Source organism: Anomalospiza imberbis, chromosome 7 (assembly GCF_031753505.1).
Source record: "Anomalospiza imberbis isolate Cuckoo-Finch-1a 21T00152 chromosome 7, ASM3175350v1, whole genome shotgun sequence".
In the NCBI taxonomy this organism is placed as follows: domain Eukaryota; kingdom Metazoa; phylum Chordata; class Aves; order Passeriformes; family Viduidae; genus Anomalospiza; species Anomalospiza imberbis.
In genome coordinates, this window is record NC_089687.1 from 16,455,768 (window position 1) to 16,527,856 (window position 72,089).

Below are 72,089 nucleotides of genomic sequence, written 5' to 3' on the forward strand. Positions count from 1 at the left end.
GCAAGGACGCCTGTGGGTTTGTTCTTGATGGTTACTCACACATCTGCATCAGGGCTGCACCAGACTGTAAGATATCACTGCTGGCCTGCAGGGGTTTGAAACCAACACTCCACCAGTTGCCAAAGGAAATATTATAATACTATTATAGCTTAAATAGAGGCCTCTATTTTTTTTTTGTGGATTTGTTTTTTGGTGGATTTTTTGTTGGGCTTTTTTTTGAGCTGAGGATTTAGAGCCCGGTTGATGAATGTGTGCAATTTAGCTTTTAACCAAACAAATGCCCTGGATGAAGTGCATGCCATGGTTTTTGTTACAGTGGGTTTATTATTACAAGAAGCTGAGGATGCCTGTTACTACACCGAGGGAGGGGTAACATGATGAAAGATAAAAGCAGGGGGTTAAATTAAATGGGAATTTGTGCAATGGTGCTTTGGGAACCAGAACTGGTCAAGTGTCAACAGAGCATGCAAATCCACTATTTTTTCCCTATGGTCCCTCTGGACTGCACAGCACAAATTTCAAACAGCTCGTGGCTCATTGGTCATACCCCAGCTACAAAAGTGTGTGTGTGCAAAGGTAGTGGAGGCAGGAGAGTGGGAGGGAGGAGGATCCTTGCATAGGGAAGGGCAGTGCCCAGGAGAGGCACAGCCAGAAAGGACTTTGCTAAGGAGTCATGCTGCCCACTCAAAACCTTGTGCCACAACATCCCTTTGCTGTGTCCTGTCATGCTGGGCATCACCAGCATACAAATGTTCCCATCACAGACTTGTGTCTGCCTGGGATGTGGCAGCTGCCTTGAACATCTCTTTTCCTCAGAGACATGCTGCAAGGATTGCTAAAGGGACCAGGAGGTAAATTTTCTCCTGGAACGGCATCTGCAAAGACAAGCAGATGGAAATCTGCAAGGACAAGCAGGTGACAAACCCAGTATCTGGCAGACAAGTTTGTCATGTTGACCTGAATGTACCTGTCTCTGGTGGGGTTACCCTTCCATCACCCAAGAAAGATGTGGTATGAAAAGATGTAAACACTTCTTTTTGGGTAAGAACACTGAAAGAAGCTAACATGGCAAAAAACCCACAACATTCACTGGCCTATTCAGGCCCTGTTGAACCCAGTCCTTGGACACACAAAGCATGTTGGTGCTATCCATGGAAACTGCTGTGCTGCAGTCCATATATCTCTACCTCATTTGCGGAGGACACAAATAGGCTCCCACACAACACACCCTCCACAATTCAGCAGAAAAATTTCTCCAGCCCATCACTCATCCCTGGGGGCTCAGCTCACTACTGCAGGGAATAGGCAGTAGGCTGGGAGAATCTCTGTAAATTAATGCCGTGATTCCACCACCATCCTTACTGTTGGTGCTCTGGCTCCCACCTCCTTCCAGCACCTCTCGCACACCTGTTCTGGGGTATCCTCATCCAAGCTCTGGGAAACGCTCAGACCACCCTGTGTGTGGAGATCCTGGGCAGTGCCCAGGTCTCGTCCAGTCTCACAGCCTGAAAGGAGGCTGGAGCCAGCTGTCCTCACACAGGATGAGCCAGGGCAAAGCCTGGGCACTGCTCTTGTGAGACACTAAAGCCTCTCTTCTTAGTAAAGCTGGGGAAAGATTCAAGAAAACTTACAGCACGGACAACTATTAGTCACGCTTTAATTTTCCAGTTGAAATAATACAGTGAATCTCACTGCCAATGTCATCAAGGTCAGCAATAAAACCACAGTCAACACATACTCTGATCGGGGACAGTATAGGAGACCTCTGATTAAGGGAAAACAATTGAAAGCCATTGATAACAAAATCCAGAAGGAAGACTAGAAAGCAATAATTGATTACATTCTTGAGTGAATAATACCTGCAATTATAAAAAAGTTAAATGATGGAAGATTTAAAAATAAATATCCAAGGGTCTGTTCTTTCAAAACCATTTCAAAGTAGGAAGAAAACACTGCATGGACTTTTTTTTCTTTAAAACAAGCTCATCATTTACATCAACGTTAATCAACAATCACTATTTTGAGGTTAGGTTTGATTCTGCCATTATCCTTCAGATATATTTTAAGGAATAAAACATACCTCAAGGAAAATTGATAAAACATCTATGTCAAGTTTTGTGAAAAAATACAACTTCATTAACCACATCAAAATCAGACCAGAGTCTGTATAACTATCAACAGCATTGATGACAACAACAGCCCAGTAAACACATGTCCTCAGAGATGACACAGCTTAGTCCTGCAAAAAAAACCACCCCGCAAGCCACTCTGCTTGCTGTACTGTAGGAAGGCAGCATTTACACACTTCTCAGTGAGTGTGATGAAGGGGGTTTGTTGGTTTAAGTTCCTCCAGCTGTAATTTGAATATGTGAAATAGTCATGGGGAAAGAAGAGGTCATAAGCTTTTTTTCCTTTTCTTTTGGTGGTAAAAAGCTATCACAATTAATACACATAAACAACAGCTTATCTGGCAATTGTACTCAAAGTTTGCAGTCAAAAAACTCTAATAATAGACTGCAAATAAAAACAGTCTAGTAGATAAATCTAGAGGACTAAACCAAAACTTTAAAAATATTACTGAAGATTAATGTATGGGGTCAAACTGCTAGACAGAATGTACACAGAAAAGCTATTTATATTTTATATGACAGAAAAATTTCAGATTAAGAACTTGTGATAGCTACAACCTTAGAAGTCATCAAAAAGAGTAAACCAGTTCTGTTAACCAGAAATATTCTATGTATGAAATAATTTTTAAAAATAGCCCTACACATAATTATGGCATGAACAGGCAATTTTTGGCCATGTGGAATCTAGCTAAAAGGCAGTCATGCATTCCGGTGCGTGTGCACAAATATTGTGTAAAAACATTTCAGACGGCCTTGGCTGCTTGCTTAAGTCTGAGGAACATACCTCAATCTCAGGGCTCTTGCAAAACTTTTAGAATGAGTCACCTTAAAACAAGGAAACTGAGAAATAGAACAACAAATTCAGCAGCTTTTAGAGATGGTGGAAATGACACTAAATCCATTGTGAAGTAATAACCATCACTAAGCATTTGTTTTTCCACACTGCAATTAAAAAAAAAAAAAAACCTAAAAAGAAAAAACCAAAAAAACAACCTTTCAGAGAGGTGTGTGTAGGACTGGTTGGTAGGAATCCCAGAGAGAGTAAACATTTCTGTCCTGGGCTGCTGCAACTGAGACAGCACAGAGACCTGAGCTGGCTCCTTCACAACCATCAGCCTGCAGAGCAAGGGGTCAGCAAAATTCATCTTCTTTCTTAGCACCTTGGTACGAACACAAAGGGAAAGCGTCTGCTACATGGGCTTAGAGGACTAGCACCCTTGGGGAACAGCAATGTGGCTCCCCCACATGTCACCCCTAGCTTTGGAGAGCAGGTCTCAGCAGAGTGTCCATGAATACTGCTCACAGGAACACTGCAGGTGAACAGTAAGGCCATTTGTTCCATTCCTTCAGAAAGATTTATAACAGAGTTTTTTCTTCAAACAGATATTGCCTGAAAATGTATTTAAAGAAGGCTGATGGGATTCCATGTCTGAAATAATCTAGGTGAGAGATGACATAGCTAAATCTTTAATAGGATGCTGGATGCATCTCAAATAAATATAATAAGTTCAGGATGACAAAGCCCATATGCCATTATATGTCTAGACTAATTTATTTTATAACATGGACTAGGCATCACAGGCCAAACTACCAAAACTCTGGCAGTCCCAAGTCAAGAGTGACTTCATCTCCCTGTAAGCTTGGAAATCAATGTGGCAAGAATCTATTGTCTGAAAAATAACTGTCCATTTTGCCAGCAAAAAAAAAAAAAAAGTCTTCCCCATAATCCTTGGAATATATTTCAGAGTTCCTAAATTCAAGGCCAAATTTTAATGTCAGCTCATAAGCAGGTTCTGCAAAGTATAAAAACAAAACAAAAAGGCCCAAACATTCCCAAAGGAAAAAGTTGCATGAAAATGCCCACTGCTCTGGGACCTCAAACATGTCTGCTCCAAGTGAGTGGTTGGAGGTTTATGTCTGTGAGTATTTTCAATTCCTGGCTTGTCACAGAGAAGAACATTTTTCCATGGCTCTGCCTTGCATCCTCACCTCATCCTGCCACAGAGGAAGAGCTCTCCAGGGTAGGGAGCTCCTGCAGCATTGACACTGATGGCCGTGAGGGTTTCTCAGGATATGGGCACCCCGAGGGACTCCCAAGAATGAGAAAACCACTGTAGGTTGTGAAGTTTCACATGGAACACAAGACTGCTTGCTACTTCTGATCAATTAATTGTTCTCACTTCTCTCAAAGTCAGAAATGAGGATACTTTCTTCCAAAGCAGGACTATCAGCATTAATCTGTGGCAAATAGGCGTTTCTGACCCACAGTATCCTGCGGAAAAGTTGGTTATTCTCCTTGTGCAGGCACCACAGGAAAAGGGAAATGGCAGCCAACATCACCAATGTCACAAGAACAGCCAGAGCTACAAGCCCACCGTATGATGCTGAAAGGGAAGAACAGAAATTGTTCTTAAGCAAATATAGCTACAATTATAAGTAATTTGAAATATAAACATATAGCTCTTTTAAGGAAAACATTACTACTCCTTATATGTCACATATTTCAAATCACAGGTTTAACAAGGAAAAATATTTTCTCACAAAATATCAGCTCAAAATGTTTATTATTCCTTACAAAAAAAGTACAGAGTTTACCTTTTTCAGAGGATTCTGTTGTATCAATATCTGAAATAAAATCCAGAACAGTCACAAAATGACCCACAAAGGTTATTATATATATTCACTTTAAAATGAATACTGAGAAGACAATCTACCTAAAACCAACAAGAATAAGCTGTTCTTTGTTTAATTTGACTCATGTCAATGTTATTCCAACTGGCCAAGTTAAACATAATCTAGTATGTTATTTAAAATCCCTTTAATTTGGTGGAATATATTAATTGGCATTTGTGTAAGGATGAGCAGCAGTATTTGCCCACTTTTTAAAGCACAAATTCATGAACAGAACCATGCAGAGGCAGATCAGCCTGGTTAGCGGGTCCAGCAGTGACTGAGGGATTTTGTGTGGGCTCTGGAAACACTTGATCTCTCTCGCAGACCCACATTCCTACTGCTGTGGTGCCTGCACAGCTCTCCCAGGCTGGACCTGCCCTCCCCACGGGGGCTGTGGAGGTCACCCTGACGCCACAGGAAGGCTCCTGCAGCTGGCAGTGGCCGCCTGGGTTCCCCAAACAGAGGTCACCCCAGCTGCCTGGGGCTTTTAGAGGTGTTTTTTGTCCCAGTGCCAAGGAACAGAACTAAAAAAAAAGAAAACTGACACCAAGTAAGCAAGCAGCAAGTAAAATAATGGTTATAAGGACAGAATTGCCTTCTTTACCTGCATCCATTTTACATACAAAACCCTTCTTTTCTCTGCATGGAGATAATTGCCAGACTCCATCTGTGGTCCTCAAGCTGATGCAGAAATTCCCTTTGAGATGATCAAATTCAGGCTCTCTGATGCCCCAGTTAGAATAATTTAAAGGAGAACCATCAAACCAGGAGACTGTCTCATCTATGGGCAGAAGTTGAAAATTATACAAATAGAATAGTACTTTGAGAAATATTTCTGTTTCAGTTAGATTTACCCTTACATGAAAAATATGGTATTACAGAATACCAGGATTTTGTCTGTTTGGCCACTGTATTACTTTCTTTTCTTGGAGGATTTAAAAACATCCTATGTAGTTAACACAGAAGACAATCTGTAGTGTACCTTTAAGAAGGAAGAAAAGGCATCTACATGCATGTATGCATATTGAGTGTTCAGAATATTGGTAACCATTGCAGAAAGCCTCACTAGTTTTACTGCATCATAAACAGGCACAAATCAGTGAACAAAATCTCAACAGACCAAAGTGTTTTGGAAAATGGTTATTGAACATGGTTTTTGGAAAACAACCAACACCCAAACAAAATTCTTACATGCAGTTCTATTCTTCCCCAAACTTACTGTCTGTAACAAGCAGAATGTTCAACCAAACCGTTTGTACAGAATAACCAAAACTGTGTAATTCTTCCAAAATGAAGGCATTTTCATCTTCATCTTGAATAGTCAGAAGATTTGATCCTTCAAATTAAACACAGAACAAATTTTCAAGCAATCCATGCCATTAAAATTTAACAATGTGTTTCAAAGAGTTAACATTATGAGTCTTAATTGAAGAGCTTGAAAAGTCTGGTTATACATTATAAGTTCTTAAATTTGTATAATTGTGAAAATGCTCAAGCAGATCCAGAACTGTTCTCACATGCCTTTAGAACAAATTTGAAGGGAAAAATGTTCATGTTATGTTTTATTGTAGAAACCAGTATTTTCACATGGAAAGGAACATTTTTTTGATGCATGCTGCCTCCAATTTCATAGTTGGCTTATGAGTTCCACTGTCGTTATCTTGAAACAGAGAAAACATATGCCATGATTTCAGTCATTTCAGAAAATAAATATTGATTTAAGATATCACAATGACATTTGGTAGCTACAAAAGAATCACTTACCTTGATTTTTGCAGACCTCATATGCTGTATCAAAACTCATGCCCTGCAGAACTGTGGAAAAGCTGTAGCAACTGTTTTTGAATTTGATCCAGGGTACAGTTTTTTCTGAACATAAGCCTTTATAGGCATTGAGTTTCTTTTCTGTGATAAAAGTAACAGCACAGCTTTATTGGCACAACAAAATACACATTAATATAACATTCCACACACTGTTTTGGAGTAATGCTAATAGCATGTTATTGTGTTATGCCTCTATTTTTTCAAAGTGAAAATCTAGCAGTTGCATATATTTGTATTAAATGAGTACAGCTGGTTTTATTTCTGATCAAAAACCTTGCTGGATTACAACAGCAGGATCAGGACAATATAACTGATAGTGATGTGCATGAACTAACCAGGGTCCAAGTGACCAACACCACTGAATGGAATTATTTGAAGAATTGGATGCTGCCACAAGACCTTGCAGTCTGGCACTGAATGGAGTTCCAGATCTGAATTCTGGATTTAACTGAAGCCCAGCCAGAGCATTGCAGGAAACAACATATTTTAGGATACAGAAAAATATTCTTACCTTTACTAAAAAAAAATGCACAATATTTGATGTGTTCATCAGTGAAGATATGATAATTTTTTCACTTTGCTCTAAATTCTTCCCTTCTCCCATCCCACAGTTAATTTCAACAAACTCAATTTATTTCTATTCAAGTTAGGTCATTAACAATCCTCATTTTCACAGATAATATAGCGTTCACTGAAGAGACAGAGTAATAAATTTCCCTGTTTCTTTTCTATTATGAAAATTCTCTTTCCATTCTCCTACAGATCAGACCTGATGGCCAATATTTTATTGGAAAAAAATGGTTTCATAAATAGGAAATACAGAGAAATACACTTCAGTTTTAAGTAATAGTCAGCCTTGCTTAACATTGCTTAACCTGTAGCCAAATAACCTCCTTTCACGTATTTCCACTGTCAGTATGCACATTTGCAGATGCAAAGATTTAATATAAACCTTGACTGACTTACTAGGTGGCACATGGCAAATTGCTCCTTGCAGAAGTTGTTCACAATTTGCACTTTTCCAGTGCCCTGAAGTATCAATGTAAACACAGCTGCCAAAGGCCTGGGACTCGTCGTCTTCCCAGAAGGTAAACAAAGACCTGGTCCCATCTGACCACTCAAAGTTAAGCCCATTCTGCCAAAACAAATTTCAGGTTATTTTTCTAATATAATTTAGCACCACACAAATTAATCTTCTTTTGGTGGCATCCTCACCAGAATTACAGAATGTCTTAATTTGCTAAAGGCCCAGCAAGGATAATCAAAAAGCAGAGCCAAGGATCCTCCTAACTCACTTTTGGGAGAGTGATGTACAAACTACTAACTACATCTAATTTTCTGTTTTCAGCAAGCAGTTATTTGGGCCATTGGGCTACTAGGAATGAAACAATGAAATTTCAATGTCAGCATTACAAGAGATTTTTTCCCCCATGTTTTTAAGTTTTCTATGGCTTTTAGTTTTCAGTAGTCTTTGTACCAAACTGGCTGTCACTGGACTTACACATTATGTTTAAAAAAAACAAAAAAAGCAAGTTTACGGCTCAAATTTTCCAGTGTTTAATCTCTAGATGCAAACTTTCTGTGACTTCAAATCAATGACACAGCTCACTAGCTTGTAACTGGCAGATCTCCTTTGCAGCATCACACTGACAGCCAGGAGCCTCCTACATACGTCGGAAGTGAAGAGCCCGATCCAGTGGCTGTATCCCAGGCGGTTGACGATGACGGTGAGGAAGGCTTGGTGGTACTGGTCTGTAATGCTCACTAGCTCTGCACTGTTTGCCATGCAGGCTTGCAATGCTGAAGACCATGTAAAATTCCCACTTATTAGTTTATACATTCTGTTTCCATATTCTAAAGTATCTGGCACAGGATACATATCAGATGCATTGGTAAGATGTCTGGATGTGTCTGTTACAAGCAGGAAAGAAAAAGAACTTATTTTTAAAACAGACAACTTGATCACAGCTGAGCAGCTTCTAAAAAAATAAGAACTATTGTTACAAACAAATTAAAAAATTGAAAACTCCTTGATTTTAGGAAGGCACTGTGAAATTTTAAAAAGAGAGCTCAGTTCAAATCCCCTGCTGCTTTCTTTCATTTTAGTCTCCTTCAGAAAATAATTCAAAAAAGGGGAAATGGAATGCAGGCAGGATGGCAGAAGCAAAGCACCGGCTCATCTTTCCAGGAACTGACACATCTGTTTGGACACTTGAGCAAATTTAGCAGTTCACTACTGCCAGCAAGAGGCTGTCTCACTACTCCCTTCCTTGCTTCTCTGCTCTTCCTGCTGCAAATTCCTTGGTCTGGTGTTTGCCTGAGCCTGCACAAAGCTGACACAGCCTGTATCCTTTTTACAGCCTGCAAAAAGCTGCAGAAAATGACAGTAACTAGACGAAAATAAATAAATAAAGCAGGAAGCAAGAAAAATATTGGGAACTTTTCTGCTGAATTCGCAAACTGAACTGCCTGATAGTTTGGGATAGTGCCATGGGTGTCCCACTGGGGAAGCAGGATGGTCCATTTAACCCAGGAGCACTCTGCTGTGCATGGGGCAGTGCCGAGCTGCATTACAGCCAGGCCCAAGGGCCCCTCTCAGATCCACCTCCCTACTGGGAAAAATTTCAATTGTAACAAATAGCGTTTAAACCTTGTGAATTCCTTTAGCTTTAACCAGCAGAGCTTGGTCTCGTATTAACGTGAGTAAGTGATTATATGAAGGTATATCTTGACCAGCCCACATCACTGGGATTCATTCCAAGAAAAGAAACTTTTTTGGAGGGCTATGACCAAAAAAGGATAATTAGAGGAATGGGATGTTCCCCAAATGGCCACCAGAGACCCTCAAAAGACTCCTACTCTAACGTAATGTAATATAAGCTCCAAGAAGTGATTTAAATATGCAAAAGAATTCACAGAACGTTTAGCATATATGTATGAGTTTGGGGAAATTTAATGAATATGTATAAGTTTCACAGATTTCAACTAGTCTGTTGCCTGGCTGCAGGGCATGGAATAGGAGGAGATCTTCCCTGCAAGCCTGGCACCAAACTAAAATAATGCAGCTTTCTAACACTGCAATTACAGTGTTGGAGAGTTTTATTCCTGACTTTCGGTGACACATCTGAGAAACGTGGGTAGGATCCTGAGCACCCGCTGCAGCCCAAACCCTCGCCAGAATCCCGGCCACCATAAGGCAACTGTTTTCTTTCCTGCCTTTCCACGCTCCTCCATCTGTCTCAAGCAGCAGCAAGGGGTTAAAATACAAACGTTTGGGATGTAACTGAAACAAACCAGCAGGAAAGCACATTTATTTATCTTTTCTGTACTGTGTACAAGATCACTCCAGCCCTTCCCACAACTGCAGTTCCCAATAAATGATGTAAAATCCAGCTATGCTTTGCTTGAGTGACACATAAGCACTGCCCAAAGCTGGTACTTTTTCTACTTCCCAGCTGGCCGTGCATCCCCTCCCAGGCGGCAGCAGCAGAGTGTTGTCTCTGCATTTTAGGGTTAAATGTAGGGGTGATAATACAATATAGAGCTGAGCCATACAAAACCACCCTCGCAGTAGAGGCAGCTGCCAAGGAGACTCCCACAGGCTCAGATGCCAGCCCTCCCTTCACCTCAGGGTCACCAATGTGCTGCTGCCCTATTTGGGTGCCGTGTCCTGGCAGTGTCCTGCTGGCAGAGGGGCTGCCCTGGCAGGGGCTCCAGAGCTGCCCACGGCCCCCAGCCCAGAGGCAGCACCGGAACGTGGCTTGAGGAAACACAACGAACCACGTTCCTCCCAAACACTTCATGCTTCTGGGCAAGGGAACTTTATGGTACCAGAATAAGAGAAGTGTGGTTCTAGAAAAGAGAAGCCAAGCTCTAGTCAATAAGACAGTCGGGTCCACAGTGTTCAGAAAAATGTATTTGCTAGAGTCTCTTGTGATCTAACACTGCAAGTTATAACCCCCCACCCTCAATCATATTTTCATCAAAATCACCCTCAATTTAGCCTTTTGTGGTTACTCTGCAGCCATGAGAGAAAATGTGAAATTTCATCTCTATTTCTAATTCAAAGATACACTACAGAATACTCAAAGTTAGGAGGAAAAGTTAATAACAGAATATTTTTTAGCAATTACTTCTACATCCCAGCTACCAATTTATTAGTGTAGAGCTAGTCTGTCTAAACAGCAAACTGTCTTAGAAATCTTTTATGTTCTTTGTTTTAGAGACACTTATAAAAAGCTGCTTCTAGATAAAAACAAAGTAAGACAAATTCCATATAGTAAGAAAAGAGAACAGAAGCTAAGCAAGACAAAACCTTACCCTGAGTCTTTTGGCAGACAAACCCATAATTTTTCTGACAATTTTCTAAGTACCATTTTCCCGTAAAATAAAAATTAGGGTTATTTGATACCAATGTACACAATGGAAGTTGATCTTGAATGTTAAAATGCTGTCTCTGCAATCAACACAGAACCTTATATTAATTTAAATATACACCATGTAAAACAATATATAATTATTAACTTAAATTTAGGAGAATAATTATTTCAAAGTCTCTATAAAAAACATTTAGGTAGAACAATGAACAGTCCCATAAATACAATTTGAAACAATCAATTCATAATTAAAAAGTCAGAAGCTTTCAGTTAACAAACCAAAATGCTAACCCCAACTGGGACTAACATGTTGTGAAACAATGTATTAAAATAGGAAATTAATAATCTTGCTCCTAAACTTTGCTCAGACCAAGCATCTAATGCTAACCACATGATTCCAAATTTTCTGCTTAAAACCAGCTCCAAGAGAATGTGAGTAGAGCCACAAATTATGTGAATGTCTGCCTCAATGGTGCCTTGTTTGCTGCTTCTAGTTGTGCCTGTAAACCTGCACCCACAGTTCTCTGAAGTTGCAAAAATTAAGAGCAGCCTAAACTGCTGTAACAACTTTGGCCCTGTCTTATAGAAGTCATGATTTTTATGGATAAAACCAACTTCTCACTGTCACAACCCCCCTGAAAATACTCACATCCACTAGGTCAACTGGTGACCAGTTAGAATACAGCTGAGGATTTTCATTCAACCATTTTTCATAATTGTCACTCTGGAAACCTATCCAAACACTTGTTTTCCACCCATATAGATTCATTGTTATGAAAGCTAGAAAATGGAACAGAAACAAAATAAACCGGTAAGCATTTAGGGATAGATCAAGTCTCTTGCAACACACTAAAGCATTGAAAAAATATTTCAAATCAATGATGTTACACAGTTACTAGAAAATAAGAATGAATGGCATTTCAGTATCATCTAACTATAAATTCAGTTAAATTGATTAATTTTAATTGGGTTAGGATCTAGTCCATTAGCTAATAATACCAGTCTAACCACTACACATTCCAATTGAAGAAGCTTTTCCTAGTTTTAGTTGAAGATTTCTTAACTAAAGATAGCCAGTGAGATTCCTCCCACATCCAAATAAATGGTTTTACAAGTGTGTGTGAAATTCAGCTACAGGTTTTTGTTCATAAGTATTTTCAAATTTGCTGGCATTTATTTCTCTGACAGTTCCAGCCTGGTGCCATACTACAGATAAGATTTTAAGTACTACTAAAAGATAAAAATGAGATAATCAGGTAGAAATTTTAAATTGCAAATTTTTAAATGGGTATTCCATTTTTGGGAGTATTTTTAAAGCATGGTAAGCACAAAAGAATTTGCAATTATTCCTTAAAATATATCTGTGATATATCTCAATGAACCTTTAAATTTTGGCAAACTGAGAAACATTAATGTGTTTGAAGCAGTGGAACCACAGGTAAGAGCTGAATAATCTTCTTTCCTAAATCTGTATCCAAGATTAAACTTTACTACAGCATCCTAATGAAGATGACATGTTATTTAACAATATTTAACAACATTTTCAGCACTCTACCTTGCTCCAGTTCATCTTCCAGGATAGCAAGTGACCCATCAAAGTTACTGCAGAATTCCTGTGCAGAGTACCAGTTTCTCAGATGTTCTGGATCCTTTGGAATTTGTATTAAAAAGCACTGTTTCAAAACAAACAAACTTGCTTTGTTTGCTTTCCTCCAGCCATTCGTCAATCACTAAGAGTGGTCACTAAAACACTTTACACACTGTTACTGAATGTTAAATATTTCACTGGTTTCTGTCCTGCCATGGACATCTCCAGCATGCACAGTATGAGTTTTCAGATGTGATCTGGACTGCATTCAAATCAGTTGTTTCAAGGCAAACAATTGAGGTTAAATTTATCCTTGCAGTCACTGCAGTGAGCACTGGGATAAATTCAGCCACCTCGATGCATGTTGCTAATAAGGAACTTAGGCATTTAAGAGAAGCCAGATGAAACAGTTACCTTTTGACCCTCAATTGCAAATTCACTTTGGCTTATAATTATCTTTAACGAAGCCTATTTGAAACCACATCTTTCAGAGGACAGCAGCAATTAGGGATCCATTTAGCACATCAAGGGGTTAGAGACCTCTTTTGAGATCATAAAAGACACTTGGAATTGTCATATGTGGAAAAGAGAGGATGGAGCAGGCTTTTTACGGCAAATGCACAAATACAATTGCATAGCTTGTGCATATATAAGTATTTACTCCCTGAAACTAAAGTAAAATTTTTAACACCTTGTTAAAGACAATTTCTTAAAGTGTGGGCAGCTACTTAACAGCACTAAATCTTGGTGACACCGTGTCAGTGGTTATAAGCCTAAGAGCCCTGTTTTCAAAAAGCAAGAAAATCTTCAAATATTAAGTAATCCTTAAGTACAATTTCTGTTCTAACTATGGAATGCATTTTGAACAACGAAACAGCTTAAAAAAGGGTTTTACTTTGAATCCAAAGTGCAACCAGCCTTTGGGACATGCTCCTTGTTGTTTTGGGTCTTTTGGAATCTCCTTCTCTATCTTCTTTGGAATTTTACGTTTACAAATACAGGGAAGAGAAACAGTACAGTTTTCATCACCCCAGAGTCCTGAGCAAAAAGAAAAATCACAGTTCAGTGTTGGTTTGAGAACTGGAAAGGGTTTTTTTCTTAAATAGCTTAGATTTTGTTTAGTGTTTGAATAAAAGGAGATTCTATATCAAATACATTTGGACATAGTGCATTACAATGGATTTGATGGTCTATGGACACATCCTTTTATTTCCAGTTAAATTTTATCAAGTAAAACCAATTCCTCTACCCTGAGTAATATAACATATGACTATAAAACCTCTTTTTTTTTTTTTTAATTATTAAAAAAAAAGATGCCTTCCAGATAAAATAGTTTGACTTCCTTACATTGAAAATTTTTGGCAAGATCCAGGTGATGATATGAAATGCTGACCTGGTTAGGAGGAAAACATACTTTTCAGGGAACTCAACAAACTTTTGGCCAGCTGAGAGGGGAAGGTGGGCATCTCTTCCTTTTATTGGATACTAAATACGGCAATGGCAAACTCAGGCATTCATAAGTCATGAATCAAAACCCCAAGATTATGTGTGGAAAAAAATAAGGTTTTATGTTTTTTCAGTTTTGACTTTCGAGCCTGGGATTACAAGACTGCAGCTGCATTAATCATTTTTAGCTCTTCTCACAAATACAAAGCTGGCTATTTTTTATTTTCCTTGGAACCTGACCTGTTTACTTTATCATATGACTTGCAGATAATCAGAAAACAGACAGTGGGAAATGACAGAAGTCAGTAAACCAGCAGCACTGTGACTTGTTTCTTAATACCCTAATAAAATATAGAACTTTGCCATGATTGAAAGGCTAGCACCAAAATTATGGCACCCAAAAATCCCTCAGCAGATTGGCTATGGGATCAAAAATAAGGTAGAAACCTGAGTACTTAAAGTCATGTGCTGATAGAAAAACAGCTTATTGATGTAGGAAAAATTGTTGTTAAGTCCATGTGTGTCATTTGGTTATGAGAAAACTGTGAACACCAGCAATCCATTAACATTATTGCTGTTCCACATAAAAACCCAGTTAAAACTGAGGTATCAATATCACTGAAATCTTTGTATTTTGACATTAGAGAGCTGTAACTGTTAATATACTTTTAAAACCTAAAACCTAGACTCTGAGCATGCTAATGATATTTCACTATTCCTTCCTTAATCACAGAAGCAGTCATGCAAATTATAACCATGGAACAGGACTTTAATATGGATTGCATTTCTCAAAAACAATGAAAAAAATATAAACCCTTTGGCCAACAACAGAATCAAGTTACAATTACTGCAGCAAAAGAAAATATAAAAGAAACCTGATTGTGATGAAATGAAGCCACATCTTTTCCCAGGTTTCTGCAGATCTCTTTCCCTCCCTTCATCCCAGTTCTGGTACATTACTGGTGATTCATCTGTCCAGCTGCACAGAAACATTAAGAATGAAGTTTCACTTTTTCCTATCCTTACCTAAAGTTACACCCTCCGTTAAAGGGTTCAAAAGGAGATGCAAGGGAGAAGAAAGTAAACAAACAACCACTGTGACCAAGGTCAATATAAATGTCTTTCACAACCCTGTCAGAAGGAATACTGCAATATGGAGATGAATTAAGAGCAATATTATCCTGAATGATTTTTACATGAGAATTGAAATTGTCTCTTGAATATCCCACTCAGTCACCAAACTGCTTTGGCCCACCATACTGGGACAGGGCATGCCAAGCACAACTCACAGCACTGTGGCATACACGAGTTCTTACCGAAACTCATCACTGAGGTTTTCTGTGTGCAGTCCAATCCACCAGTGAACATCACTAGTTGACAGCTATAAAAGAAATGTGTTGCCATGTGTTTAGATGTTGTTGCCCTTCTACCAATGCATTAACAAACTCCTAAAGTCAGACAGTGTATTCAAGTAGCATTTCCATTGAGTTCCAATGGGAAGAACAGGTACTAAATCCTGCCCATGTTAATTCATGTAACTTCAGCGGGATTATTCACTTGAGCAGAGCATGATTTAGCTCCCGTATTTCCACAGGATTGCTGATGTGTCTTCTGGAACCCAGGAATTTATGGTTTTTAGGAATTTACAGCCGATCTGGTTTGAAAAGACTATCATCTTAGACCATAATTTGTTTTCCTCCAATTCCTAAAATTAAACAATAGCAAATATTTCCTTCAAGCAGTAATATAATGCTGATCCTCGATGTTTTTAAAATGCTTTCTGAATATTTACTAACTTTGTATAGTTCATACCAGCGTATTCTAGAGATGCTTTCCAGATTGATTGCTGTTCTCATGAAAGGATCTAGACCTTTGCTTCTAAAAGGCCAAGTTTTATTGAAAAGCCATAGAAATAATGTAATTCCAACAGCCACGTGTTATTTCTTTGCCGAATTGATTCTAGCTTCAGCTATGAATTGGTTCATTTCAGGGTTAGCCACTCAATCACAGTTTTGGGGCTTTTAGAAGAAAAAACAAAAAGTTCTGAATGTGCTGGACACTAGAGTAGCCACCCTGTATCTGTAAAGCATTTATTTTCTGTCAGAAAGAACTGAAGTCCAGCCTGTGTTGTGCTTCCACACTATCCTTTGAGTTACAGTTAGGATTTCTCCAGTTCACATCTTAGTTAGCAATATCAAATTAAGAAAACACATTTCTGACAAAAGACGCTGAAATGCTCTCTGATTTGGTATTGCCTGGCCCCTGAGTTTAAGTTTTCTAATCACAGCACTCAGCCTACATATTACAGTTTTTAAAGAAATAGTGAAAAACATAATTCCAAATTCCATGCTAAGAAATTTTAACCAAGTTTTCAAATGACACATGCAAAGCCTATTTGGACTGCTGAGTATTATTTTAGTGATTGCTGTACTTACTCCTACTTCCACAGGAAAATAGTTACAATCACTCAAGGACAAACATGGCTATGCTGAGAAAGCTCAGCCAAACCCAGCAGGCTTTAAAACAGCCGTGTATGTTGTATTCTGAGACAAAACTTCTAAGAAGTTGAGCTGGTTTCCAGTATAAAGAGACTAAACTTTGCTTTTTCACTGCAGAATGCTCATAAACTTTTGAAATACCAACTGAATTTAATGATCAATACACTTTTAAAAGAAATCATGTAAGTAAACATTACTTTAAAGCAGCATTCGGATTATCCATTTTAAGTGATCTTAAGTTGGAAAAATATATATATTTTTAAAAGATATATAATTTTTAAAAGTCATAAATATTCAGAGTTAGGTAATGTAGTAATTACATCTCATCACAGTCTCTGGTAGATGTGGAAGAAGACAAGACAGCATACCCAGTTATGTTGCTTTTCATTAAAAGCTTTTTCTGCCATGATCTATTGGTTTTAATCTATTTAATCATGCTTTAATATATAATTACTTAAATAGGAGATTAAAATTATACATAATTCCTTGGAAACTGAAAGACCCCATACACAATTCTATTTATGCTTTCTGTTACAAGTTAAAAGCAAAGACGGCCTATACACAATAAGTGTGGGTCAAGAGCTTTTCTACCCAGAACCAGATGTTCTTTTAAAGATTAAACTACAATATCCCTTTACATTACAGCTGTAGAATTGTGTCCTCAGTAAGGCAGACAGAATATTTGCAATAATTTTTAAAATTTTCTTTATTTTGGTTTTACTGAGAACACCTAAAAGTAAACAGATTCAGTTTTGTGGGAATTCATCTGCTTGTGAAGCTATTTCTCACTTTCAAAGCTTTTGTTACATCAGAAAGGTTCTAGAGAAATTCTGCTGTAAACCAGAGGAGGAAATTTAGAGGAAAATATCTTTTTTTCCTCCATATAAAAATCCATTGTCACAAGGAGGAACCATGACAGCTCCCCTTGGCCAGGGAGGGGTGGGCAGAGAGGAAGAAGCACAGAGGGATGTACACCACACATGTCCCCAGTTACTTTCCCAGCTTTGTGATAGGAATCTGGCTTTTGCTCCTCTTGGGTCTTTTGAGGCAGATTGATCAATCTGCTCAATAGCAGAGCTGATTCTGCCGATTTGAAATGTTATTGACTTCTTAAGCTGAACAGGACTTCAGGGAGAGCTACGGGAAATGAAGACAGCAAGAACATTATTTCTAAAGTAAAATGTCTGTTGGATTCTACCTGGAGTAACAGGCAGACAGTTTCTCTGAAAGACATGGCAGAAAATAGCCAATTACCACCTGAGGGTTTATTTTTTTTTAAGGGGTGTTTTTTCTTACCTTCCTTATTTTATTTTGAATAAAGGTTTGTTCACCAGAAGAATTTATTATTGCCAATCCACCACGAAGCCAGCCACAGACAAACTTACAGGTTTCCCATTCTGCAGGGCTCACATGGAAAAGATATTCTGCTCCTTGATAATATGACCAGGGCAGCTCTAGAAAATGAGCAAAAGAGTCAGTGGTGTGCAGGGGTAAAAATCTCATTTCAAGTCTCATCTTTTTTTACCCCCATGGCCTGCCTGCAGCCACATGTCAGAGGACAAATGTGCCACTAGGAACAGCAGAACCATATTTAACATATCAATTTGTGGTGACAAAAATGGAGCATGAGTTTGTTTTTTTTTTTTCTAATACTCTATCCCCTGAGACTGTAGCACTATCAAGAGCAGTATCTGATGCTCTGGTGTTCCCAAAAAACAGTGGCAGATTTATCTGTAACTAATAGTTCCTAGAGAGTTCCTTACTGTAAATTTTCAACGTAGAATATTTTAGTTATTTTATTTTTAACAAAGCCTTAAATTTTATTTCCAAGTGATATTGTTTCAAGATGAAAAAAAGAAAATATTTTCATACCAGCTGTGTACCAAACTGGACTCATTGGTTTGACACCTGCAAAAATAAACCAAAACAAACCAAAAATCATTAAGAATATTGCTATCCTTGGATAAAAATGGGAGTTAAACATGGAATAAAATAAAATAATAACCACACTCACTAAAAGACATTTACAGTAGTTTTTGTGAATAACAACTTTGAATGAGTATTTCCAACTAACTGGTAATCTTGCTATATGTTTTTAAATTGACTGTTCATTTTAGATCTGTTAATTGAACAACAAACATAAGTGGAATAACCCATTTAGCTTTTCCCATGATTTCATGCAGAAGACCAGTGAGAACTCCAGAGGTGGCTAAAAAGGAGACTTTTAGATATTTTTTTCCTTGTCTCGACTGAATTGCAAGTAATGTGTATAACAGACAGTGCATGTTAATTAACATTCTACCTTTTGGTATTTTGCATATCCATTCACGCTTTTCATTGCAGTGTGCTGGAAAAACTGTTCTGTTTACTTTGAACACACCACAGTTTCTTGAGTCATCTTCAAGATACTCATCCTCCAAAAACGAAGACACAACCTGAAAACAGCACATACATTCTCTTTCAGAGACAGCCCAAGATGTAGCATTTAAAAGCCTCATCATGGAGAAAAAGGAAGGATTTAGACATGTGTGTACAACAGGAACATCTAAGCAACAGCTAGAGGGTCGCCTAAATTATGATGGTAAAATACAAATAATTGGGTCCATAGTCATGTTCTCTCAATGTCCTGTCCAACTCACTCATATCAGACTTCTTCTTCATAAAAATAAGTGAATAGCTATGAAACCGAACAACTTTGACATGATTAACAGCAGTTGCCCACATCTAAAAGCCTTTGCCTTGGTTCAACGTATGCTCAGATATGACTTGAAAGGTTACTGAAATACAGAGTAAACAGATAGTTACAGGTGTTCTGTCAGACCACTGCCACGTCCCTCCAGAAAGTGCATTTCTTTTATTAAATCCAATCCAGAACTGTCTCTCTTCTGTTCTATAACAGAAAAAAAGAAAATAACATTTCTCATGCAATTTTTCCTTAGCTATTTCAGAAATAATTTTTAATAGTACAAATACACATATTCATTTCTTCTTGAATTCAATATATCATTCCATAATACATTTCTTAACTGTTTAGTTGAAGTAAACTCTTGCTTTCCCGCTAAAATGTTAGATTATGTTTTACAAGATGGAAACATTTAAAATAGGATTAAAATGGTAGAACCTCCATTTCAACGAAAAATGTTAACTCACAAAAACACCACCTTGACAACAACAGCTGCTCAACATTTACCACAAAGATCATCTTCAAAAAGTATCACACTGCAATGTTGCTGATGCATTTCACCCATTTTTAAGTTCATGTTAGAGTAGGGACTTCTTTGGATGCCAGTAAAGAGGATGGAATAATGTAAACTGTAGATTAGTATGATTATGATAAATCTTGTTGGTGTTAAAAAGATATTTACCTATCAAAAATTGTATATAATAGATTGTTTAAAAATGTCTCTTCATAGATGTGGCTAAAACTAGCAAGATGGGCTCCAAAATCTTGACATAATGCTTCTGCTTCATCCCATGTTCTTCTCATCAGAACTTTTTCATTGTGAAATATCTGCAATAAAATAAACATTGTCGTAAATGTAGTTCACTTTAGGTAGCAGTTTTTTCAGAAACCCATAAAAATCAAATATTAGTCACAGTTTTTCCAAGCTAAAGCCAGGTATATTCCAAGCATAGCTCTGATTTTTGTTACTTCCTCTCACTTTTAAATGCAGTGCAGGACGGTAACAGGAAATTTTTACTTGTTGAGTGAAAGAAGTAATGCCTCATCAAAAATGTTTTAGGAACAGCACATCCTTAAGCTGATGTAGAATCAGAAAAAGTCAAAGCCAGTATGACATGTACCTTGTAGCAGTTGAGCAGATTAGGTTCCGACTCCCATCCAAAATAGCAGGAACTCAAATATTTTTGAAAAGTAAGTTCAGGTTCTTCATAAGAATTGACTTTTTGCTTACACAATGACATTGCTTTGAAGTTCTTACAGCTTTTCACCTCCCAGTAACCAACAGGGTGCTCCCCTCGCATGGCCACACATCCTCCAGAACGACCTAGACATGGGAGTAAGTGCTGAATATCAGAATAAAACATCTGAATTTTGTGATTTTTTTTGGTCAAGTGGCTGTTTTATTGACATGAGTTTCTGGATAAAACCTTAATGAACTTACAAAACGAGCAAATTCTTTGGTCAGTAGCCAATTTATAAGCCTCTGTTGGCTGGCTTCAGCTTGTAAAATGAACCAGGACAAACAGGTCCTCTCACAAAATGCAGGAGAAGAAATGCAATTAAAAACATTACTTCTGCAAAATGCAGTAGTAAAGCAATAAATGTAAAGAGTCCAAATCAGAGATCCATCATTGAAATGGAGTATCTTTATAAACACGTCTCTATTTTCAGGTATTACTTGGTGGTTTATGTTTCAAAGGTTGAACAACTGCTCAATTTTTTCACTTTTTGTTTCCTTGGAATATTTTCTTTAGAATTATGATGAAACAAACAAGATCAAACTAAAGTGGAAGAAGAAGAAGAAGTCTCCACACATTCACAGAAATGTATCTGACAACCTCTGACCTATTTTTCATATAAAATGCAAATTTCAAACTGTGACTGTTACTGAATAAAATTCATTACTTTTCTAGGATCTTTTGCTGGGAGTCTCAGGAAGCCCTTGGAAAGCTCATGAAGAAATGTAGGGAAAGCATCAAGTTTGGGTTTTGACCGTATTTTTTTAAAAAATGTGATGTATACAACAAATGTATTATTGTTCATAAAGGAATGTATGAAAAACACCTCACGGGAAAAGAAGAATTTCAGGGGTTAGCTGTGTCTGTAAGGAGGGCCTGACTGTGGGCAACTGCAGGTTCTGGAGCCAACAGCAGATGTAAATTTTTCTCTCTGCTCTCCTGGCCAGGCAGGGAGGAAAGGACAGGGACTCTTCAGTCCCTGCTAAGCCACTGGTGCCGTGCAGAAGAGAGCACCCTCCCCAGTTTCCATTTCCAAGCCACTCTATTTTTTACCAGCATGCTACTCACGTGGCTGGTACTTGTTCCAGTTTGTGTAGCTCATGGAGCGATTCTTTCCTGCTGTACCAAGCCAAAAGTATTCTCCTGTGTTGTTAAGGTCTTGCAATCCTATCCAAAAATAAGTTCTCTCAGGTTCTGCCATGCTGCGGATCATGCTGTTGATAAAAGCTTGTTCAAACCTTAATAAAATAATCAAAATAAAGGTTTTTAGAATAAAATAGATAAACTGGTATTTCAGTGAATAGCTCTCATGACATTATTTAAATTATCTCAGAAGAGAAGAATATAATGGAGGTACTTAATTTTCTTTAGAGAATGCTGTGGGGAACTTGAGTCTGTAGCACAAGCCACAATTTTTCCCTATGTTTTCCAGCACTTGAGCACATAAAAGAAACACTAGAATAATATCTTATAACCTCAGTGCTTGAACTGCAAGATGTAAAGACAGAATGTATTAATGATGCACAAATAAACACAAGAAACTCCATGTATGAAGGAAAAATGTTAGTGGGGTCTGAAAAGGCTCCAGAAGAAAGAAAAGAAAAATCTCTGCACAGAAGTGTCCTTCTGAAACCAGCAGACACACAAACCAGGACTAAGAAACCAGATCTGAAACACCCAAAGCACCAGTTGAACTGACTTCAAAGAATCACTTTTTTCTTCTTTGATTTCTTCACTAAAGTTATGTGAGAGATATATACCTTTTGGCAAATTATAACTGTTGTACATAGTAATCCAATTTTCACTTAAATGCAATTAGTTTTGATATAATTGGTATAGGATTATACAAGAATGTTTCAGTTTATGAGGACATTTCATCAGCTGACAATGAAAATTAAATAGCAAAGACATTTTCCAGTTTGATAAAGACTCATTTGACTTTCTGGTTTCACAAACTCTGAAAAGAATGGCTAAATTAATGTAAAAAACTGAATGTAACACTGTGAGTGACTCAGAACTTGTATTTAATTTTCATTTCCTCTGCATGTTCTCTTTTTATGTCTACTCTCCTTCCTCAACAACTTACTATGTAATGAACGTTTTAGGATCAGTAACTGAAAAGTTTTTGCAGTTTTCACTCCAGAACAACAAACCCCAGCAGTAATTTAACAAAACCACTAAACTAACATTCTTTTGCTACTCCTTGCTACTGCTGGAAAATAGCATCATAATTAGTGATGGCTACACCGAGAAGTGAAAAACATAAAAATAAAATAGCAGAAAAATACAGAAGATATGATTCTAGTGATTTGCAGCATGCCCTCAGCTCCCTGCCACTTCTGAGCTGCCAAAGCTCAGCTGCAAGAATTTCTCCCTTATTCCTCCTTAACGGACCTTTGTCACACTGCAGCTCAGTGCTGCACACCCTGTGCACAATCCTGAAACCACTGGGCAGAGCAAATTCCCATTGATGTAAATCCTTATGTAGGATAGCCAGTGTTTTCCTAAAATACCTACCCTACTATTTATCTGATTGCTGGGGGTTACTTCCCCTGGTCTAAAGGGAACACATATTTCCTCCTTATATTTTTGGGGTTTGGGGGTTTTTTTTGTTGTTGTTGTTTAGGGCTTTTTTTTTAACAATAAATATGCAGCAGTTGAAGTAGTGATGTAATTTATCTATTAGTATGTCAAACTTTTATGGGAAGCCAACATGAAGGGAAAATAACAAAGAGAGCAGAGAAAACCCAAGCATCTGGACACCTACAGAGGAGAAAGCTCTTGCTAAAGCTGTAATAGAGGCAAATAAGAACAAGGCATGGAAAAACAGCAACAAATGCTTTCAAATATTTACTCTCTGATCCTGTTTGCTGAGAAACCACATAAAATGAATACATAAATAGAAACATTTATAAAACATTAACTGATTTTGATTAAAATTTTATATTTTTTAACTATAAAGATATTTTCATTTTTCAGTACACCTTCCAAGTACACCAATAAAGTTTCACAGAGATGTTAGATACCCCAGCAGAAAGCATTTTCTTTAGATTTCTGCATGCCCAAGTGTGCACATTGCTAGAAATGTTTATTAGCCTAACAATTGCTTTTTACTGAATTAATTTTCAATTAAAAAGTAAGGCAAAGCACACCTTTGATTTTAGCTGATGTTAGTAATTATGCCCACCTCTCAAGCAAATATTATTTTACAATGGTAATATGTCTTGCCATGCAACTCTTTATAAAGTTAGACTAGCTCTTGTTAGAGGTATCTTCACACTGTCTAATAGGATTAACTACCTGTTTGTTACTGATACAAGTGCAGGTGGGCAGAAATAACCACTGGAAGCATGTTCAAAACTTCGAGGGGTACTGTCGATTTTGTAACAATATCCACCATGTCTTTCCCATCCCTTGAAAGAAATGAACATTATTTTATAGATTATTAATTATTGTATAGTTGTTAAAAACTTGGCCCCCTTTTGTCTGATGATCCTTGGCATCCCTATAGATTTTTTCTTACCTACCATGGTTGAAGAGCAGTTACCCTCAAGGTCACTGAAAATATGGATATCAGATGAACCAGAATACTGTGTCAGTGGTCAGCCTGCCTCATTTCATCTCATTATTAGTCTTTTACTTCATACTATTCACCCCTGGATGTCCAAAAGACACCACCTGAACTGGTGCAAGTTCTGCTGACACGAGTCCATGCAGCATATCTGCTTGGTTTTATGATTAACTGTTTTAAATGAGCAAGAGAATAAATATTGACCAGTGGCTCAATACTTTGAGACACAATCCCGAGTGGCACAGGATTGAGAAGAAGTTGAAGTACTGTTAAACTGCTGACTACAGCTTGTCAAGAAAACCTTGATGCCCTGCACATTTTTCACCCAGTCAGGACTGTGACAAACCTTTCTTACACTAATAACAGACAAAATTCTTGAGTGATTAAATAAATTGGTCCAAATGAAATAAATGCAGTCACCCTAAACGTTTGGAAACGTTAAGCTGGAATCAAGCAGTAATGTCCATAATGGTATGACAAGAACTCTGGATCTGGACACTACATCTGGCAAAAGACAGCATCTGACTCCAAACAGTTCAGTTTCAACCTTCTTATAATTCAACTGAACTGGTTGTGTTTCTTCATTTCCCAAGAAACAAGACAGGAAATTTAAAAAAGGAAGACAATGAGCTAAATAATAAAGCAGCTCAGAAAAGAGAATTTTTCCCCCCACAGTTTTGACTATTACAGAAATTCAACAAGTTTCCTCTTTCCGCACTGTGAAAAGGAACTGATGGTAAATTAAGTGATACCTCAACACGCTTCCTTTTAGTACCAGAATGCAGAGCCTAAATGCCTGAAAATAAGATGCAATGTCCTAGTTAGATAGCTGTGCTCCTTCCCATTTGTGTTTGAAAGCAAATGCACAAGTGGAAGAGTTCACCCTCTGTGTCAATGAAACTGGTAGGTTTTCACCCTGACATTCCATTTCAATGTATGAAAACCATGTGTGGAATGAGGCATCATATAACAGCCATTATTTGCACAGATGGTGGACAAATGGGCTTCACTTTTGATCTAGAAAGAAATAGGAACTTGGGTCACAATCACTGATGAAACAACAAGCCATGAAAGGCATCTTGTGAAGGCTTTTAATCTTACATTAAAATTTACTTTACATACTTTTAAAGCAAACAATGTGCTTTTTCCAAGCAAGACATGCATGTCTTTAATATGAAGAACTAAAATTATCTCTCTATTTGCATCTATATGTTCTGTAGCTGTATTTAGAGGTTACCTATATAATTCTATGTCATTAATATAGCTCTAAAACAACCACAAACCCACTTACCTCTGGACAATTTGATTCCAGTTCAGGAGAGACACTATTAAATTCCCCTGCTTTTTTGCAGATATAGAAAGATTTGTCTTCACATTTTTTAATCCTCCAATGTCCCTCCTAAGGAATAAAAGAGAATATCTTCCATATATACCCATATTCTCATGCATATCTACACAAACATTAGATCACACTCTCTTTCTCTTTTAACTCTTCACTAAAAAAAAGAGTAATTTTTCTCACTCCATTTACTTATCCTTGGATGGTTCATTTATTTCTACCAACACTGTCAGCAGGACATCCCAAATCAATCATACAAATGGGTTTGTCTCTTTGACTCAGTCTTCAGGATGTAAAGCACCTTAATTAACTAACACTACGGCCATGCCAGAGCAATTTTCTTTCTCACTATCGCAGTTCTTTGTAAGATTAATCTCTATATTTGAACAGTCCTTACTCAAGATATTACAAACTTTGTATCATTTAATTTTCACACATCTGTATATATTGGACATATATCAAAAACAGTGATTGAAAAATATTATCTCAACCCTATTTTTCCTTGTATTTTACTTTTTCATTTGTTTGTTTACACTTGCGAACTGAGTAAAATACGACTTTGGAATATAAAACCCCCCATTGTTCCAAAGTCCTATTTGCTGCTTCCAGTAGGAACAGACTTTTCCCAGTCATTGTAATTGTCTTGTTTTTCCCCTGAGTTAAAGACTGCAACCTGGACCCACTACTCTAGAGACAACAGAAACTCTTCTGGATACAGTTTTCACACTCAGACAAAACATACTTTGCAAAAGAAATTTAAAAATCATCATGCTACTTATGCAAGTCATGTATTAGTGAGTTCAAGTACTATTAATTGCAAAAGTAAAGTAAATGCATGACCACATTAAAAAAGAATTGACAGTGCCACGAATACCAACAAGACAGGACAGTGTTGTTTTAACATTACTCCCTATTTTACAACCCCTGACTGATCTGGTATCAATCTCCTACTATCAACTTCTATACTTTCATGTACACCTAGACTACTGTTTTGAAAGATGATCCATAAAATTTATAGATCTTTACACAAAGATAATATAGGCACAGCTGACAGTTTTTCAAAACATGAATTTGAAACTTTCAAGACCAGAGCTTATGCATCCTAAATTATGATACACACTACTTGGATTTTAAATTACTTTATCAAAATACCCACTCATATTTGTTTTCTTCTATTTGACAGGCTTTATATAAGTAGTACTTTCTATTGAACATAAGCTCAAAATCTGTGATTAATTTTCTGTGCATCAGTACTGCAGAATGTATTGATTTCTAAAGGCTGTACTGCATTTATGATAACATGAATACATTAGGAATCAAAAACAAAGTCATGCTCCAGGTCATGGCTCAAAAAAGTATGCACAGCAAGAAACAAAATTATTATGAGCTAAAATAAAAGCGCCTAATTCCTTTAAAAAGAAAACTTACAGGTCCTTGTGCCGAAACACAGAGTTGTCCTGTTCTTTGAAAGGTGTTAGGTTCTTGTCTGTGCCAGTTAGAGAATTTTACTGGGGTGCTATCTGACCACTCAAAAACAACAGGGGTGTTATTACTGTATAATCCAATCCATGTCTCTGTTACATTTTCTGTAAAAGAATAAGTGAGTTCAGATTTTAATGGTGAAGTGATCAAGCCTGTTTTTCCTCTAACATGACACCACTATTAAAAATTATTCATGGGATTTTCATAGAAATGTCCTTCTTTCAGGAAAATATAAAAGCTGTATAAACTTTAGGAAATCTTACTGATGAGACTATGTTCTACTGCTCTTGAAGACGAAATAGTTTCAAAAATAGACTCAACATACATGTTAATACGCTTTGAAATCATAAAAAAATACAAATTAAGAGCATATGCACTTTCTTGAAGTGTATAGGACAGAAAAACTGACATGGAAGTGAAATATATTTTCATATAATTTTCCATGGGACACTCAGCTGTAGGTTTCTCTGAGGGTTATAGGGTCCAGTGACAGCACAGTGGTAGCCAGTATATGACAAATATAGGAGAGATGAGGCTTGCATTTTGATGTAAAATCTTATTTTACCAGCTACTACAGGAGAAAAAGCACTCGGGCTTTCAGGCATGTAAACTCTTCTCCTGAAGAGAAGCCTGAAGCAGGCTGGAGAGAAGCAGCAGACTGAAGCTGAATTCAAGCTGAAAACAATTACATCTAGCCATTACAGCATCCCTGCAAATAATGGTATTTTTTATCTATGGAGGGTCTTAATAGAGGTGAGGAAGATGATGGAGGTTAACCTCCTAATCTCCACATGACACTGCCCCAGCTCTGTGACAGAAACCACAACCAAACTGTGCAGCTCTGCCAGCACACTGGTATCAGTGGCAGGCAGAAAATACTCACTTTTCTTTGCTGCTGTTATGACAACAAAAGTATTGGCATTGCTGCATCAAAGAGCTTTTGTTCATTAAGTCCCTTGTGTAATTATGCTACCTCTGAGGACAATGTGAACTAGCAGACGTGCTTTGATACGCCCTGCTGACATCAAAGAGGACTCTGCCCTCATAATAACAGCAGCAATTTTGCAGTGTGGATCAGGCCAGATTGCAAGCCAAAGATACACTGAATTGGTTTTGCTTCTAAGCACAACTCTAGTATAAGGCTGATGACTGAATATTTTGCAAGTTTGCAAGGAACCAGGCAAGAGCAGGAAAGGACAAAAGCTAGCATGTTTACTATGGCCTCACTGCATCTGCTTTGTGGAGTCAGTATCTTTATTTTAAGAACGGTTATTGGAAAAGGTGAATATGCATTTTTAAGAATCCTAGAATGGGCATGCAACATGATTTCTTTTTTTGCAAACATCATTTGAGTGTGCCATGTAATATAGTGCTTAGATGGTAACAAGTTAAAGAGCTGCACAAAAGAGCACCACAAAACACTTCAAGAAACACCTGCACACTTAAACTCCTCAAACTCACCACTTTCAAGCAAGTTAAGGAGCAGCTCTTCATCTGCCATGGAGGATACACTAATGAGCCTGCTATTTTCACTTTGGCATGACAGAGAAGCATCACTCCAGCTCTTCTCCTCTTTATGAAGTCTGTAGCAGTTGCGATTGTGTGGGTACCAACCAGCGTCACAACGAGTGGCATAATACTGCCATGTATCTTTAAATGAGCACACAAAGTTCAGATGCATTAGACAGAATTTCCAAACTTATGCTAGGTTCAAAACACCTTTTTTAACCTTAAAATGCTGAAAACAGAGTTTTCCAAGATGACTTAAGGAGGCCAAAACACCTGCTCTATGGATTATCACCTACCAAGCAAACTGAAATTTCTTCCACTTTATTTGATGATTGCACCATTCAGGCTGCTGGACTAGTGCAAACACTAATTCAGTTTAAAACAGTTTATCTCCCTAATTACCTCTGAACCTGGTTCAAAGACAGATAAAGCTTTTTCAGATGCATTACCTACAGAAAGTTTGTACAGTCTTTCCTTACTACCTGAAACAAGCTGCTAAACTTTCTTTAAGTTATTAGGAAGGAGCTGAACCCATGTAAGTATCTCTTATAAAACCAAAAATTTATGTTAGAACAAACTAAATTCTGTTTTTAACTTTCTCACAGAACAGGAGCCTGAGTCATTCTATGCACTATATATCCTATACTCACTGTATAAACACTTGAAGTATATGTACAACACATTTTTAGCATATCAAAAGTACAGCACATCATAAAAATCCCTGCAAATTTTGTGCTACATTTATACAGCTTTCTTCTCTGTGTGCCAGTGGTTAATTCCATTCACACTGAAAACCTATTTTGCAACTCATAAATGTGGCTCTTATTGTCATATAAAAGAGAATGAGCATACTGATGGTGTAAGGAATCGAGTAAATGCTACTTGTATTAAAATTGTTTGTTCTAAGACACTGAACAAAGACTGTTTTGTTTTCAAAGACTGAATTTAAACAGAAGAAAGTGTTATTAAATCAGCTAAAGTCAATTGTATTCAACTTAAACTAGCAAAGCCACACATTTAGTGCAGCTGAGACCCTGCTCTGCTGACTTTATAGTCAGGTGGCTTCTCTTGCTCTCCTTGCACACCCACAAGTAGGACACAGTAACACTGAGACACCTACCCAGCGCTTCATGCTCTGTCTCATTTAAATATTTTTTGCACACAAAAGGCAATCCAGATTCACACAGATAACTGTTCCAGCCGTTCTTCAGTCTTGGATTAATCACTGCACAATGATTTTCTTTAAAACGGTTATCAGAGACATCTGCAAACACATTTTTGAGAAGCACAATATTACAAAAAATCACTTCTTGATTTTAAAATGGTGTTGTTAGGTTCTCTGCAGCTTCTTGAATTAATATATAAACATTCCTGCATACCCAAGCTTCTAGTAATATTATACTAGTACTATGGACAGTTGAACATTTACCATTCATTACATGTGTGGCAATGCCTCCTTGGCTGCTGCTCTCAGATGAGAGGCTGAAACAAGCTTGCATGTCTATAATTGCTGGTGGACAGGGTTCAAAATGTAGCAAACCAAGTCACAAAACTCATTTTAATGTGCTAATGGTAATTACAGCTTGTTAACATAAAAAAATTGAAACTCCTTTCCTCCATGAAAGTAGCTACAGTTTTTAAATACACAACTGGAACCTTAAAACATCTTTAAAAATAAATTACAAAAGGACTAGACCATTAATGCTTTGAACAGCTAGATTTCACTTGATGTTATATCCCTAGAAAGGTTTTCAGTTTGTGAATATGAATAAATATTTCTACCAAAAAAAATTGCACTCATTCACTTAATTCAGCTTTCAAACATAGCTGTAGGAACAGCAGTGCTGTATCAAGCTGCAGTTAAAGAGAACATTTAATTATGCTGCTATAACATATGAAAGAGGAACATCAAGTACTTGCTCTCCAGTTCACAAACATTAGTGGTGCTCCATCTGACCACTGCCAGCCAACATCTTCATCCAGGCGATTCAGGCCCATCCACAGCATCATGTCTGTGGAATTTAACTGCCCTGAAACAGAAAAAAATAAACAAAATAATACTGCATGCTTTCCCCAAGCTTTAAAATATCTACAGGCATAGACCTGCTGTCCTGAGTGGTTACAATTGGAACAAAACAAAACTTCAAAGCACTCTCCAGAAAGTTCAGGCTTGTAGGCTTTTTTTCCTGTCCTTAGAAAAAGTAACTTACTTTGTTAATCAACACAGAGATGAAAAGGAATAAACTCAGAAACCTGAAATCCTTCAAAAGCCACTCATTCTGCAAAGCCTTCCTGCATAAGTTGTAGCTGACTTTAGATCTAGAACAAGCAGCTACATAAATGCTAGCCTGTTTACATAAACACTAGCCTGTTTGAGCTTTTCATAAACCAAACAACTTTCAGAAACCTTTACAGCCTTGCAGGCAAATCAAAAAGCCAATTAAATAATTTTTAAACTTCCTGTTAGCTTATATCCTTCAATTGAAAACCAGCAATAGTGGGAAGCAATGAACAAGAAATCTGAGGCAACCTTTGCATCAGAGCTCCACCACCCATTCCTGCACTTGATTTTCTCCACTCACACTAAAACACCCATGAAATCCTTGCTTTCAGAAGGCTCTGCACAATTTGTCTGAGACATTTGCTCAAGGGAAGAAGCAATTTGCTCATCAGAGAAGGAGTAACATGTATTTATAGAGCTGGCACTTTTTCCATACAAGACATTTACTTTAAGCCTGCAGAAATGTTCCTATCATTCCCATTTAGTGAAGTCCATCTTACAAGGAAAACTTAGCAGGAGAAAGGGACACCAAGGTACATTGCAGAGAAGGTAAACACACGTATAATTTTCCAAAGTAAACAAACAGCTGCAAGATGAATGGGAGTCTCTGTGGGGAGGGAGAATTGAGAAAATTACACCCTCACTTAACACCACCACTTCTGCACTTCAGTTTATTTAGGTGGGGACTTACCTTCATCCTTGCTCTTACAAATAGCTCTACTGAGGTGGGTTACATGCCAAAGCCCCACAAGGAGCAATGGGAGAGACATCACACCGGGTATTAAGTTCCAAAGCTTGCCCCTTTGCAAAGGTAAGGAGGAAATCTAACTACAGGTTTCCTACAAGGTCCAATTTCTACAGAGAAATGTCTACTCACTGCTTAAGTTACTTATGTAGTTCTGCTCTTCAGGGTCGGTGACACTGAGCAGGTCCCCTCCTTGCAGCTGACAGGCAGCCCGAGCCTCACGCCAGCTCAGCACGGACGCGAAGTTGAACTGGTAGCAGATGTGTGTGTTGGGGTTCTTCTTCCAAAAGACATCACAGCCACTCTCTACTCAGAAACAGATTTGTCACCAGCTGCCCAAAAGCCCAACCAATCAGAAACACTACACCTTGAACCACTTAATTACGGACAGCACATCCCAATGGAAGCACGATTGTGATTGCCTTTTCTGTTACTTTGTAAACTCAAATAGGGCACTAATGAAATAAAATGTTGCTCTGAATTTCATATAGTTGATAAAACACTTGGGAGCTGATCTGCAGCTGGTGGTGATTTTCACAACTCTCATGAAGCCAACACAGCTACATTTTAATTTATTCTGGCTAATAATTTGTTTCTAAAGCTGAGCATTGAAATACTCAAACTGTGAACACCTCACCCAACTTGTGGCAACACTCACTGGATCTCCTTGGACCTTGTACTCAAGAGAATAAACTTCCTAAAATTAAAAAGGATAAGCAAGGCTGCAAATACCGTCTATTTAAATGGCTGTCCAGAAATATCCACTACAAAGACACATTTACAGCTGGTTTTAGTATTTTAGGCCCAAGACACATCCAAGCAGTGCACAGAAGAAAAGGAATGCGCCAGATGTAAGGCAGTCAAAAGCAGAAGGTGACTTTGCAAGAGCAGCCCTTAGGTTGTGTTCCACACAAGCTGCCTGCCTGTGTATCACTGGGACAGAGGGCTTGGGCTGCAGGGTAAGGTCAGTGGGCTGCACAGAATAGGGTCCTTCTGCTGCCCCCCATGGTTTTGCTGTTCTGACGAGGGCCTTGAGTCTCAAAGGTCAAATGATAAACTATAACAAATTTGCTAAAGGTCTTCCTTTGTGCTTTTTAAAAAGACATTCCCTTCTAACAGAAGGGAAGTAATCCAAAACCAGATTGTGTCTTAGTATTACTAATAAAGAATAAACTCTTGGAGGGGGAGAGAGAAGACAAGCAACATCTTACCAGCATTTGGGCAAAACCCCCATTTTTCATCTTGTTCGTAGTGAGTTGTTGTGGCACACCATTCAGATTCCTTTCCATCTTTGGTACACTCATAATACCACTTGTTGTTATATTTAAATGGAAAAACACATGGGAAACCAAAAGAATTTCCAAGCAAGGTGTATGTTTCTGGGAAAAAAAAAAAAAAAAAAAGCAGAGATTAAAAGAGTGCAGACCATAATTTTTTTTTATTCCTGTATTTAGCAGTAGTGATAAAAATAAAATGTCTAAAGGGACTTTTAAATTTTAATTTATAATTGATAATACAGCCTTACAAGTGTAAGCAGCACAATTTCAGTAAATAGAATGTAGAAATAATAACTTATGAAATTTGTCATCATGAGGTGCATTCTTATAAGTTACTCTATTAACAACAAAAACCCCAAACAAAACCACAACCCTCAAAATCTGATCAATTAACACAAAGTCTGCATCTATGTTTCAGAACAACCACATAAAACAACAATCAGTTAAATCAGTACACATTCAGATGAAAATTCTACTTATTTATTAGTCTATGACAGATGAGTAATTTAACATTATTCCCCTGCTTCCCCCACTCTTTATAAAGTGGATTTCTAATGTGTTTTTCACTCTCTTTGTCATTCTTTGGGAAAGGAAATGTACAAGAAAAAGGAATATTAAATAGACTTTTAAAAATAAGTTTTTATCCCATGTAGAATAATAACATAGCTAAAGAATTGATGCTCCATACACCTGTTGCCACAATCAATGCCTTACAAAATATTTAAATATTTTCCTATTGCACTTTGAGAACCAAAATACTGAGAGAATCCAGTGCAACTGAAAGCTGTAAAAGCTTTACCTCAGTGAGTGTCTCTTAAACCTCAGAGCTTCTAAAAAAGGTCAAAGAACCACAATCACTCTTTGAATGAAATTGTTTATCAAAGATTCCACATTGATAGCTTTAGGACCAAAGTCCTTCAACTACAGAATCAATACATACTGCCAGGTTCCTAGAGGGTTTCTAGAGTTAATGGCTGGCTGTGCACATATAAAAGAGCAGTTGACACACTGTAAATCCCCTTCTGATGTGAATGAAGAGAAAATACAAGGAACAGGTCAAAAATAATTCAGAATTGCTTTTCTGTCTGCCTGCTACCATGCTGCCAGCTACAGGGGGATTATCACAGTCCTGGCAAGAAATCAAATTCAATTGTTACAGACCTCTTACCACAGTTAAGTATATTTTAATTTTTTTATTTTGAAGGTAGCTATCCCTCACACCCCTTGCTTGGTGGACTAACAGGCTGGCTTGCTTTTGCATGTGCATGAGTTGTGGTAGAAGGTGGAAAACAGAACCTAAAAGAGATTTTGCCAACACAATTCAATACTTTGGTCCTCAAACTAGGCTAGAAGTACCTGCCTAATGCTGATCCTCTCCTCACCTCTCTGAGATGTTGCAGTAATGGGGCTAAACCAGATCTACTTCCATCTCATTGTGTGTACATGGCTAATGTGTATGACTTTCCATGGATTTATATATTTTTTCTGTCTGGTCTTAAGTATGAATTCCATTAGGTTTTAAAAAATAGGTTGAGCACTGTAGTACTTTCCCAGTTATCACAGGTCCCAAAGAAGGAGTTTGGTGAGAGCAGAGGCTGAGCTACATCTACAGGGGAAATCACTAAGACCAGATCTGGAACCCAAACACCCAGTTCAAGTGGGGAAAATCAACAACTTCAGTCTGAGACACTGTGCAAACATCAGGTCTCTCCCTCTTACAGAAATGCTGAGGAAGGGGTAAAGGTACAGGCTGTCTGTTGCTGTTTGAAGTCAGTGGGTTTATCTGAGTCCTTAAACCTAGAAAACTATTCAGGTCTGCAGACCTGGGTCTTGATGTACATTCACTAGCTGCACTAGATGTACTTCACTAGCTGCACAGCAGGATTTATCAAACTTCTGATCTCTGTTTCAAACTTTGGCATGTTCAGAGTCCAGGTGCAGAACATTGCAGACATTGGTCCATGAACACTGCAGTTACAGACTGATTTTCAGTGACAGGAACTCCAAATCCTTTCTTATCTCTCTTTAGGTTTATCTGATAATGGAAGCTGCAGGACAGGCAACAGCAAATCCTTAGTAACTCTTTTAATTTTAGAGGTGATTTGAAATGAGCATTTCCTGATTTGCAAGGATACTGGTGGGTTTGGGGGTCAATTTAACAATAGAATATCAATGGCCCGAGAGTCTGAGGCCCGAACTGCAACAGAGACCGGAAGGGATCATAAGCACCTGATCTCCCTCCATCAGAACTTCTGAAACTTTTCCCATCTACGCTTCTATGACAAAATTTTGTTCTTACCTTGAAATGGGTGTTCACAAAGGTCTTCATCATAGGACATATACTGTTTCCATTGACAAGTAGACTTTTTTTTGGCCACAATATGTTTACTGTTTTCAACTGCTAATTTGAACTCTGATACACCAACTAGCGCTTTTCCATCACAGTTCCACCACAATGAGTACTGAGTGGAATCACATTCAAGCATAGTTAGTGGCTGCTCTGGTCTGCTGATGTTCAGCCCGAGACAGGTGCTGCTGCCTATGTTGAAAAGACGACGGTTGGATACCCATTTCCATAACATCTTTTCTGAGAGCTGACCGCAGTCTTCCAGAACAAGGCCAGCTCTGTCCACTTTAATGCACAAGCTGGAATTTTCACTCTGGATAATAAATATCCCTTTATCTGTAGGGGGAAGAAAATCCAACAAACTTTCAGCTTGTAGAATACTGCAACTGATTGTATAGTATTAAAAGACAAACGTTTTAATTGCAGCTATTTAGGAAGAAAACTGAAAATATCCATCAGAATAACTGACACTCCAAAAAAACTAAGCAGTACTAGTCTAATTTTACTGCCAGCTGATTTTTCTAAACATGAAGACTACTTGCAAGCTCACAAAAATAAAACCAAATACTACTTCTCAAGCTGGATAGACAAAAATAACCTCAAACAAAAACAAGAGGTGCCCAAAAACATCAGTCATGTTTAAAGAAGAAGGCCACTGGTCACCAAGACAGAGTAAAGGTCACAGTAATGGAGCAAAGGTTTAAATAATAGAAGTCATGCTGCATACTGTGAAATAATTCCCAATGTAGATTGGAGATTACAATTAAAGTGAAATATTTTAAGAATGACATTGCCATATGCATTCTTTACTCTGCAATTATTGAAAAAGAAAGAAAATTGACAAATTGCATTGTCAATAGGACACAGAAATAGCAGGATTTATCTATGCCATTAGAACTGGTGGCCAAGGGTTAAAGTATGCCTTTCCTATTTGATACATATTGTTCAACCATTTGTGACTACCCTCCAAAAGAACAGATGTTGTGGGGCTAGCCTGACATCCCAGATTTTTTGGAATCACACAGAAATTCACTGAAATATGTGACATCATGTTGTAAGTATGTGAAAAAAGTCAGCTGTTTAACATCTTGGGAGCAAAAGTTTAACTGATCATATAGACTGAAAAAAAGAGGGCAGCTGAGGAACTGAAAATCAGCAAAATGTAAGCCTGTAACAGCTCAGCTACTTGATTAACTCAGAAATCCAATGGTAAATAACACAAGGAGTTCTGTTCACATTATATGTGAGATTATTTATTTTATGCCTCAGGAGCATAAAATACCTTTATGTGTTGAGAACCTGAGCAGCACTTCCATTTTGCCTTCAGATTTTACAGTAATAATTTCTGCCATGCATACTTTCAAGTTTCTGTAATTCACTACACCTAGCATACTGAAGCACTAACTATGACAATAAAAAATCCCTCTCAAATTGACACAGCCACAAATGAAATATGATGTGCAGAGGACCACTCAGATGCTATGTCTGAGTTTAGTGCACAGAGCTTAGGTGTGGTCCTAAGAAAGGAAGATGTTTCAAGCAGCACCGTGACAGTACTGTCTAACAAGCACACAGGAGATCAGCTCAACAATATAATGTGCATACAACAAGCAGAACAGAGAGGATATGGATTATGGAGAAGTTTTGGGTTAGATTCTGTATAGAACACATTATGATTTACAAAGAGGTGGCACTGCAGATTGTGCCACTGCTAACAGTGGCTGTTTCCCCCATGGCTATAGAGATTGGCAGTCTGAGGGAGCAGAAGCCCTTCTGACTGGCAGCAGGTGAAAACCAGTGAAGTTTTGCAGTTCATACTGGTTTCACCCTTCTTATCCAACCCAATCCTCCATGGGCAACACAGATGTCTCTATTTACATGGCCAGAAAGAGTTTCTGCCTCTCATACTATGGGTATGTCTTTTCAACAGCAGTCTTATCTTTGCTGACCAGAAAATACACTGTTAATTTGCTAGGTAACTAAGAACTGGGATGTTAGCACTAGTAAACTCTGTTAATGAGGTTAATTTACTGGGACACTCGGATCCATATGGAGATTGTGAGTTTGACAAAGTTTATCTATATCCACAGCACACAGTGTCTCCCATACAGCACCTTCCTGGGGTGGGGGGGAGCAAGACCACAACCCAAAGGTGAAGGATTCTCAAACTTTGAAAGCCTTTATCTGTAAGGCCCTCAAGAGTTGCAGTGACTGCTGAGAAAAGATAAGGTTCTTTCCCAGTGTACACAAATAACCCATCTGGATGATCTTTGTGAATAACATCCCTTTTTCATTCTGGGTCAACTTGCACCAAGAACAGCCAGACCATAATTCTTGAGCCCCCTTCCAAATGTGATTTCCATTCCCCACATACAAAATTGGCAAGAGAGCTCTTCTTGCTTGCCTGAAGACTGCCAGGAAACAGCCAGCTCACCTCAGAAGTAAGATATGAGAGATGGCAGGTTCAGTGACAGCTCCATGAGCTCCAGCTCAGCTCTGTCTGTCTTTAAGTGGGGCAATGAGACAACTGGAGCAACATCAAGCCTGGGAATGGCTCCAGGCTCACCTCTTCTGAGCTTGCAAGGCTACACCATGCATTTTACAGCTGCTCACACAGATGGGTTTTGTTACAAAACTCCCGGTGTCAGGGAGAGATCTGTGCCCAAAGTCCTGCAGCTGAAGAGCTGCAACGGAGCTCTGTGGCCCCAGAGGACTCCAAGAGGAAAGGAGATAATCTATGCTTTAGAAACTGAATGAGTGAAGGGAAGTCTTTAGAACAGATCCACTTCTCTACATCATGCCCCTCCACACAAGGTCAAGGTGACAAGAAACACATTCCCAGAAGAGAAGCCTGGAGCTGATGTTCAGCCAAAGACGAAGAGCTAATTGCTGACCAGTACCTCCAAGTTCCTGTTTACTTGGGCTCAACACAGCTAATCGGGAATAAACGGCTGTAAAAAACTAGGCGAACAAGATAGCTTCATTTCCTTCCTCCTTACCTCCCATTTCCTTCCCTCCAAAAAAGCAGAGAGAATTGCTTATGTGATAATAAAGAAAGCAACTGGGATTTATTGGAAATGAGAATAAAACTATCGCTATTCTCTCCGTGTGCGCGGAGGACCGCAATGGGCAGCGGAATAAGAAGCAGTGAGGACGCGAAGCAGAGCCAGAGGGGCAGCCCGGCCCCGCGTCCCGGAACGCTGGGAGCCGCCGGGGCTCGGCGGGACGCGGGAAGCCCGGCGGTCCCGCACGGCGGCAGGGCTCGGGACGCCCGGGGCGAAGGGCTGTGCCCGGGGCCCCCGCCCGCCGCTCCGCTCCGCTCCGCTTCCCACCCCCGGGCCACCCCGAGGCGTCACTCACTCCGCAGGGAAGGCACCGCGTCCCGGCCGAGGGCGGCGGCGCCGCGGCCGCCCCGCAGCAGCAGCAGGAGCAGGAGGAGCAGGAGGAGGCAGCCGGCCTGGAGCCGCAGCCGCACCGCCGGCATCGCCCCGGCGCTGCAGCCCCGCTCCGCTCCGCCACGGGACCGGAGCCGCCGGCCCTGCCCCGGGGAGGGCACCGGGGAGGGCAGAGCGCCGATCCCACCCCGGCGGCGAAGGAGGGGCGGCCCGGGGCGGCCCGCGGGCTCCCCCCGCCAGGCTGCGGGAGGGCTGCGGGCAAGGTCGCGCCGGGAAGTGCTGCTCATGCAGACCGGCCGTCAGCCTCCGTTAGAGCTGTGGATTCACGTGGACAAAATACTGTGTAATAACCTTCTCTTCCATCTGAAAACACCTACTTTTTCTTGTCTGTACCCAAGTACTGTTATCTTTAAAATAACCAGAAAACCAAAAATTAAAGACGTTGGCGGTGAGAGGTGACCTGACCGTCAGCACAGTCCGTGTTCCCAGGTTTGCTGTTCTGTACCTGAACATCCCCACTGTCCCAGACCCCACTCGGAGACTTGTATTTTTCACTAGGTCTGCTTTAACCTCGAAGTCATTTTATGTTTTGCCGTGGGGAAAAAGAATAGCCATCTTCCGTTTTGTTACCTCCGTCTTCAGTCAAATATTAGCAAGAGCTGCCCCCCTTGAGCTAAGTTTCAGTCTTGCAGAAAGTCAAAAGCAGAACCTCTTGGTTAAAAATAGAGTAACTTTATGCGAATCCACAGGATTGTTCATTTTTAATCTGCAAAAAACATGTTTCTGGTGTGACCTTTATGCATAGCTGACAAGTAAGTATATAAACATGTACATAAATGCAAAAAAAAATGCAGTGGTGGAATTGACACTCTTCCCCATGTCTACTTCAACCATGATTGAAGGCTGGAAAAGAGAAGCCTCTGGGCTTGGTGAAACTTCTTTCTGTTGGTTGGTAGAAGAAGGACTTGAGAAGCAAGAGAAAATAAACACTTAGAAAGAAGTATGTAAGTGGAGGAGTTTCTCCCCATTTAACAAATGATAAAAGTGCCTGACAGAACAAGCAGCAGGAAATACTGCTGCAGAAGCTGGTCTAGGAGTGATCTGACTTTGCAAGGCAGAAGGGCTGTAACTCTCAGGGGGCTGTGGTGTACCTCTTCTCAGGAAAGCTGCAGTGTTCTGAAATTTTCAGATTCTGGGAGAGAAGCTGTTAATGAGCCATTTATGAAAATCTGGCCATTCAGACCTGTCTACATCTCTTCTGAAGTGTTTGGCCACTGCTTTGAGTACTGAGCTCCAGAAAAGGGCTCTCTTGCTGGGTCACACTGAGAAATTCAGCTCTCTTTGTGATAGAACATTTAAAAATTATAGTGCAGACAGCAAAAATGAAGCTGCTGTGGGAAAGAGTCCCACTTCAACTGGATTTTTCTGCTGATTTCAGCAAGATCAAAGTAATCACATTCTAATTATGTATTCTTAATAATTATCTTATCAAAGTATTTTTGTAAATATTTTGCTAAATGCAAAATAGCAACTTAATTAATTCTAAGTGGTTTTCCTTGCTAATTTTATTTGCTATTGACTTCTTTCTCTTTGACTAAACGGTTTTTTACTGTCTTCGATCTATTTTGTTCTCACCAAACTGGCAAATCCTTTCTAGTGCAGCTATAGTTATACCTACCTGGCTGTTTATAGCTAAGGTATACTTACTAATTTACAATAATAAGAATTCTTGGCTGGTATAATGACTTGTAGAACCAACATGATTGGCAACATTTTCTGAAGTAAACTTGATGGCAGTTAATAGTACCTTGCTCATTAAACAGTATAATTTTCCAGTTTTTGGGGATGGGGGGTTCAGGTTTGAAGTTTTGTCTGTCTTCTTTAAGGCATTTGCTGTATTGATTTGGCTTCTTTGTTTTATTTTAATTTCTGTCTGGAACCCACTTTCTATAAATATTTTTTTCTTCATGTTAATGGCTTGTTCTCTTCCTTTTTTTGTGCATACACATATACATATGTATATATAGTTTTATATTTATATGTAGATATATATACACATATGCACTTTTTTGAGCTGTTTTGCCTTTGCTATTCAGGTACTCTACACCAATGTTCAATTCCTTCCCCTGTCTTTTCTTAGACTTCACCTTCTGTGTGAGATCTATACAAAGATATGAATCCAGTGCTTGTTCATGACCTGCATCCACAAATAAAAGCCATCATTAAATTCACACTAATTCAATTTGCTTACAAATCCATTGCTTTTGCAAAGCACACACACAGATCCTGTGTGTCATGTGTTCAGCACCTCCTTACACAGTAATTTCTGCTCATAATCTGAAAACAGGTCTCATTTTTCCCCCAATCAGACAAAGTGGGAATAACAAAACAGAAAAAGAAAAGAAGGCCCAAAATTCCTTGAATTAGCAGTGCCCAGCAAGCAATAATTCCATCTTTTTTGGAGGCATTATCCAATATCTCATTTGGAACTGAAAAAGGACAGTTCCTAGGCATCCCGAATCCATTCCCCGCCGCCTTGGGCTGCGGCTGGTGCTAAGCAGAGAGGCATGGAGGGAGTCATGTTCTGGCAGTCCTGTGCTCCCCTTGGCATGCCTTTTGTAGCTGCGGTGTGCTTGGAGCTCTGGGCTTTGTGGTTTCCTGAACCCTAACCCTAGGCATAACCCTAACCCTAGGCTGAGCCACACATTCACCTTCCTGTTCCCTTATATGTTTTCCTTTTTACCCCAGAGACAGAACTACTCTCATTTATCAGCTCTTCCAGCCATGTTACATCTGGATATAGTCACTACAGGCACTGCTCCCACCTTCCTTAGCTCCTCTGACACATCCCAGCCTCGACCAGTGACACCCTTTTTTCTTTCTGCAGCCCCACCTGTGTGTTTCTGTCCCACCACTCCAGTCTCCCATGCTCCCAGGTAATTGCTGCAGTCACCAGGCTCTGCAGTTTCTGTCCCTGTCAGCTCACAGTGGTTAACACGACCTTACAGAACAGCCTGTACTGGCCAGTTTCAGGTTAAGTCAAATCCCCAGCTGAAAATTGCCAGTTTTATGTTCATTAGTCAGAATGTGGTTTTTTTTTCCTAAATGTGACTTCTTAGTTTTATTTGTTAGCCGGTTAGCTTTAGGCTAGAAACTTATTTTTCAAACTGGAAAACTCCTTTAAAGGGTGACAAGAACATTACTATGAGTTTATGCTTCTAAATTCTGCTAAATAGCAGCTGCTCTTTCACAGGCATGAAATGGAGAGAATTACTACCTATGTGGCTCTTCCTGTGCCACATGAGCCATCTCCAGGTGAGTACTTACCTTTCCAAGCCCTCCATCCCTCTTCCCCAGTAAATGCTCACTTGGCACAAGTCTAGAATAGTTTGTTATAGTATATAATTTAGTAATAGGTAGAAATTGTACTTTTACTATAAATCTAGCATGTCAGACTGCCTGTTGATTGTTAATTATATCAAATTTAATAGCAGGCAGATATTCATGTAGTTCATTTGATATGGCAGTAAAGAAAAAAAAATCCAATATTTAAATACTTGCAATTAAACATAGATGGCTAATGGGGCCAGAGCTGCCTCTGACCCATCCTTCTTTGTTTCTCAAAGCCTTTCTTCACCTTATCCTTTCCATTTGAGATCCTTGGCAAAACCTGCTGTGTCATTCATCCTTCTATGTAACACAGTCATTTTTTTGCCATTCTTGCTAGTACTGTTGCTGTGAAATCAATAGAAGAATAAAGCAATTTTTGCAAAGATTTGCCATCAAAAGAATGCCTAATGTGTTCCCAAAATAAAAGTATTAATATCACACTCTAGATTTACTAGAAGACTCTGAACAACTCAGGAAGAACAGACAACCACTAACAAAGTACTATCAGTCTAGTTGGAAAAAAACTTGACTGGGTGTAACACTCGGAACAAATATATATGCTTGCAGAAATTCTAGGGCAGAATGTTTGCTCTCAGTGCTGACATGATTTCACAGGTTGGAAGAGGGTGTGCCTTTGCACCTTGTACAGTCCTTCCCATAAGAGATGATCATGTTTTCTCAGCTGTGCTTACATGCTCCAAAATTAGACTCCAAAATCCCACAGCTAATATAAAATATTTACTGTGTTCATTAGAAAATATATGCATGGGGAAACCCAAAGAAATTTTACTTTGCCTCTTTCTTTAGCCAATTTCTTCTCAGGTGAAATAATCCTTGTGTTAGATACCTTATTTTGTATTCAATAAAAATGGATAGACAGATTATTTTGTTGTTGTTGTTATCTGCAATATTTTGCTTTCTGGTAAATCAGATATAAAGTCTGTCTCATATGTGAGGATTTATGAATGAACATTTAAGAAAGGACAAAAGAGAAAATATGCACTTTGCTGTGCATTTCCAAAAAGATATTGCTGCTGTTACCCTTACAGAATCGGGGGATCTTTAGCTTTAAGTAACTTGTGCAATTTAGGAATCTGTATGAAATAATCATAGAATGGTTTGGGCTGGAAGAGAACTTAAAGATCATCTAGTTCTAAAGAAAGAAAGAATGACATATGTCATCAATCAGCATTCCAGAAATAGGCTGCTCGCAACATTCATCCATTAAGTCATTTCCTTGAAAAAGTAAAAGGATCACAAATGAAAAAAATCTAGACATTAAATTTCATGTGCTGTCTTTTAGAGTGGGGAGGAAAATAATTTCTAAGGTATGATAAAGGATGAAAAATTTGCTAAGATTTGTGAAATCATGTGAAAACAGTGATAACAACACAGGCTTAAATGGAAAATGAAGAATGAACAAAAAAAAAGCCTTATAAAATGATTCAATTTTACAGTCTTTATTCAAGGTCAAGTAACTCCTTTTTTACACAAACAAGTTGAATGATTTACTGGTTCCTTTCAAATAGATGAAGCTAAAAATTGTCTCTTTTTATTTTTAGATTGTGTGTGATAAGTCTTGGGGGCAATAACTCTGTTATACACACTGCAAAACAAACTTGAACTTCTACATAAAGGCAGATGAGGCATGGAGAGTATTGCACTTGATACCCAAATCTTGTATCCCAGACTCATTACCCACTAGTTACATTGCAAAACAAACTTGAATGCAATCTGGACATTTACAGTACAAATTATCATGCACCTTTTATTAATCAAATGAAAAATTATCCATGTAACATACATTACTGAAATTACTATTCTATAGAGTGTATGAGATGTACAAATACCAGAAAATTGCTGACAAATATTCTTTTATTCAATTTAACTCATTAGTGAATAGAAGTATTACTATTAAAAATGTTTTGGCCAATCTCAAGGTCCAGCCTCAGGTCAAAACAGTGTTTGTGAAAACAGCAGAAAGACTTTTTCATCCCACTTACCACACACAAATTCACTTAAAGCTTGGTGGAGAAAAAAAAATTAAAAAGAAAAAAATATGAACTTTGATAAAAATTCTACAAGATGAAAACGATATAGTTAATAAAAAGGGATGAATACCACTCTTGTTTCTAGGGTGAATGCCAAGTAATATCTTCAAAGTTCTTGAAATCTGGGAGTTTAGTCAAAATTTATTATCTAAATTAGTGCTGTTAAAGGATGGCTCATATTTATGAGTCGAGTTATTTGATATCCCTCAATTATAGAAACCTTCCTCACCAAGTCCTTCTATTTTCTCTCTTCTGATGAATTCTTAATTGTTTGAGTGATTTCCATCCTGATAACATGGAAGGTGCACAGGAAATTTATAGTACAGTCAGCCACAGCAGGGAAATAGCAAATCATCCTGCCTGGCTCCTGTACATCTTTGATAATTCAGAGAGAGGTTGTTAGGAGGAGCAATTGGACTGTAAACATAACAAATTGGATCACTGATGATCAGAAGACACAAGTGATAGGAAGAGGGTGAAAAGGTTTGTGAAATGAGATCTCCTCTAGGAGCAGGGAATGTAAGCACCAAGCATTTGATATGAAAAGCAAACATTGCTTTGTTATTAACATTTGAAGGCTGAGATATGTTGGAATATTGAAATGGGCAGCCTACAAGAGAAAGGCTTTCAACTCTAATATTGAGCAGCAAAATCAGATCTCAGAAACAGAACTTAAAAGGCATTTAATAAACAGTATAGATGTGTATTACTTGAAAACTAATAAAAATATTTTTATTAATTGAAAAGTAATAAAAATATTTTAATTTCTTTCAGAGAAAGTTTATAAAATGATGACTTCTACATGAGAAACAAAAGAGTAACAGATAACCTACATGGGTGAAATCCAGATTTCCCTAGGCCCTTAGGCAATCCTCACCCGAGTGGAATCTGAGCAGATTCAGGGGCCAGCTTTGTATGCCACGAGTTTATCCATGTGCCAGGGAAACAGGATTTGGTCCCACGTGTAACTTGAACTGACATCTGTGGGAGTCCAGGGGTTGGAAGGGCCACAGATGTGAGCCTTTATCTGTGCAGTTTCCACTATGAGATATGCAGGAATACCAGAACACAGATGCGAATCTGCTCCAGTTTAGTCACAGCCATCATTTCCATAGCACTGCTATAATATTGGTGGTTCTAGCATCACCTTCTTTCCAAAGGCATCTGATACTATTTCTTTTTGCACAGATATAAGTTCTAATTCACTAATAGACAGTATTAACCAGTTTGTTTAAACAAAACAATCTTTGTAAACCAAAACTAATAGTTTCACTGAAACTAGATCCACGTCTGTAGCCATTGACTCCAATAGGCTTTGGATCAGGCCCTAAAACAGGCATGGGTCAGAGCTAGCTCATATACCAGTCTCAATTCCAGAAATTGTGGAGGATATGGAGACTGAAGTTGCACAGACTTGGTAAATACTTATTACAAAATGGACATCAACTTTTTCAGATCAAATACATTCAGATCAATAATTTTTCAGATCAAACTCCTGATTTACCTTAGAGAATGTATGTGATCATTTTTAACAGTGCCAAAGTACCTTTGATTTCTAAGTCTTCATTTCTAAGTATCTTCATATGTACATTTTGACCATCTGTTTCAGAGTAGCAAAAAATGCAGCTGAAAAGTTATATTAAAAAAAGTTCATTATTGTTACCTTAAAGTAGCCCAATGTTGTAATTTTTCTATGCCAGCATGTTAGTTGCTTTTATACTTCCTTTTTCAAGTGCTATGCATACTATCAGATTAAATTTAAAAATTGAAATTCATTTGTAATTAGCTAAAATGGAGATTTAAAATTCCTCATTAACATAATGGAAATGAATATTAAGTGAAATCTTTTTGTTGTTTAGTTTGAGGGGAAAAAATCCAAACCAAACCCAAAACCAAACAACCCAGCCCTAAAGAAGTGAATATGTTGTTATGCACAAGAATAAGCAGTTTGGCTGTTGGGCATTGAAAGAACCTCACAACTATGGACATATCAACAAAAAAGTACTGTCTTTGTGTGTGGTGATAAACCTTTTATGTGAACATTCCTGCATGAAAAGGGCTCCGGAGCCACTTTGTGTGATGGCCCAGCATGTGAGGTATATTGTGAGCACCCAAATAATTTACAGGATGTAAAATGGAGTTCTGCTAATCCTCTGGTTTAAAAGTGTGTCTACTGGGGTCTCTAATTTACAAATATTTATCTTTTTCTCTGTATCCTTTTTACTAGAATTTGAAAGGGAAAAAAAAAAAAAGGCAGTCTGTGTCTGGAGCAGAAAACAACTGCAAGTGAATAAGGCTTGATTGGCTTGATTTAACTTTCCCTGAGATAATCCCAGGGCCTAGGTCCTTAAAGAACAACAAGGAAAAGAAACAGAGAAATAGGACAAGAAAGAAGAATTAGAGAAGAAATGTTTCTGTATAGCTTACATTTACAGAAGACAGGCAATATCACCACTTTTTTCTGGTGAGAACTATTCAGTCACATAGTTGATAATGAGAAAGCTCGATCCTCAGTAGTTGAAACTGCATTCATGGAAAAAACAAAATGTTTTCTAAATTTAAACTAGCCCACCAAATAGACTGGTGCAAATTCATTCCTAAACACTAATTCATGGGATTGTGTATATGGACAAAGTAGTATGAAGTTCACTGTATATATCTAATTTAACAAAAAATAAGCTTACATGGTAATTTAGTATCCTCAGTATTAAAGACAAAATTATTTTTCATGTCATTGTTTTAAGATGGGGGCCGTAACTATAAAGGGTCGTTTAAACAAATATTTCTACTAACCCTTACTACTAATATGTTATCTGTATTTGTCCCAACACAAGATATATATTCTCTAACAGAATGGTTATACCACTGCAACTTGTAAACAGATATCACATAATCAGCTGAGAAGAAACAAGTTTAGATTTAGATTTCCTGCCAGTAAAACAGTTTGTAGTGTTGGAGGTGCTAATAGAAATCTGCAGCCATGGGTCTTTTATGCATATCTTGGTTCTTGTAAGTCACATTTTTAAAAGTGGTTGTTGAGCCTCTGTACAGTGGATTTGTTTCCTAAAAACAAACAAACAAACAAACAAACAAACAAACAAACAAAAACCCAAACAAAAACATATTAAATGGGAGTCACACAATGTTTGTATAGAAGTAATATATCTTTGAGGACTTTAGAATAGCTTTTGGTAGCTCACTTGTGTTCCAAGCCACTGAAATTCAGACTGATTTGAATTCAGGCAGCACAAACCAGCCTGGGCTCAGGAACACGCTTTCCTTCACATCAGCCTGCCAGATTAAAGTAATGCACATCATCAAACAATACCTCATGAAATGTGTCCCACAAAATTTGTGTATCAGATCTGGCAGTTAGACGATTACAAAACCACAGAGAGTGTCTCAGCAGTCAGGTGTGACTTGCCATGGTGCTCTTGTCACATACAGTACCTACTGTGTGCTGGGAGAAGGGCAAGTCTCACCTGAGATTTTCATCCTGGACTCTCAGCAATCACTTCCTATACTTTCCTCTTGTGACAGAAAAGAAAATTAAAATGCTTCTATCAACTGTATATATCCAACTTCCCTTCCATTTTAGCATACCTTGCTGTCCTGAAGGATCAAGAAAGCATTCTCAGGTGGCCTTGCCTGTAAGTTAGTGAATTTTCCCAGGTCAAAAGCTGAAAGGCTGACAGTGCCCTTTATTGGAAAAAGTTGCAATCACAGGACTTTGTAGGAGAGTGGAGTCGTGTGAGCACATTGTCTGTCCTCCTGACACCCGCCACAAATGCTTACTCAACATGCTTTTTTTGAAAAGATTCTCAGAAGCCCTAAAGCTTTTGCAAAAGGGCAAAAAAAGTGAAGGGCAGAAAAGAAAGAAGAAAAGGGAACATGTGGTGTCAGCTTACATTAGGTGCCCAGAGCCATGGATAGAAAACAAGGCCTGGATTTCTCTGTCCTTTCCTTTACATTTGGGACAGTTCCATTCACTCCTGCTCAGTGGGAGTGGGCTTGGATCATGACAGAGGCCAGGAACAACCTCCCTTTCCTAAGCAGCTCTGTTTCTGGGCAGAGGGATAATCATGGATATCACCTTGGATAATCATACAGGCAGACAACAGCACTGTTAGGATTAATATGAGACTGGCTACTAATTAACAACTATTAATAAAAAAACCCAGTTATCTACACATTCTTAGATGTGGAAGAAATTAAACTGGAAGATGAAACACTAGATAATTTTCATCCATTAAAGAAACATTATTTTACTTCATAGAATACTAGATGTGGCAAAAACCCACCAGCAAAATCTATCCATTTAAAAGAACAAATTCAAGACCCAGAATTTTAGAGGCAGTTGTGCATCATGTAACCAAACTAAATAACCTTGTATAAAATCAATGTATTTCACATACCGTTTGCCATTTAACTTTTGATTTTTCTGCTTCAAATTTGGCCACCTCTTTTCGGTCTTGAAGTGACACCAGTAATTTCCATATACAAAGTAAAACAATGCCAATGAGAAGAATAGCAAGGGTGACACCCACCACTATCATTGGGATATTTGGATGCTGTGCACAGTCTGTGGAAACAAAACCAGTTATGACCGTGGATAACCAATCAATACATTTTAGGCAATTAAAAACAGTCAAGAGTTGTGCTGAGATTCTCATTTGCCATGAGCTGGGCACGCCTTTTCCTTCAATCTCATGTTATTTTTCTCCAGCTAGCTTCCTAAAGGGTTTGTGAAACCAGCTGAAAAATATTGCATTAAAATGTTTTAAAAATTATTTGCTAACTTTTTCCACTGCTCTTTTACCATGACAACTAGCAGCTGCTGGATATAGACACAGATTCTGAAGAGAAAAGTCAAAAATTTGATTTCAGATCTGTTTCAATATAATTATAAAAAACAGGGCTGAGTTGACAAAATTATGAATTTCACAATGTTATGGCTGGAGCTCTAGTTCAATGGACTGATATTCTGTGGGTTGCAGAAGGAAAGATTCTAGTGAGATCTATGTCAGGGTAAAGTCACTAATGATATTGATAAAATAGAGAAAACTGCATTTCTCTCATGAAAACAATGAGGGAAAAAATTCCATCAGATTTGTTGAAAATGTTGGACTGGGCAACTGGAAGGAATTTTGCATTACAGGTTCTGCAATAAATTTTACAATAAAATATTTCAGAGAGTCAGAATTAAAACTGAAATTTTTGCTTCACCAAAACCCAAAGAAGTTTGATTGTTTTAATATTAGAGAGTATTGTCTATGAAAGTTGGTGAACACTAGTATTTTACAAAATTTTCTGCTGAACCATGGTTTTAGAACATTAAAAAATTCATTTCAGTCTGGCTGGTCTTACATGATTGCATTTTACGTTCTGTTTTTGCTTGATGGCCTTAGTTAACTAATTCTGAGGGGCCCTGCTTTGAGCACCAGGCTGGTGCTCTGGCTACTGGTGCCGTATTGACTTCAGTTCCATGAGTGAAATTGTATTTCTTGAGAATTTCTTAAGGTCTCATCCCAGTTCACATTTTAAGGTCCAGGAGCAGAGCAGCAGATGACAGTGAAACTGGTTATTGTAGTGTTGTGGGAGGGCCATTACAGAGAGGTCAATGAACTATAGAGGACAGTGAAAAGAAGATATTTCTTTTCTTTTTTTTTTTTTTTTTTTTGTCAACTCTACTTAAAATGGATAATAAAGTATTGAATAAAGATAAAATCTTATCTTTAAATCCATGAATCTTAGGGATTGAGGGGTGTAGTTTAAGAGGTGTGCTTCTTTAGCACTACCTTTGTTACAAGCACCTCTGTATATATAATTTCAAAGTGAATTATAGTTTTATCACATAATGCAAATGATGTTTCGTATCATCTTCTTTTGTTTTGTATCTTCTTTGAACTGCACAAGCTGTTGAAAAAATTATCTTATTCTTACAGCCCAAGGATCATTCTGCCCATTTTTCATGAAAGGCCAAGTATTTATGTCACCAGTGCATTAAATAAGTACTTGAGGAGCTCTTTGACTGGGCAGAGAAGAGCTACAAACACAAGGAGGAGATGTGCTGCTTCAAAGAGCTCTGTTTCTAGATGGCTAACCTTGACTGCAGTTTTAAATCAGATTTCACCTACGAAAACCAATATTATATAATATAATAAAACTGCTTACCTTTCCGTTCTATGCTGTGAATGACTGTCCTTCCCTGTTCATCCACAGCAAGTAGAAATGTGGTTATACATTCATTTTCCCCCTGAAAAGAGCAGGAAATGGATTTATCTTCTGAATAATCTGCAGAGGGAAGGAAAAAATAATTCATCAGATCAAATGAAATTTAAACTTTAATACCCAGAGAGACTGCTGGCATCATGTTTGTCACAGCCTTGTCTGCAGATGGTAAAGAGTGAAAGACAAAAGCAAAAATACTGTCAGAATTTCTACTAAATTTAATGGCTTTTCTTCCATTCCCAATTTTGTTTAGTTTCTGATTTTTCACTTACATTTCCAAAGAACTGATCCAGATGTTGTCAATCTGCACTGACCATCTAGTGCACCTTGTTACTTTAGTGTACTGTGAATTTCAATGAATTGGAAGTGCTCCCAAAACTCTTAACTGGCAGCTGTTTGGAAATGTAATAGCCCAAATGATGGGACAAAGTAACCAGTGGAACAAAGTTATGTTCCTTTGGTTTGCAGCTACTCCTGCCACCTGTAGATCATGTTTCAGAAGTAGATATGCATACATCAAGCAGTGTGGGTGCTGTTAAAAGGGCTGCCATTCATTTCCTCAAAGGTCACTGTGTGTCCAATACTGTTACAAGAGTAAATAAAGATAAATAACAGAAAACTGCCATGCTGAGATTTTTGTAACAGGATTCCGGATGAAGCAAATAAAGTGACCTGAGATGACAGTCTGACCCCATTTATTCATCCCTCCACTTACTGTTAATTGCAGAAAAATTTAATCCATTTTTTCCTTCCAGGTTATTCCTAACTGGGGAGCTGAGAAAAAATGCACTCAAAGGAAACAGAGAGACAGAAGGAAGCTGACTTTGAGGGACAATATAAAGCAAATAAGCAATCAAAAAGTGAGAGTACAAGTGCAGAGCCAGAAATGTCAACATAATATTTTACAGAGGAAAATATACTTTGTACCTGTGTGCAATAATACCTCTGGGGCTGAATGTTTATGTTTCCATATAGTCCATGATTTGAGATATCACTGGAAATCTAGGTATGCTTTTCAATATATTTTAGTCAAACTTCAGAGGATTTATTTTTTAGAAAAAAGAAAAACATTTCTTTAAAATAATTGTCACTGACCATTATTTTCTACCCATTCAAAACACTTAATGAAATTTCATAAGCAATTGTGCTAAAAATCTTGAAGTCCTCAAAATTTAATATGAAGAGTAATTGAATAGAAATCAGACAATAACAGAGCATTTTAAAGAAATCTACACTACATTGAAAAAAACCATGCTTGCTCCATTTTTTCTTCCCTGTATTGTTTATTATGATAAGATTTGGTCTTACAGAAAATACTATTAAACACCATAGAAAATATGGAACTATTCACTACCCTCCAGTCCTTTTCTCTTCTGTTATAAAAAAAGAACCCTAGCTGGTTGGATTTTAATGGAAACCTGCTTTTGATTTGAGCCTTGTGTTTAACCTCTTGCTGGCCCTTGGTGGCAGCACCTTGTGTTATCTACCAAGGGGACAGGCAACCTAGAGCAGCTGATTTAACAAGATTTGATTCTGTTAGAAGGGCCATGAACTGCAGACGTACGGCTCTTGTTGGCACGTCACAGTTCCAGTAACACTGTCAAAAGTTTTGCAATGTTTGTACTTTCCCAACTTTTTAAGCAAGCAGACTCAAAATACTAACTTGCTTACCAAGAGGAAAAAATAGGATAAGGATAGTTGTTAGCTATCCTGAAAACGGAGAAAAACTTGCAAGCATGTACCAAATATCATCCAGAAGGCAGTAACTGCACATAGATTAGTTATTTTTACATGGTAATTTTTTGTTTAATGTCATAATTTGAAAGCAAGGGGAGCAGAATACTGATTATGTGCAATGATGTAGAAATGAAAGCAAAAATGCCAGTTCAAGCTATTCAGAATCCAGGTTATGGTTAGCATTTTTATTTCTCTGATGTTATTTTTAGAAGGAGGGATCACTAAAGAGAGACTACTGCATATGTTATTTGCAGTTCATCAGCATAAAAATTTGCCTAGGTAGGTAAATTCTTGTAATTTACATCTGTGTAATTTTCTGCATTCTGCAGTGAATTGTCACACTCTTCTGCAGCCTAATTCTGGTAATTTAAATTGTATTTGAAATAACTGGAGTCACACTGGAGGAGAAATCAGTTAACAGTGGCAAGCAGAAGACTCAAAGCATGAAAGACTGTTTCCTAGCAGATACATTTATTAAAGATTCAACAACAAAAATGTTGACTGTAAATTTAAACGTCATTATGTCCTTTTGTGTTTGCCTTTTGCTCAACAAAATGCTTTTTTTCAGCAGAGTTCACCTCACTCTGACTCATAACAGAGCAGTGCTGACATAGAGGTTTATTCAGCCTCCAGTACCCACTTTGCTGCTGCACTGGGAATTTGTGAGGTGTCAGCACTATGGGGTAGGAAAAACTTGGGTTCTCCAAGGAAAGTATAACTGTCCCTGCTGGGCTTGTGGCAGGAGCAGTCTGGTGCCCTGTGGCTGGGGTGCTGGCAGTAGCCTAATTTAAATGTTCAAGTATTAGGAGTGAATGAAAATAGAAGTTTGGAAATGGTGCCTGCTGTGGAGATAAGCCCAGCAGACGTGAAGCCATCAGCACCTGCAGAGCTGCTGGACACCCCATGCCCTGGCAGATCCCTGGGCTGACCTGACCTGCTGCTGGGGAGCAGGAGAAACCCCTGGCAAACCCAGAACCAAAGAAGGGAGGTGAAAGGCACGACTCAGGGCACTCCCAGGAAACAGGAAAATGTACAGCCCACGCTTTTTTGTTGCTTCACACTTCCAGTCATTGTGTTGCAACATCCATGTGCAAAAGAGAAACAAAATTTTTGAAGAGCTAATGTTTTATTTAACTTAGAGCTTTTACTTTTTTCTTCCCCCAAAAGCCTTGAAGCATTAAAGAAATTAAAATATAAACCAGAAAAAAGTATACTACCCCATGAAGTTGCTCAATAATCTGTCTTAAATATTATGTGGTGTGCTAGTTATACCACTTTTAGATTGGTGGGTTTTGTTCAGATAATAGTTTTTATTCTATGATTCTATTTTAGCTACTATTTTAAAGGTTATTTTTTTTTCTTTCAGGACTTCTTGATGAGGCTACCCAAGCATTTCACATGAAACAGTTTGCAACAGCTGCTTTTTTTTTCTTTTTTTGAGGCATCTGGATGTGAACATGAAGGTTGCAGTAACTGCTGCAACTGAATTTTAAATCTAAAGAAGTAGCTGACTTTAACTGCTGTAAATAAATTTTAAATCTAAAGAGGTCCCAAGCACAAGACATGAAAAAAAGGAAATATGCAGAAATAGGAGATGATATTGTCATGATCATATTCCTGTGACCTCTGTATATGAGCAGAACTGTATAAAAGGTTGTCTCTGCTCTTGATTAGCATTCACTATATTTAAAAGTGTAATATTTTTTATATTCCTAGCTACAAATATCTTCCATCTTACAAAAGCAACCTGAAGACTTTACTAACTGAAGAGATACAAGTGCTTATATGACTTTTAAGCCTGTAAAGATATTTTTATATTTATAAATTTATACTGAAGTATTGCCATCAAAAACAAAAGGTACAACCTTGCTGGAAGGATGTACATCAGTGACATTTCTGCATTCACACAGCTCTGGATAAGCTTCCAAGAGCTTGCAGACACAAACCTTAGACATGCACACATGGATGAGTGAGGATTCATCCTCATTCTTACATTTATCTTACTTGATGCTTATGGTATATCTGTGATGTGGATATAACGAGCCTATGTCCTGCTTTACTTAACAATTGCCTGTGCCATAGGGCTAGGACTAGCATTGCCACTAGAATAAATACAGGCTGCCTGCTGAACAGGCACCTTCCTTTAAAGGAAAAAAAAAATGCACATTTTTGATTTAAAGGTTTGTTTTGGTTCTTTTTGATTGTGGTGGGGTTTGTTGGGTTTTTTCCTGATAGTACTATTTTACTCAAGATCAATTCCTATTCCAGAAATTTCCATTGATGCAGAGCACTTTTGAATTAAAGCAAACAGCTGAAAGATGTTCTTGACCTTTTAGAATACAAGAAATGTCTTTGCCACTGGTTAAAGGGCTGTGTTTAGTCACCAGCTGTAATCAAGAATCTGCCTAAGGACTGGAGTCAGGTTTTGCATTTCTAAGGCTGAAGAAGCCCTGCGGGAACTCATGGTACAGGCATACCTTAAACTCAGGAACTTTCATCTATCAGTGATTTGCAGGAACTTGTATCTATGAAATTCTATACTTTCCTGCATAAATTACTTCAAAAATAGGCATGATCCAATGAGTTAATTACCTGGAAGGGTTATACCAGCCCTGTTCTGCATTTCCTACTTGCCTCAGAAGAGCCATAGACAGACAGTAATTCCCCTATCACCCATAATATAATTCCACAGCAGAAAAACAAGGGTACTTTCAAATATAAAATTACTGAAAGTGGAACCTCCTGCTAATCACTCACACAGAAGAAAGGAAGATTGAATATACCAACCCTTTGCCATGCTGACAGTTGCATCAACCAATTTGCATTTTTCACTGCAATCTCCCAGTGACTTGTCATCAGAAGCCAAGTGACATTCCACACAGCTCCTGTGGAAAATAATTCAGCAGCTCATCAATCTCTGCCTGCCACAAAGCAACATTACAAAAGCCAGTATGTATGCATCTGCATTTTAAAAAGAAGCTAAATAAAAGGTCTTCTGCAATAGATACAGTTCTCAGGAATATGATAGGTACTGCCACAAAAAAAAAAAAAAAAAAAATCCTAACAAAACCAAAGAAGAAAAAAACCCTACCTGAATAAAGGTATTGTGGATAAGCTCTGTCTTGTCCTCTATTCTCTCCCAGTTTGTTAGCTACCAGACAGAACCCCAGGCAACATTATTCATGTAGGTCTATCAGACATATGGTTACTCACATGTAACATTCCTCTTCAAAAATTAAAAAAATAAATATTCTGAACACTAAATAATCTCACACTGCATACCAGATGAAGGAATTCCTATCAGATGAACAATATCTGAAATTGACTTCAAAGAGGTCAAGCTGAGGCACCTATGAATTTGCCTTTGTTGCAAGTCTATTGAATAATGCATTAAAACTTTCCAGGTGTCTCACCAGTTGTCTCTTGACTATGGTTACTTGTCTCAGGAATTACTTAGATCCTATTTATACTAATGAAACTTACAGAATAATTATTTTTTATTCAGTGGTGGAATGATTGAAATACTATGTAAAAATCAGAGTCTAGACCAATTCCTTTAGAAATGTCCCTGTAAATTCAATGAGGATTTTAATAAATCCAGGGTTTATGAATGGAAAATAAAACAACAAACAGAATTCATACATGAACATTTCTGATGGAAAATGTGTTTGCTAATTTTTCACAGATAGCTTCAGCCAAATTGAGTGTCTGAGACTCTGAGAAGCAGCCTGAAGGACTGACTTCATTAAAAAAAAAAAAAGAGAAAAAAAGGAGAGAAGAAGAGAGGAGAGAAGAGGAGAGGAAAAAGGAGAGGAAAAAGGAGAACTTAAACAAAACATTAAAAAAAAAACCAAACCCTGGCTATCTCCTGTTGCATTGAGTTACATATATCCATGGGAATAAGTTGGGGCTGCTGAGTTTATCTTCAGGGGGTGGAGGTGACCTTATCCCTTGCTCTAGAAATGGTGAATAGTAAAAGTGAGTGGGTAATGGGATAGCCTCTATCTCATGGAGATAAATTCAGTGCTGATGGTGGTTTTGTCATATTCACCATGTTTCTCATGCTACACTATTTTTCTCAGCTGCCTTGCCATTGATCTCTAACCCCTCTGACCTGGTCTTTCAGCTCCCTCAGTTACCCTCCCAGGTATTCCCAGTGCTCTTTCTCTCTTGGCTTTTTGTGCCCTGAGTTTCAGCAAGGGAAGACACTGAAACAGAAAGAAAAGATCCAACACTGCATACAATATACATGTTTAAATGGGTTAATGTAATGCCTATTATGTAACTTTATATTTCTTATTCTTTGCCAAATTGGGCAGAGCAAAGCAGCAGCATTGTCCTTTTTGTTTAGAGCAGTTGCATGCAGAAATTCTCTTTGAACATACTGAGAGGCCCAGTTTTCTTAGGGCAAATTTAGCACTAACAGAAAGAGATTGATGAATTAATCACACCATAGAATCGCTTTTCACTCGGATACACTGTAGACTGCAATGACAGGTATGAAAATACAGTATTGGAGAGAAATGGGTCTCAACTCTGAATAGGGAGACAAGACATCATCATGAACCAAGCAACCTAAACTGCTCAGCACAGCACTCAGAAAGCAAAGCCAGGGTCATTAATAACGTGTGTTCTGTGAAGTCTAGTCCAACTGCTAGCTTAAATTTCTGCTGAAGATTGTTCCATTTGGACTGTAGCCCTACAAGAGCTCATGTAATACAAGCATTACCAATGGTGTACTTAGAGTGGTCATCTTCAAAACCTACGTATTTTTGGTTGCTTTTCCTGTCATGCACCATAGCAGACACCTTGCATCACAGCAGGAAAGTTACATAAATTGAGTAAGCTCAGTGGACAGAAGATATTCCACCATTTACAATCAATTTATCATCATCTTATACACGACATACAGCTACCCACTTATTCATTCCCAGACTAATTTCTAGTTTATTATACTTACACCTTTTTAATTGAGCCAAGCTTAACTGAATTTAGACTATGAATTTGGGAATGTGTGAAACTTGAGTGTACAACATGACCTTACTCATTCACATGTGTGAGAATGGCAATACAAATGCCAAATTTTTCTGTGAGGCCATATAAATGTCAGATAAGGCCACCATTCTGATTAGTTGTACAGCCAGGGACAGCAGTGGAAGTGTAAAGTTTTACCTGTTCTGCTTGAAGTTGACTTAATTGTTTCACATAAAGTCCTTCTGTACAAGCGTAATGCTCGTGAATGGTTGATATATGAGTTGTGACTACCCACCTCAAAGGACAAAGAAGCTCTTGGGTTCTGGTCTGTAAATCCAGTTTACAGACATGGCAGTAAACACACTGCTGAGGCAGTATAGGAAGCAGATACCTGGATGATATAAACATCAGAGGTTTAAAGCCACCACATTACCATCTAGAACTGCAGGGGTCACCGCAGAGAGGGCATTTTTCACACGTTTGGCCCAAAGCCCCTGGATGGGTGCAAGCACATGTCCCACAGATGCATTCACCTCTCCCACTGCACAGAGTCCCATCCTCAGCAATGCAGGTGCTGGTATCAGTTGTGCAATTACAATATTCACCAGTCCATCCACTGTGGCACCTGCACTCCCCACAGTCACAGTCACCATTGCCTGGAAAAACATTTGTTATACTTCAAATCAGCCACTGATAATTCAAAAAGAATCTGAAGGATGAACTTTAAAATTATTCTCTTCAACAGAAAATATTTTGCTCTCTCCAGCTCTTCTTCCTAACATCTTTCTTTCTCTCCCAGAATCTTCAGTTTTAAGTCAGAGGATCAGATTTTTGCTTATCCTGGCTGTAAGCCAGTGCAGCTCCATTCTCTTTACTGGAGTCCTCTGTGCGGATCTTGTCTCCTGGCAGTGCACGACCTAATTTGTAAATACTTCCGATTCATAATGGCATAGCTGAAACTATTTTAAGTCTAAAGACCATTCATAACTAGTAATTCTTTAAACTGAATTGATTGTGACCGAATACATGACGAAAATACAAAATCACAAGCTCCCAGCTAAGGGTGAACCCCTAAAGCTCCAAGTGGGGACACTAACAGCAGCGCCGAGGGCCGTACCTGCACACTGCAGCCCGCGGTGCCTGACGCAGGAGAAGTCGTTGCACTCGCAGCGGGGCCCGTAGACCTTGCCGTAGGGGGACGGGTGGCACAGGCACTGCCCGCAGTAGCAGTCGCCTCTCCCGCTGCAGGAGCTGTGCTCGGCCGGGCCCCTGCAGGAGCTGGCACCGAGGGAGCTCTCGTGGCACTCGCAGCGCGGCCCCACGTACCCGGGGCTGCACACGCACACCCCGCACTCCAAGGAGCCTTTCCCTTGGCTGCACCTCGGGCTCTTCTTCTCGGCCTTGGCCTGGCACTTACAGCTGCAGAGGGGATGAATTTCCATCTCCAGCATGTCGCTGAGCCCCACAGGTTTTATCTTGATAAGCCTTCTGGTTTTTTCACAAGAAGAGAGGCTAACAGTCACATTGAAAGAGACCTAGAAGAGAGAATGGGGCTGTTGGAAGCAGAGAGAACTCTGCAAGGTGCTCAGGAAGTGCATGCAGAGAACAGCGGAAGAGGGTCATAGGTACTGACTGCTTTTTGGTGACTTGTCTGGATGAAGATCGTTTAATAAAGAGCAAACTCTACCTTGCCGTCCTAAATTATATGAACTTCATGTCTTTGGGGAATACGTTCTGCACTTACTGTATCTCCCACTTTCACATGAGAGCATTTCCTCTGATGTGGAAAAAGGGTCCCATTGTTACAGATGGCTGTGAAGGAGAGATTGAGCCCTTCCGTCTCTCCCAGGATCTCCAATTCAACCTCAGACCTCAGCTCCTTCAAGGAAAAAAAAACGTGAGATGAATGGAGTGATAACACAGCCATGTGCTGCCACTGCACCACCTCTGTGGAACGTGGACTGTAATTTATCCTGACTTACACAGAAGCACACTCATGCTTTGGCACTTTGTTTACAGAGCCATCTATTGCAAGAAAAATGGGGAATGAGCAAAATAAAGCAAATACCAACAGACCCAGCTTTCAGTGGAAAGCAATAGTGGTATCACTTTAATATCTACTATCACAGGGCTAATTTCCTGCCCTTCCAGGAGAACAAATTCAATATTTTATTAAATCACCTTTCATAGCTCTGCTGACTGATAAAGGTTTTAGGTCTGGACTTTCTGAGGAGTGGATTTGCATCCCTGATTGCATTGCTAGGTCTGGGCTTTTCCTGATTAGCCAAACTCTGTTAATATTGCTCCCTCCCTTCCTTTCTTCTCACAATGGAAATTCCTGCTTCATGAGCTGTTTGTGCTATTTTAACCTGTATTCAACAACATCCCCATTATTTAAATCAATTTGTTTATCAAACTTCCATTTTGTGAGTCACAAACTGTCTTTCTGAAATTGCTCATACTAGGTATCTACATTTTAAGTCTTTAAAATATTTTATGGCAGCTTTGCTTACATAACCTTAATCCAAGCCTATCATAGGCCATGGGGAAATTCCCTATGACTTCATTAGTCTGTTGATCCAGTAAAAGAAAATTTTTCAAAAATACCTCAGCAACTGCTGAGAAAACACCTCACTGACTTGACTTTGTGCTCATAGAAGTTTAATTGCTTGCAAAATACCCCCTGCCCTTCAATCAGAGCACAGAGAACTTGCTGACCTTTCTTCAGTGAGTCATTCTACTCAAGGTAGTGGATGACTCAATGGAGTAAAGGTCTGGTGGGGTAAATCAAAGTAAAAATATCATAGGTAGAAACCTGTATAAACAACTCCCTGTCCTACGTACATGTTCTGGATTCCTAGGAAATTTGTCTTAGGGTTGTAAAATTGTGCCCTGGGCATCAGGTTTGTCATGCTGGTAACTCTGGATATGTCCAAATTTCCATTTCCCTTTGATTGGAGGTAGGTGCTTGTCTCACTATTGAAACAATGCAGACTTGTCGATAATAAATTGTTTGCCGTAGCTGGGCTCTCCCAGAAGGACCCAAACCAGCAAATCTCTGCGTAAAGCTGTAGTCCCTCTTCCACTAGCTGCAAAATTACAAGGTGCAAACAGAGTGCAACTGTGAAAGAAAATTAAATGCTGCTGAACACCAGATTGTAGTATTTTGAATTCTGGAGTCTGTATTGGGTCATTTGAATGTACCTTGCTGTTGTGAGAGATCAAATTATGCAGCTTACAGCACTGAAAAGGAACACAAACTGTGATAAATTCAAAGTTTTTAGGTCCTAATATATATGAGTACTTTTAATGATGTTTTAAAACTACTAAGCTGTCTGGCCAAATATCAGGACAAATATCAGACAGTTAATAGCAAAGAGCAGCTTTAAGCCATTCACAGAGAAACATTTGTGGTTCAAACATTTTTCTGAATGGAACAACAGACAAAGAAGTGCTAAATACTTGAGCACTTGTGTTACCTGTCCTTCCTAATACATTATTTCTTTGTTTTCATTTTTGTGTAAGTGTAGGGATTAAAACCTGGGGGGAAATAAAGGGTAATTTTTCTGAAATTTTAAATTCTTGGAATGGCTTTAATCAAATGGCCTGCTATGTGTCATAAAACATTTTAACCTACAGCTCTGCAACACGAAGTTCTGCAGAATTCAATGCTAAACAAAGCAGGCAGAAATATGCTTACAGAAGAAAATGAACCATACTTGGAAAGAACATAGAACTCCTTGCAACAAATATTTTGACAGCTCAGACTTCCTTAAGTTGCCTACTTCCTCTCTGAAGCTTTTATATGGCAACACATGGTGAATGGCATTAGCAAATCTTGTGTTTGCAAGTAAACACTCAAAAAGACTTTAAAAGTGTTAAAAGATTTAGCCTAACTCTACTCCCAGGGGGCAAAAAGTTATTTATTTCTTTTATTGTGAGTGGAGAAGCAGAGACACAGGGCATTGAATTACACTCCTGAGAGTATAATGACAAGTTTCTAACAAAAGTAGCATTAGTTCTGTTTTGCATGTGATTTTCAACTGTTGGTCTTCTGTCATTTCCTTCTTCACAGTCAAAAAAAACTTCAGATACCTCTACTCCTGTCAAATAAAGGGGGTTTTAGTGCTTCCTGCTTGGAACATTTTTCAATCACAAAACAATAAGATTGTCAACCTTTAAGGTTAAGTGTAATAAAAAGGACTTGGGGAAATTTTGAGTGTGACATGTTGCTACTTGCACACTTCTTACATCTCGAAAGAAATGTGGGATTTGAAGAACATACGTGCAGCTCTGGTGCATGGTCCAGACATGCTGTGCCTGGATGAGGTTGTGACAAGTTATGGTCCAAAGGCACGAGCACCCTTCCTGCAGTCACCTCCCTGCCACTGCTGCAGGGCAGCAAGCTCAGAGCTCCTCCGAACCGTGCCCGCGGAACAGATGAGAACAGGATCAGCCAAAACAGCTCAGGAAGGTGCATCGTGGTCACCACTGCCAACACCTGGCCTGCTCTGCTCCAAGCACGCAGCAGCTAAAAAGCCAACAGAACCAGGAGGCTGAGGACAAGGCAGAGGATGTGACGGTGCCTTTGTATAAACCTTAGTGTGCCCTCACTGTGCACTGCAAGCTCTTGTGGGCTCCACATCTCAGGAGGCACTCATGAGAGTCAGGCAGAGTAAAGAGATGGTCAGATAAAGCTACCAAGGGGATGGAGCAGCCAAGGAGAGACTTAAAGGACTGGGTCTCTAATTTGGAGAGAAGATTGCTGTGTGGAAGGTGTCTCAGTGACACAATTAAATGAAATTATGAAGACACAAAGATAAGGTGAATGCAGAGCTGTTATTCACCAAACCCTACCACTCAGGAGCTAAGGTGCACTCAGAGAAGATTTAAAGCATTAGAAGTAGGTTAAAATAGGAAAAAAAAAACCTGTGCCTTGACACAGTGGAACTGAACCCCTTCTTGTCATAGAAGGCAACAGAAGCCAAAAATACCAGGCTCAAAAAGGAGAGTAGGGAAAAAAATCATAGGCCATAGGAAACATAAGCAAATGCTATGAAGAAGAGGCAAGGATTCAGTCCTAACATTTTCAATATTCCAGTGAGGCAACTTATGTTACAGCAAAAGCACCAGGACACAGCACTGTGACAATTTTTGTGTGTTTTTACCATTACTTACTGACAACAAAATGGTATTTCAGCTACTAAATGTAGGAACCTGTGTCTATATATTAGACTGCCAGCTTGAAGAAATGCTGATAGGAACAAGATGTGACTAGCAGCAGGTTGGAATCCAGGAGTGAAATTCTATTGCCACTCAAAGTTTAGCAATAACTTTGCTCATAAGAAAATTTCCTCATCTTTATTTATTACAATTTGTACACTCCCAATATTAACCCTGAAGTTCTTTCCTTATATAATTTTTTATAAATTGGAGAAACTCTGGCTATTTTGCATTTCATTATAAAAAGTCGTAATTCAGCAATTGTATTGCCTTCATTGCTTTTGTAAGAGTTAGAAGAATTTGGTTTCCTTCCTATCACTAAGACCAAAGTAATTTTGGCACAGTGATGACTATCTTATTCAGGTGATAGAAAAAAGAGCAGGAAAAAGAGTAAGCAAATAACAGAAGCTATTTGCAAAGGGTTATTTGTCATTGTGGACAACTGGTAGAGCAGGTTTTTAATAAAAATGGGCTGAGATGGAACAGAGAAATCTGTGGAATATCAGCGTATTTGTAAATTGATATATCTGTGCAAAGATCTGTACAACTGCCTAAAAACATTCCTCTGACAGAAGAGAACTAGGCACCCAGGATTCATTTTACAAACAAAGCTCTGAAGAACTCTGCTGTGTTTATTTTCTTGACATAATTAAAGTATTTCTTTGTATTACTTAAACAAACTGGTTCAAGTCCTGACATTACCTAAACAAACCCCTGTTGGCTCCTATATTGCTCTTTTTGAAAACCTCAGAACAGCCTCACAGAGGCAGCATCAAATTGCTAAAGCAGAGAAGAGCACTGAGCACAGAATAGTATTTTTTCCCCCAGATATTCTTGCAAAGCAGTTTTTTGTCTGCTTTGGTGGCAGCTACCAACAGGGAGAGACTTGAGTCCCTGTTGAGATATGGAAATGAGAGACCTGAATATTAAAGAAGCATTAAGAGTAGGTGTAAAATACAGGAATATGAACAAGGCAATGCAGATGACGCACTGATATAAATTCAGCATTCCAGCAGAACTAAGGATTGACAGAAGGTTATAGGAATTTTGTTTCTGTGCTTACTTAATCCTCAGAGCGAACACTTTTCCTGTTAAGGTCAGCACCTAACATAAAAAATGATGTAATCATTCAGTTTCATAAAAGGAGTCAGTTCATAAAAGGAATCAAAGACACATCTTTTTACCAAACTGCAAACCAAAGTCAAACATGTAAACATGAAGGAAGAAGCTGCATTGTACCCATCTTACCTGATATGCAGCAATGATCAACTGGAGAATATTTCCAGAATCCTTCTGTAGTCGTCCAACTGTAGCACCAGGAATAAGCTTTGCATAATTCTGGAAATATAAAAAATGAATTTAAAGCACAACAAAAGTCTAGGTGACAAGGAGCTACCGTCTAAAACAACCCCAAACCCAAAGAAAGAAAAAAACAAAAAAACCCACCCCAAAACCCCAAAAACCACCAAACAAAAAAACCCTCAACAAAACAAAAAAAAAACCCAAACAAAAATGAAGGCGCTGACAACAAAATCAAGTGGATTGAAGCCAAGTGAAATAAATAACACTAACATTTTCAAGTATTCTTGCAGTCTCCATTGCACGTGTCTTAATGAAAATGTCAGATGGAGAAGAGCTGGTTTCATTTAAAATTCATTGAACATAAATTGGTAAATCACCTCTACGTGATTGGAAGTTTGATACCATAGTATCCTTCAAGCTCTAATTTTTCAAATTTAGAGAGAAGATATGTTTTATCAACAGTTGTATATCTCTTTAATAAAAATATCCAGAAACAGATTCAGCTGCTCTACTGTTGCTGCACTGCTCAAGAGTCTTGGACCCTACCTGCTTTAACCCATGCCTTTGGAAAACAATGTGTTCATCTTTAAAAAAAAAGCACTGCAGCACTAGTTTTCCTTTACACATTATCATATCAATGCTGTTATTTTAAATAAAAGGAAAATATCCAGAGAACTATTAATAAACATGGGTAATTTGATACACTTATATCCTTCTTATCCTTCATATCTCCAAAAGCTCTGTGATTATTTTATGTATTATGTATGGAATAGTTATCATTCATTAGATTTCTAGTGCTATTGTAAATCAGTGGGATTAACTGCATTTTATGTTACAGCTGGCGACTTTGCATTCCTGACTCCTCCTGTGATTAGTGCCCTCTCAAGGATTCTTGGAATATTGAAACTCTGTGTTTTGTACATGTGGACCTTCTGAGAGAAAAGTTTACAAACCTGGAATTTAAAATACAGTCCCCTTTAATCTGTGGTATGCAAAACAAACAGCAGGGATATGCTGCTCTGAACACTTTGGTTGATCTCTTCCCTAGGAACAAAAATTTTTTACATGGTGATACAAGGATGGTATTTCAAGCCCAGGCTGAGTGTGTGTCTCCAGTCCATTGGTTAAACCTCTCCTCTTAGCAAATATTTCTGTTCAACCATTGCCAAGGTGAGGCAGATGGATGCTTTTGGGGTGCTGCTATTGCAAAACATCCAAAGGATATCACGGAATTTAGTCCTTTAGCAAATATTCATTAAGAGGTGAACTGCCATTTTATAGGGAAACTCTAATTCATGTAAAAGAAATTTGACAATTATGTATTTGAGCTCAGTGGGGTTATGTCTATATTTTAGCAGTGTAAATGATAGAAGAATTTTCATCATAAATAGTGTGCCATGCCAAATATATAAAAATAATTAGAAATTCTGTATGAGTGTGGAGAATAGAGTAATTTTAGTTCAATTTTCAGCAGTGCAATACAACCTAAAACCCTAATTTTCAACCTATTTCTCCTGTGATATAAAAAGAAATAATTAATCCAAAAAAGAGTAAATTTTGTTTCAAAAGAAATACTTCTTAGTCAGGACTAAAGATGGAGTCTTTTCCTTATCTAAGTTTGAATATATTTTTAAAAAATTTTGCTTGAAAACAAATAATATCATCAGAGTAGCAACTACTTCATGAAAGCTTAAAGACCGATGTTTTCTTTTGTACCAAAGTAGGCTTTGTTAAAATATAAATATTGCCATATTCACAGATGCTTTTTGAGTGAATAGTTTTTATAGAATGAAAACATCCCCTGATGCTTTGGCAAGACTCAACTGAGACTAATGATGCTAGAAGTTAGACATTCATGAATGCATTATAAAATACCTTTTTTAAAAATAAATCCTTTTAAAAATAATCTTCAATTATCAGAGCTCAGTGTAAAGAATTTTCTCTTGCATCTGATCTAAATAATCTCTTGAGGTTACTGTGCAGTAGCTTTTTAGGTGCATGGAAGGTTCAAAAGCAACGCCAGCTCTGTTACAAGCATAGGTGCTCTGTGCTTGCCACCCCTAAGATTTGTGTTAGATAATAATACACATGTAAGCAGATAAACTGAAAATTCAGTTGAAGAGGATCAAAAATATTACATGACTGAATTATTTTGGGCTAAATTGTTGGGGATTATGCAGGGCTAGAAATACAAAATATATATTTGACAGTCTGAACACTGCACTTTAGACTAATGGAATCTATCAAGTCTATTTAAAGAGGTGTTTTTTAAGTCCTCACAGTAATTTTAATGTAAGCTTGTCCCTGAGAACTCCATTATAAATAGCAATAGTCAGTATTGGTATCTGATGTAATTAGAAACTGAGTTCAAGTAGATTGGAGATAAGATATCTGGGGAGAATCTTTCCACCTCAGAGGATAAATGGAAGGGTTTTTTGAGGGAGCCTACAGAATCTCCACCACTGAAGCTTTTCAAGAGAAGTGAAACACCAAAACTTTTAGAGCCCTCTGCCACCACTTTCAGGCTACCTGAGCAGGGACCTTACCACAAGAATAATTCTCATTGTCTTGCTTTGTTCTTTTTACATTCTTAAGCATAGATACTGGTTATTTACATTTATATTATAAATTTGCATCACAGGGATGAAAACATGGCAGTATCTATTTCCCTGTTTTCACACACTACATAGACCTTTTAACGGTAATTGTTATTTGGAAAAATTGCACTGTGACACTTGTGTATGATTTTCATACTTGCTTTGACCGATTTTCCACATCACCTACAGGACAAAAAGCAGACCATGACAAATACAGCTATCCACTAGTGGAATTAGTAGATATATAATAATATATAATTATATATATAATAAATATTCCATTAGTGGAAGAAAGCAGCATTAAAAGACAAAATCAGCAGATAGATTATATTCAGTGGGATTATTATACACCCTGTAAAATAGAAGGCAGTTGTATTTCCTTTTTTTTTTAACAAAGGAAGCAACAAGAGCAAACCATTCCCTAGATGGGTTAACCATGATTTGTATTTTGTGTTAGCTATAAGTCCTTGTTTAGGTGTTCCCTGTTACCAAAGGGTGCCTCTTGGTAACCTTGATAGTGACACAGGAATACTGAATAGAAACACCTTGATGAGAATGCTGGTGGCCACAAGCAATTTCCAAGGTAAACCACAGTGCCATCAGCAAGAGAAATACTTCTGTGGACAAAAAAAGGCTCCGTAAGTCAAACAGGTATTTCCCAACTACCTTCCTAGAACAGCTCCTATTCATTAAGCACCTATTAAAAAAGCACCTATAAGGAAAAAATGTTTCCCCTGTCATTAGTTGGATGTCTATTAAGAAATAGTTGAAGCCACTGCATTTGTAAGTGGTCGACTTCTACTGTTATCAATCTAAATTTTCATGATCCAGCTCAGTGCTCAAAACAGTCTTCAGAAATGCAAGGCAGTCAGTGCTTCAAGACACAGAGTTTTCCTTCCCTTGTCAAGGCTGTAATCTGAGAATCAGTTTATGCAATTTGTGACTCTTGTCACTTTTGTCAAACAGCCGGAGCATCAGACTTACTCAAAACAACTGTACCCCTAGAATCAGTTGTAGAAGTACCTGGGGGGTCTTCCCTGGGCTACAGAGAGGACAGAAATAGAAAACCATCCTACTGGTGACTACCTCAAGGACTCAGCGGCTCTCTCTTTTCTCCTTCTCTTTCTTTCCTATCTTCCATGTGGCAATCAGAGCAGAGGAGCCCCTCTCCTCATTACTGTACTTCTGGTATTAATACAGAATGTTTTGCAAAGGCTTCTCCTTCACAAAGCTGGTCTTATTGTATCAGCAGGATTATCCTTATTGGCTTCCTCTCAACCAACCTTAATAAATTTGGGCAAGCAATTTCTCTCTACTTGTCCCCTTTCACACAGCAGGGTGTAGCCAGGCAGCCAAGCTTAGGCTGCAAAACCCCTTATTACCCATGATGAACTCTTATCTAGAATCTCTTTTAGTGTGTGAAGATTTTTTCCCAGAAGCAGGACTGGAAAAAATGCAATAAAAATTGAAAGGGTCACAGAAATAAAGAAAAATGGAAAAAAAACCCCAACAAACCAAGATCTCAGAGCAGGACGATAACTGCATGTTTCAGGTATAGTCTTGTTTTATAAAAGTGAGAAAAGGTTCAGCTCTCCTCTAGCCTTATTAAATACAAAAGGCTAATGATAATGATGATTCTGAATAGTTTAGCAATGCATAGTTTGTCAATCATTGACTTATAGGATTAGTGTGATTCAACTTGAAATCTGATCTAAAAGTTGCCTTAGAACACCAAAATCAATACATGAAGAAGCACTTAAGCAAAAGAGCTTCCCTCTGATATACAATTTCCTAGTTATTTTTATCACAAAAATATATTTTAGAATTCAGTCCTTAGTACTAGAATTTCTGTATCAGCTGTGAAAAAAGGTGAACTTTAAAACAAACACTGCCAAACTGAACATTTTAGTTTGCTCACCTCATATATGTGAACTTGCTCATTTGTTACAGCAAAAATTAATAGAACATTGTTTTGCACGAGTTTGTCAATTAATTGTCCAATTGTTGGATACTCCTGCAAACAAACAAAAGAGAGGCACATAAATCTGTTTCTCATGTGCTTTCAGTTCTTGTCTCCCATGAAAGACACATTCAAGTGATCATAATGAACACTTTGTTCTCTGTGTAGTATAAACTTTAATTAGGAATACACGTATACAAAATAAAAGCACATATAATTTCCTCACGCTGTTTTTAAAGAAACCCCTCTGTGAAAAGTACAGAGCCAGGTTCCATAGTGGGGGCTTTGGCTCAGTAGCATCTGCGTTATATATACATATTTAATCCAAAGAGCTACACTGCACCAGAACAACAGTATTTGTCCTACAATGGACACCACAGTGGGCACATTCAGTATTTCTGAACACTGAATATTAAACTGGTAAGTTCTCGTACAGGAACAGTGCCCTGCAAATTCCTGAACTGGTCCTGAATTCACACCTTTCAGGGAACATAACTAATGCAAATCTTGCCTTCCCTGCAGAAGGAAATACTATTTAGTCTAATTCCATGGGCTTTCCTGTTCTAGAAATCGTATTTTTTCTTTCTTTTTTCTTAGTTATAATCCATCCTGATTCCAGTCAAGCACGCTGTTCTCTCTTTACTGAAACATGCAGTTACAAATAAAATAGATTACATTAAATATCTGGATTCCCTGGCTTTTACACATTTCAGTGCTAAAAGTGTAATTCACTAATTTTCTAAGTTGTTTGTGTTAGTCTTTAAATTTCCAGAATATGAGAGTGTACAAAATTTGTAGGTAATTACCTGAACAGTTGACATGGAATATTCATTATTGTGGTCCAAATGACAGTTCCCATCATTAGGAATAACAATCCCTGCCAGTTTACTGTCCATCCCAAAATGGGAATCAGCGTCACTCACAAACACCAGCAAATGCAGAGAATCATTCCTCCAGCCAATTTTTTCCTGTCATTTAAAACACATCAGTTTAGCAAGCTATATTGCATCACAACATAGAAAACCAGCAAAATATTTGGAGAACGGCATCTCAAAATGAATGAATAGCACCATTCTCAAGGAAGTATCACAGGCAACACATCTCCTAAGAGATAATGTTCATTCCATTGTCTTTGGCTAACATTTTGTTTCCCCATCCCTGTGTTTAATAACATGAGTTGGCCATGTTCATGTCAATCTGCTTACTACTCTAAACATAGTTAATAAAAAATATTTAAATGGAAAAACAGACAGTAATTATACTGATATTTGGGCTTATTTGTGCCTGGCAATTAAAAGGAAACTGAGACTAAAATATTGCAATATGCATGTTTTACTTGTACAGCCAAAAGTATTTTCACATAAATTTAATGAGGCTCTTGGTTTGTGTTAAAAATTTTTGAAAAAAAATCAGTCGCTTTGAAGTACCAACATATAATACTAGAAGAGATAATATATGGAATAATATTACACCTAGAAATTTCAATTACCTTGCAAACAGCTGCCTGCATAATTGCATCAAATCCTCCCTCTGGAGTGTCTATATTAGCAGAAATTCGCTGTCCTTTCACAATTTCATTGAATTTTTCAGCATCATTTGTTAGGGGCAAAACATTTTTATATCCAAAGGTGGGTAAGCACTCGTATGGTACGCTTCTGCAAGAAAAGTGAGACAGCTTATGGATAATAGAGAGTGAAAAATCACTGGAATGGCTGCTTCAGAGGGCTGCCTGGATTAGTTTTGGTCTTCTGTCTCTTGTCTGTGCCTGAGAAGGATTAGTGAAAAACCTAAGATAATTAAAGAGCGTTCAGTGTCTTGGGCAATGGAAAAAATTCTGCATAAAGGCTGGGAAATGCCTCCTAGAACAGAGTAATTCAGCCAGTTACCAGCGTGCAGCCCTTGCCATGCCTCCTGCTGTGCCTTGATCTCCTATTTGGAAGTATACTGGGATCTGTAGCTCCTTAATGGCACTCAGAGACAACCACCAGCTGCACTCCTGCTCCAGGTTGCAAAGCCCAGCTTCTCCCCTACACAAGTTAGCTAAGGGCTAGGGCAGCCAGAGGCTGGGGAGATTGATAGACTTAACGGGGGAAAAAAAGCAGGAGAACAGCACTGATGGCTAAATGAAACTGGTATTCTGTGTTGGGTTTGAGTTTGCAACTCCTTAGTATAGTTCATAAAGTTCTTTTTTATATATATATACATACACTAGAAAATGAAAGAAATTAAAGAAAAATACAAAACTACATGCCACATACCTTTCTGTTGACATATTAAGCACATTTGTAATAAGCAGTAAAAGCTAAAAAACAGACTCACTCACTCCCAGATTCCTCTATCCTAATAACTTAAGACTCAACAGAACAATGATCAGAAGGTGAAAGAGAGAACCAAAATCTTGTTCCACAAACCAACTCATTTGCAACTGGAAGAGGGGAGAGTTTCCAGTGAAGCTGCTGAAATTAATTTTAGCCTAAAGATTATGACAGTGTTGGCATACAAACAGATGTTGGGACTTTCCCTGCCTACCTGCAAGGGTTGTTTATTTCTGCAGCTGTAGTTTTGATAAATGGTGAAACTGGTTTTTCAACAAAAGATCCAAACCCCAGTCTAAAGTTGCTTGTCAGTTTTGACATCTCTTTGGAAAGAGTTGAACCCAGTTCTTTGATTGTATTCAGGTCATCATCCATGGAAGCTGAAAGATCCATGAGGTAGTAGAGATCAATTGGATAATCTTCAGTCTGGCGAACCTTGATCTGTATTGTTTCTTCATGTCCTATTAAGGTCAGGGGAAAGTGGGACACATATCAGCACTTCTGTGCAGAAAACATGAGCAATACCAATTTCTTCATAAACTTCAATATGGTGACAATTATTGGATATTTTAAACCACCAGTAGCATTTGCAAAAATATTTCAAAGATTGTCAACAAACAATCTCAAATAAGGGTCTGAAAAATTAAAAGTAGTTCTAATGTTTGGGGTTTTTTTAAAACAGTTCTTCAGTAATGCCATAACCACAGAATTAAAACTGATTGTTATAATTTAAAAAAAACATGAAAACATCTCTTCAGCTGTATGCAGCTTTAGAAAATTTAGATATGAAGATAATTAAAACTAGAGGTAGCATTTTGGGGTCCTATCATATCATTTAAAAATTTAAACAAAGTCAAAGTGTACACAGAGATTTTATTCTCAGTTCCAACACTATGACCTGACCTAACTGGATGTCTCTTACTTTTTTTCATTCCAAATTTTCTCCAGGAAAACTTCAAATCTGAGGGATCCCAAGGTGGTTCTGGAATGCTACCATAAATGTCACTGGTACCTTGTAAATCCTCAAAGCAAGATTTTATGTTGCCTCTGAGATACTCTGTTTGCCAGACCAGCAGGGGAGAGGCACAGGAGCTTGGCTGGGGAGGAGCCAGGGGCTTTCATTCTCTCCCTGCCACTTCACTGGCAAGAGAAGAGAGGAACTAAAAATATATATCCTTTTTGTTATGATGTACCCAGCACTTCTGAAAATATTCTGAATGCGGCTGAACCTAGTTGTCATGTGATGAGTCAACAGATAATTTTGGACTCAACACAGGTTTTCATCTTTATTCTGTCAAGATATTTTTGAGGTTGTTCAATCTAAGAAGCTTCAGTTTATCACACTGTCTGAAATAAACCTATGAGCTGTGACTTACCTGGTCGCAGCCTCAGAGTTAATTTCTGGGGAGAAATTTGTGTGACATCATTTTTCTGGGATGATGCAGTTAGGGGATCATTTCTGTGAGTTTCTACTTCTGAAATGGGAAACTCAATGAAATTCAGCTGGCATCCTTTGGACAACAGATTTTCCAGGGTATCACACCTCCCATGAATTCCAGATGAGTCTGTGTAATTCTAATGCAAACGGGAGAAGGAAGGCATGAGTTAAATATTTTTACTGACTAGCCACCAAGCACCTGCCCCACAACTCAGGGAATGGAAACAAAGATGCAACTTTGTGCAAACTAGTGCAGAACTAGATATAGGTGGCACAGAAACCCAAATTTGCCCTTCATGGGTCATGTCACACAGGTGTATAATTAATGTAACTTACACCAACTTGTTGTCCTGGGAGAAACTGCTCTATTGTTGGGGAATGGGAATTGTGCCACTCACTGCATTTGGCTTTTCACAGTACTGGGAATGATAACACAAAGTCCCTCTGAGCCGCTGGTTTTTCTATCACAG

The 72,089-nt window shown here is 38.3% G+C and overlaps 2 protein-coding genes across 4 annotated transcripts in view; both read right to left on the bottom strand.

Moving 5' to 3' along the window:
• Positions 1 to 1,640: 1,640 nt before the first annotated feature.
• PLA2R1 (phospholipase A2 receptor 1) lies at positions 1,641 to 38,518 on the bottom strand. Its single transcript, XM_068195642.1, has 30 exons — positions 38,367 to 38,518; positions 34,959 to 35,342; positions 32,594 to 32,761; positions 31,515 to 31,688; positions 30,273 to 30,386; positions 29,477 to 29,620; positions 28,309 to 28,497; positions 26,794 to 26,951; positions 25,318 to 25,425; positions 23,756 to 23,868; positions 21,524 to 21,693; positions 20,339 to 20,541; positions 19,900 to 20,045; positions 19,340 to 19,424; positions 18,837 to 18,969; positions 18,407 to 18,442; positions 17,831 to 17,988; positions 15,353 to 15,417; positions 14,912 to 15,015; positions 13,486 to 13,628; positions 12,558 to 12,675; positions 11,652 to 11,782; positions 10,947 to 11,082; positions 8,299 to 8,537; positions 7,593 to 7,761; positions 6,567 to 6,707; positions 6,022 to 6,138; positions 5,407 to 5,583; positions 4,725 to 4,754; positions 1,641 to 4,513 (listed from the first exon to the last, which is right to left on the bottom strand). Exons 1-30 carry the CDS (start codon positions 38,488 to 38,490, stop codon positions 4,296 to 4,298), a joined length of 4,395 nt encoding a protein of 1,464 aa, XP_068051743.1. The 5' UTR covers positions 38,491 to 38,518; the 3' UTR covers positions 1,641 to 4,295.
• Positions 38,519 to 46,606: 8,088 nt separating this feature from the next.
• Positions 46,607 to 72,089, bottom strand: part of ITGB6 (integrin subunit beta 6) — a 29,156-nt gene continuing 3,673 nt past the window's right edge. For 2 of the 3 annotated variants that reach the window (XM_068195644.1, XM_068195643.1), the window contains exons 4-16: positions 71,558 to 71,756; positions 70,396 to 70,642; positions 69,356 to 69,521; positions 68,673 to 68,834; positions 67,825 to 67,920; positions 63,256 to 63,345; positions 58,529 to 58,663; positions 57,902 to 58,319; positions 57,218 to 57,440; positions 54,598 to 54,695; positions 50,017 to 50,136; positions 48,258 to 48,424; positions 46,607 to 46,905 (exon numbers count right to left, since the gene is read on the bottom strand). In XM_068195644.1, the coding sequence (XP_068051745.1) occupies positions 46,804 to 46,905; positions 48,258 to 48,424; positions 50,017 to 50,136; positions 54,598 to 54,695; positions 57,218 to 57,440; positions 57,902 to 58,319; positions 58,529 to 58,663; positions 63,256 to 63,345; positions 67,825 to 67,920; positions 68,673 to 68,834; positions 69,356 to 69,521; positions 70,396 to 70,642; positions 71,558 to 71,756 (2,223 nt within the window). In that variant the 3' untranslated portion in view covers positions 46,607 to 46,803. Of the gene's footprint in view, positions 46,906 to 48,257; positions 48,425 to 50,016; positions 50,137 to 54,597; positions 54,696 to 57,217; positions 57,441 to 57,901; positions 58,320 to 58,528; positions 58,664 to 63,255; positions 63,346 to 67,824; positions 67,921 to 68,672; positions 68,835 to 69,355; positions 69,522 to 70,395; positions 70,683 to 71,557; positions 71,757 to 72,089 lie in introns of those variants that run through there. The other variant, XM_068195645.1, reaches the window with a different exon arrangement.

Bases quoted from the DNA above. Each gene is read 5' to 3' on its own strand.
- PLA2R1 (XM_068195642.1), bottom strand. From the start codon at position 38,490: ATGCCGGCGGTGCGGCTGCGGCTCCAGGCCGGCTGCCTCCTCCTGCTC. The intron at 11,783-12,557 runs GTAGAGTGCTGA...TCCATTTTCTAG, and splicing joins GGAAGATGAACTGGAGCAAG to CTTTCATAACAATGAATCTA. The intron at 6,708-7,592 runs GTAAGTCAGTCA...CTTTTATCACAG, and splicing joins AATTTGCCATGTGCCACCTA to AAAAGAAACTCAATGCCTAT.